The sequence below is a fragment of the Pezoporus flaviventris genome, unplaced genomic scaffold (assembly GCF_033815535.1).
Source record: "Pezoporus flaviventris isolate CSIRO_AGI_PZ_B2104156 unplaced genomic scaffold, CSIRO_AGI_Pfla_v1 ptg000008l, whole genome shotgun sequence".
Taxonomy (NCBI): Eukaryota; Metazoa; Chordata; class Aves; order Psittaciformes; family Psittacidae; genus Pezoporus; species Pezoporus flaviventris.
In genome coordinates, this window is record NW_026892556.1 from 3,220,106 (window position 1) to 3,289,330 (window position 69,225).

A 69,225-nucleotide genomic window follows, 5' to 3' on the forward strand; every position below is an offset into this window, starting at 1 on the left:
GGGGGAAATGTCCTCACCCAGAGCCCTGCGGGCAGTTCCTGCTTGTCCCAAACCTGCTAGCGATGGGAATGTACCCCCTCCATGCATACATGCATCCCCTTGATGCAGCCCCTCTGTGCATGCATGCATCTCACCCATACATCCCTTCCATGCATGCCCCCTTCATGTGGTCCTTCCCTACATCTCTGCCATGCACCTTTCCATGCATGCACTGCCTCCATGGATTCACGCATCCTCTCCATGCACGTATGCATCCCCTCTGCGCACGCATCCTTTCCATGCATATGTACATCCCATCTATGCAACCTTTCCATAGATACATCCCCTCTATGCATGTGTGCATCCCATCCATGCGTGCATGCATCCCCTCTAAGCATCCCTTCCATGCATCCCCTTCACGCATGCGTGCAGCCTTCCATTGTCCCCTCCATGCATGCATCCCCTCCATGCAGCCAGCAGTGCCACCCTGCTGGGGGGCTCCTCCAAACCCCTTTCCTGAGAAGGATCCCATGGGAGCTATTGGATTCCTGGGGCCAGCGCCAGCCCTTCACAGGAACAAGGTGCCTTTGTGAAGCCAATGTTACCCTCCAGCTCCTCTCATGCAGAATTGGTCCCCATGGGGGTGGCGGGTCCTGGGTTTTGGATGATCCTGGTTACACAGCACGGATCTAGCACCAAATCAACCCCGGAGCTCACCCGAGGAGGTTGGGATTGGGCATTCCCCCGCTGTGGAATGATGGAGCAGGATGGTGACCCACTGGGGAATTAGGGATGTCTTTGCTGTGACAAAAACCCCTTCTTAATTGGGGGGGGAACCTGCAGAGCCAGCCCCATGCCAGCCCCCTCCTGCCTTCACATCCAAGTGGTTTAATTCCTTTATCAGGGCACTGTTTTAACAGGCTTTAGCCTCGGGGGGACAGGATTTGTCCCAGTTGCTCCGTCCTTGGCACGGGACAGCCCTGTGCCCCCCACCCTGCGGCCTCTCTCCCCTTCTCCTCCCCATGGGATGAAGGCCCTGCAGAGCATTCCCGGTTTTCCCATGCTCAGTCATTAACTGATGCTCCATCCTATGATTCACCCAGCAAAAAACCCTCAGCTCCCAGGCAAAAACCTTCATCCTTGGAATGAAGTTGCAACGATGCAGCTGGGGCTGGGCTTAAACCCACGGGAGCCACAGACTTTCCCACTGGGTACCCCCAAAACCGGCTCCCGATGCTTCCTGGTTTTCCTGCTGTTTCTCCACGTCTGGATTTGACCCCTAATAAATAAGCCATGGACATGGAGGAGCACAGCAGCAGCCCTGGCGATGAACCTGGGGAAAGCTTTTTGGTGCTGGCAATGGCATCATCCCACTCCCAGCACCGGGATCTTCCCATTGGATTCATCCCTTGCTGGGTGCTGGCACTGGTGCTGCCGGCTCAGGGCCGCATCACCGCAGGGTGCTGCTACTGCTGGTGCTTCCCGTTGCGTGACTGGGGGACAATGCCCACTATTCCCAGCATCATTCCCTCCACTTTCCAGGTTTTCCTCTGCTGGAGCAGTTTTCCCACCCGGGCACGGATCCCGCTGGGAGGCTGAAGGGAAGCTCCCCCTTTCCTCACCCCCAACCTTTGGAAAAACGTTTTCCTCCAGAATTAGGGCCGCAGAGGATGCTGTGAACAAGGAGCCTTTCATCCCCGCTGGCACGGCCGATGGGGACACCGGGGGCTGCCAGCGCCGTGTCCCTGCTGCAAAGGGACGGAGCTTTTCCTCCTTCCTGCTTGCTCCAGGATCCATCCTGCACCTCCCACCCCCCGTCACCCCCTTCCCATGCAAGGGACGGTGGCTTTGCTGGGTGCCACATCCGCCCCCATGGAGCCTTGTCCGTGTTTCCATGTCACCATCCTGGGGAGGAAGCATCAGTCCCTGTCCCTTGAGGACATCCAGTGGGACACGGCAGCATCCGGGGGGGATTCGGGGGCTGGGGAGCACCCACCCCGGGGGGTGTCACCCCCACTTTGCTTAGCTCTGCTGCTGCTCCCATTGCCCCAATACCCCAGTACCCACTGCCCCCCCCAACCCCCGCTCTGCAGCTGAGAACCCCTGAAACCAGGAACCCCCCAAAGCTTTGTACCCCCTTGTACGCAGTGAGCCCCCCACAGCCTCCCCCTGTACCTGGGGCACCCCTGCATCCCTTTGGGATCCCCCAAAGCCTTGCACCCCCTGCAACTTCGAACCCCTGCATCCTGCCCCCCCCCCCCCCCGCAATTGGGGACCCCCCAAAGCCTTGCAACCCCTGCATCCTGGACCCCCCCTGCAGCTGGGGAGTCCCCAAAGCCTTGCATCCCCTGCAACTTCGTACCCCTGCATCCTGGACCCTCCCCCCGCAATTGGGGACCCCCCAAAGACTTGCACTCCCCTGCATCCTGGACCCCCCCTGCAGCTGGGGAGTCCCTAAAGCCTTGCATCCCCTGCAACTTCGTACCCCTGCATCCTGGACCCTCCCCCCGCAATTGGGGACCCCCCAAAGCCTTGCAACCCCCTGCATCCTGGACCCCCCCTGCAGCTGGGGAGTCCCTAAAGCCTTGCATCCCCTGCAACTTCGTACCCCTGCATCCTGGACCCTCCCCCCGCAATTGGGGACCCCCCAAAGACTTGCACCCCCCTGCATCCTGACCCCCCCCGCAATTGGGGACCCCCCAAAACCTTGCACTCCCCTGCAGCCAGGGACCCCCTGCAATTGGGGACCCCCCTAGAGCCTTGCACCCTCTGCAACTTCGTACCCCTGCATCCTGTACCCCCCCCCCGCAGTTGGGCACCCCCCAAAGCCTTGCATCCCCCTGCAGCCGGGGACCCCCCTGCAATTGGGGACCCCCCAAAGCCTTGCATCCCCCTGCATCCTGACCCCCCCCCGGCATCCTGACCCCCCCCCGCAATTGGGGACCCCCCTAGAGCCTTGCGCTCCCTGCAACCTCGTACCCCTGCATCCTGTACCCCCCCCTACAATTGGGGACCCCCCAAAGCCTTGCACCCCCCTGCATCCTGACCCCCCCCCCCCGCATCCTGACCCCCCCCTGCAATTGGGGACCCCCTAGAGCCTTGCGCTCCCTGCAACCTCGTACCCCTGCATCCTGTACCCCCCCCTGCAGTTGGGCACCCCCCAAAGCCTTGCACCCCCTTGCAGCCGGGGATCCCCCTGCAATTGGGGACCCCCCAAAGCCTTGCACCCCATTGCAAGGGATCCCTCCCCACACCCAGTGACCACCCCTGCACCCCCAGCCCCCCCCATGCATTCCCCTGCCCCCCTTTACACCCGCAGCCCCTCCTGCACCCGGGACCCCCCCCCCCCTCCCTCCCGCCCCGCCGCCAGGAGGCGGGGCTGGCACTGCTCTCGGCGGCCGGCAGGGGGCGCTCCCGGCCTGCCCGCGCTGCCGGTGCTGCCCTGCCGGTGCCGCCGGTAGCGGCGTGTCCCGCGCGGCGGCGCTGACGTCAGGGCGGAGCGAGAGGAGCCGCCGCCGCCGCCGTGCGGGCACCGCCGCTATTTGAGGCGCGGGGCGGACGCGTGGCCCCGCTACCGGAGCCGCGGGGCCCGGACCCATCCCGCACCCCCGGTACCGGACCCTCCGTGCACCCCCCCCCCCCCCCCCCCCCCCCATATCCCCATCCCCGGGGCCCCTCCGGTCTCTCCTGCACCATGCGCAGTGCCCCGGCGCTGCTCCTCGCCCTCGCCCTGCGGGTCTGCGCGCTGGACACCGAGACCCCCGCCGGTAAGAGCGGAGTGGGGTATGGGGGGGGGAGCACCCGGTACGAGCTGGTTCCGGCCGCCGAGTTCGGGACACTGGGGCTGGAGGAGGAGGAGGAGGAGGGAGGGGGGGGGGTGTTTGGCTGAGCCGCCCGCACCGGACCTGAGCCCGGGTCCGTAACAGGGCGGCCCCGGGAAGGCAAAACTTCCCCCTGCGCTCGCGGTGGCACCGGATGCGCTCCGGTGATGGGGGGGGCTTGGGGACCCTCACGGAGGAACAAGTGGCGGCCGGGGCTGGTCCCTCCCGCAGCCCCGGTTCCCTCCCGCAGCCCCGGTTCCCTCCCGCAGCCCCGGTTCCCTCCCGCAGCCCCGGCTCCCTCCCTCCCGCCGCGGCTTTGGGTCCGTTTCCTTCATTGTTGGTGTTTTACCTCATCCCCGTCGAGCCGGACCCTGCGAGGGGCTGGGGAGGAGGCTCAGGCGGGCTGCGGGGCTCCCGAGCTGCTGCCAGGGGGGCTGCGAGTGCGTTTTACAGGGGGGAAACTGAGGCAGAAGGGGATGGAGCTGGTTCTTTGATCCGAGAGGACCCCGGTGCTGCAGCCTCCGGCTCCCGGGTGATGCTTGGTGCGTTAAGGGGTGGTTTTTGGCTGGTTCTTCAGGTTGCTTCGCCTTTAGAAACCTGCGTGTTGGTGCATTGATTTTTAGGGTTTTTTTTTTGGGTAGTGGCCTCCCTCCAAACAGCTATAAATAGTGGCCCCCGTCAGCAGAAAGCAGAATAAGTCTGACCCGTGCGGCGGGGAGACAAGGGATGGATGGATGGGGGGAATATGAAGTAGCTGAGGCGCTCTGTGGCTCATGGAAGGTGGAGGGAATGGGTTTCTGTGTGTGCTGGGTTGGGGCTAGAGGCTGCTGTGTGCATGGAGCAGCCCCTGCTTCAGGGCAGAGCAAGGAGGCAATGGGGAAACTGAGGCACGCAGCTGGGGAGGGTCTCGGAGCCCTCTGCCAGAGCAAGGGGGTTCTGCACCCATGCGGGTGTCAGGGGAGGGGTCCTGAGCTGTGCTGCTCCCCGGTCCTGGGGTGTGTGGTGTTGATGGCTGAGCTGCTGCAGGCTGTGAGGGGCAGGGATGGGGACCTGGGGCTGGGGGCTCTGTGGGGAGCAGAGTCCCCTTTCCCCCCTGTGAGCTTCCTGCCCGGCAAGATGGCACTTGCAGACGGCAGGATCCTGGTGTAAATCAGAGCGTGTTTATTCCAGCGCTGCCCTGGTAGGTGCAGAGCAGGCTCAGCGCGGCGGTGAGGGGCTGCCCCGGCCCCCTGGCTCTATGGCAGGCTGCTTCCTCCATGAATCCCGGTGTGTTCCCTCCTGCCGATGTGGCTTGGCTGGCGGCAGGGATGCTGCTGCCTGCAGGGACCCCAGAGCCAGCCGTGGGGACACCCGGCTGCTCGTCTCTGTGGGTATTTGGAACCTGGGTGGTTTCTTGTTGCTCCTTTGCCTGGAATGGGTGCAGTGCGATCCCTTCTGAACTGAGGCATGGAATGCCTGGGAGCCGTAGCCCCTCATGGACAAGTGGCTGAGCTGGGGGAGAAGCCGTGTGCCCTGCTCACAGCCTCCCCACCGCTTTGGGATGCTCTTTGAACAAAGTTCTGCACTTCATTAGGATTTCCCAGCGACGAAGCTGTCGGCACACGGCTGTGTCCTGCTTGTCCTAGAATCCCAGAACCACCTGGGCTGGAAAAGAGCTTTATAATCATCACACCCAACCGCTGGAGTCCGGGAGGAGGTTTTGGATGGTGGGTGCCAAACCCAGCGGTCCCTTGCGCTGTGTGGCAGTGATGGGGACCCGCGAGCTGTCCCCGATGGGATGCACCAGCTTCATCTTTTCCCTTCTGGGCTCTTTGGAATAAAACCTCTCTGAGCTCAGAGCAGGCTGGGTTGAAGGGCTCCAACCTGGGCAGGCTCTGCTCCTTTGCCCTATCCCTGCTAGGAGAGGGCACATCTCCGCTCCTCTTGCCCCGCTGCACCCCAGAACTTCAGCCCGAAGTTGCATTCCCTGCGTACCCCAACCCGCATCCCGCCATGCTCCCGGGCTGTTTTCCAGGCGCTGCGTGGCACTCCCGCTGTAATTATGCGGAAGCTGCTGGCGCTTGGCTTTGCCTTCGTTAGCAGCAATTAAACACACGCAATATTTGGGTTTGCAGCTTCCACTTCAGAGCTTGGTGCTGCTGGAGTTGGGGGGGGGGGGGGGGCTCTGGACGTCTGCAGGTGGCACTAGAGCTGGTTTGGGGGGGGTCTAAGGGGTGCTTGGGTCCGAGGAGCCCCTCAATGGGGGGGTCTTGTCATCCCTTGGGCCAAGCAGGCAGGGGAAGGCAGCACGGGTGACCCTGACCCCTGTCGCTGCGTTGTCTTGGCTGAGTGAATGGGAACTGCGGAGCAGACGCCGTTCCCGGGGCTGGGATTGGGGTTGGGAAGCACAACAAACCCCGTTAACCGTTAACCACAGCGTCTGCAGCAGCGGGGTCACGGGAGGATGCTCCGGGAAGCGGGATGCTGCGTCTGCCTGCCCCTATGCAGGGGCTGGCCCCAAGCAGTGGGGGGGGCTGGTGCTGGGGTCAGTGTTTTGTGCTCGGGTGCCTGATCCTGCTCTTCCCGGGGTTTGTTTCCCTCCACCTGGCTGCCCATGGGCGTTTTCATTCCTCCCCACCCCATCTGGCGTTACGTTTTCCTTGTCTGCTTGTTTCAGGCTTGGATGTTTTTCCCCTCCCTGCTTGTTCTGCCAGGGAAGAGCCTCTTTCTCTTGCTTGCTCCTATATGTGTGTTTTTAATGCCTTGGCCTTTCCTGGAGCATCCAGACGGTGCAAACACCCCTCGGGCTCCTCCATGCGGATGCTCCGGAGAATCCCATTGATGCGACCGGGGCAGAAGCTTCCACCTCCCAAGCCCTTGGCTCTCCAGTGTCCTCTCTCCATGCACTGGAGCGTGGTGGATCTTTATCATCTGAGAGGGTGAAGAAGAGTTTAGGGATGCTCCAAGTGGTAGGGATGCTCTGAGTGATGCTGATGCTCCTGGGTGGACCTGTCCCTCTGGCTCCATATCAGAGATCCGAATTGGAAAGTGGCCATGCCTGTTTTTCCTCCCCACCAAGACTCACTGTTGCATTTGCCCCATTTTTGCCCTCTTCTTGCTCCAGATCTCCTGTTGTCATGTGTTGACTCTGGGTGTTTGGACCTGCCCTGGTCTGCGTTCGGGAACAGGGATCCTGGTGAGTCACCTCCTGGCTCCAACTGCACATTTTTCCCTTTATTATCCAAACTAAGACAAACCAGCCCCATTCCAGCTTCCTTGGGAGCTTTCCCGGAGCAAAGCCCAGCAGGAAGAAGAGGGAAAGCAGAGACACCTCCTGGAAGACAAAGGCAGATGCTTGTTGATGGCTCTGCCTGCGACACCCTCCCTGCTGGCTCTTGACGCTGGTTTCCCCTTGGATGGAGCTTTTCCATTGCATACAACCCATCACCCCATCCTCACTCTGCAGAGGGGCTCAGAGCCCACAGCATCCCATGCAAATCCTCTCCTGGGGTTTGCTGCTTTGCTTTTAGCAGCCATGCAAGGGTTAAGCAGGAGGCGATGGTGAGGCAGAGGCAGGTAAATCCCTGCTGCATGCTTGGAGCTGGGAGGTAGCGCAGGCTCCGGGAGCCTTATCCACACATCTCTGCCATCTGCCTGCTTAAACCTCCATAAATAAGCTTTTTAATAATCTATTATTAACATGCACTATAATTGTCTTATTAGACATGTCTGGGAACCTTTAGTTACCGCATGATTAAATGTCAGGATTCCCAAACCTCTTCTCCCTGAAGGCAGCTTGGGATTTGCTTTGGGATCTCACCCTCCCATTCCAAGCTGGAGAAACCCACTTGAACATGGGGAAACTGAGGCTTTCTCCTCTGGGCTAAGGAGGATTCCCAGCAATTAGTGCCCTGGAGCTAATTGCCTCCTCCTTGGCAGCCTTAAATAAGTCCTGGAGATGGAGCTTTTCCTTTCCGCTGCAGGTGGCCTGGCAGAAGCTGCTGCTGCTGCTTTCTCCTTGTGCTGGGATGGATGTGGATGGGTGCTGGGATGGATGTGGATGGGTGCTGGGATGGATGCGGATGGGTGCTGGGATGGATGCGGATGAGTGATGGGATGGAGGAGAGGGGATGCCGGCCTCCCTGCCTAGAGGGGTCCTGTGAACACGGGCCCTGCCTTTCATTTTAAAGGCAGCAGTGTTGGTCCTGCTTCCTAGATGATCGTTTGCTGCAGCTCATCCCCTGGCTGCTTTTATGCTCCTCCAGGTCCTGCCTGGGGTGTTATGGCCCTGCTTTGCAGCCAGGCTGCTGGTGATGAGGTAGCCCATGGGTTTCCTATAGGTCTAAGGGGCTCTTTGCGCCCCAGTTTCTCCCATCTGGAGAGCAAATGTAGGTGTGGATTGTGGCAGCTCTGTGAGCTGGGATGGGGCTGTCGCTGTGGACCTATGCCAGACCCCACATCTGGGTGCTGATGCTCTGCCCACTGTGGCAGCAGGACAGCAAAGCTCCTCCCATGGATGTGGGGCTGTTCCCATGGGGCACCATCCATCAGGGTGCCGGGGCAGCTCTGAGGCAATGTTGGGGCTGCAGTGGGAGTGCAGGGAGGGCGATGCTCCTGCAGTTTGGGGTTCAGTGGGGTCCTGGTGTGTGGTTTCCTCCCCTCCTTCCTTGTCACACTCGCGCTGAAAGAGCCTCCTGGCTGGTTTTGGCCATAAATCTGTGTATCTTCACCTTCCTGCAGCCCCAAAGGGCTCCAGATGTTGAAACAGGAGCTGGGGGAGGCTTGGTGGGTGCTTGGTACCCTTCATGTCCCCTCACTGCAGCTGGATGCGTTGCAGGCAGAGCAAATCTCAGACTGGTTTTGTCTTACCCTGTTTTCTTACTGTGTTTTATTCGATTTGGCTTAAAAACCACTGCAGAATCACCCCCAACAAGGTGATTGTGCTGGGGCAGGGCTGCATGGGGCTGGCAGAGGGTCCATCCTTCCCCATGCTGGATACTGGGGACCCTCTTGGTCTGGCAGCCCTACATAAGCCAGTAGACAGCTTTGACTTCCGAGACCCCCTCCTCCATGGATCAAAGAATATGGAATCAAGTCTATAGAGTATAGCATCAAGGTTGGAAAAGACCTTTAAGATCATCAAGATCAATCTTCACCCCAGCACTGCCACGGCCACCACTTAACCCATGGCACCGAGGGCCTCGTCCCCACCATGTGGGAGCACTCACAGGGATCAGCCCTTTCTTGCCATCACGAAACCAATCGGGGTTGTGGCTGCAGCGCTTGGCTTGAGATGCTCCGAGCTCTCCCAGGACAGGACCAGGGGATGGCGATGACCTTGATGGGTCTTAATGAGGCCGCTGTCCCTGCGGCCGCTCGGGGTGGCTGCGGATGCCGGCGTGTGGGACCCGAGCACTGGAGCCTGGTGCCTGCTTCATGCCATAGACCTGCAGCCTAAGGAGCCCAGTTAGCCCCGTGGAGGAGCGAGTGCTGCTCTGCTCAAGGTGCTTCACCCTGCGATGGGCCCGTCGGCTGCCGCGTGGGTCGCGGGGAGCGGGATGTCGCCAGGAGGAGAGCAGCGACCAGTCTGGAGCAGGAGATGCGATGCTGCAGCCCAGCCACTTCCCTAGCGCAGAGCCTCGTCTTTGGGATGCTGCCCGGGGCTCATCTTGCTGCCTGACAGGACATGATGGGAATGGCTTTTTCTCTGAAGGGCCGGAGGCGATGGAGCATCGTGGCCGCTTGCTTACAGAGGTGAAGGCAGGCGGAAGGATGGGCTATGGACAAACTGCATTTCGTTGCTTGGATGGATTTGGAGGTGTCCGTGGAGCTGCTGTGGAGCCTCTAAAGGGCTCTTTAGGGTGCAGTCTCCTCCCTGTCCCATGCTGCGTGCCCTGATGCCTCAGTTCCCCCCACATCCCAAGCTGTGATGGGGCAGCAAGTCCCTGCGGATCCACCCAAGGATGTTGTCTCCTCTGAAGCCTTTCCCCTGCAGCTGGCAGCCCACTCATGGGGACAGGGGTCTGTCATGGGGCAAGGCAACCCCACACATCCTAAAGTGCCAGGGCCTGGGTCGTGCACAGCTTCTAACCCCTCCCCAGCGCATCCCTGCCCATCAGCAGAGGCACATCAACGTGTGCTCAGCACGATGAATGCTCCTCACATCACGGCTGGGTGCTCGAAGTGGGGTAATGGGATTAGCAGGGGTGGGGGTCACCTCGAAGTCCCCTCTTGTGTGGGTTTGGTGGCAATGGGGCACCCATGGAGGTGGGTGCTGAAGCTTTCCAGGGTGTTTATGAGGAAGGAGCAGCTCGGGGTTGACTTTCAAAGCCCCCCTCCGCTGTCCGGCTCCATCCTCTCTCCGTGGGGATGTGATGCAGGTTTGGCCACTGCCCAGCCAGGTTTTTCCCCAAGGACTTTCCTATTTGTGCTCATTTTGGACCGTGTTTTCCGCTGTCTCCCGAGTGCTTACATCCCATTGATTCTTTTTGTGCATCCAGGAGCCCGGCCGCTTTCCTCGGGTCCTAACAGCATCAAAGTGAAGCAGCGCATCTCTGTGTTGGCCTAGTTCCCTTTTCATTCGCTGAACTTCTCATTTCATATCTCACCTGGGCTCCTGCCTGGGGAGCTGCTGCTCATCGTGTCTGGCTCTGTGCAAAGGGCTGTCTCCTGCTTGATTCCCATGTTCTGTTTGGGATGGGAACAGGGAGCTGGATGGGGGAGGATACATCCCAGTTCTTCCCTGTGTGGAGGCGCTGGCACAGGGTGCCCAGAGAAGCTGTGGCTGCCCCATCCCTGGCAGTGCTCAAGGCCAGGTTGGACACAGGGGCTTGGAGCAAGCTGCTCTATGGAAGGGGTCCCTGCCCGTGGCAGGGGTTGGAGCTGGAGGAGCTTTAAGGTCTCTTCCAACCCAAACTGTTCCATGATAATCAGTGTAATCCTGGTGGTTTTGGGGAGGATGCTGCAGGTCAGCCCCCCTGCCCTGTGTGCTCGCTGCTCAGCAGTGGTTTTCCTTCCCCTATAGGATGTAATGTCCTGAGCCTTCCCGCAGGGAATGTGGTGTGGGTGCTGCACTGGGCTTGCTGGAAATCCAGCTTTGGAAGGGGGCTCCAGGCTCAGAGGGAGGGCGATGCCTTCCCTTGGCTTGGTGGGTTGGGGATGGGGGCTTGGGGTGTTGCTGAGGAGCAACCAGGATGGAGAGGAGGGAGTCGGGATGGATGGATGGATGCATGGATGTGTCTTCTTGGCTGCCAGCACCATCCATGAATCCATCCTGCAGCAGGCTGTTGGCCACCAGTTCATCTTTGTGTGACCAAGCTCGAGGTTTTGCTGTTGGGAACACGGATTCAAGCCCATTTTTGAGTCTGCCAGGATGCAGGAGCATCCTTGCTGGTGCCGTGCTCCTGCCTGCTCACCCTTAGAGCCAGAGCAGGCAGGGGCTGGTGTCTGCCTGCATCTCAGCTGGGTTTTTATAGGGCCTATGAAAACAAAGGGGGTGGGGGCAGACTTCGAGCAGCTTTCTGGGGATGAAAAACAGGAGATTTGATTTGGGGTGGTTTTAGCATCTGCAAAGCAAACCTGGTGCTGCCAGCGACGAGGGGAGGTATTAAAAGCAATAAATAAGCTGGTGAGCAAAGGCATCCGCAGGCTTCTGCAGCTCTGGATTTACAACGTGCTGTCCCCAAGTGCCACTGCTTTTATACCCGCTGTCTGCATAGGTGTCTGCACCCAGGGCCCTGGGGGAATGGTCTGAGCAGTTAATAACCTATGGGTGGCACTGGGATGCTGATGAAGACCCTGAGATGAATTTGCTGGAGCTGCTGGGTTTTAGCCCAGCCGCAAGGATGGATGAACTGAACTTGCTGATGGGGTTTTGGGGCTCAGTTGGCTGTATCCCCCCCCTTTGCCTGGCCATAGGGTGCCTGGTTTGGTCCAGTCACTCCATGACAGGGACTCCCTGGGCACAAAGGCGCTCAGGGGGTTGATCTTGCATTGCGCTGAGACCTGCTCCTGCTCTGCCCTTCCCTTCCTCCTCGCTCCTGATCTCTCTCCGGGGCTGGGGAGCGGATGCTGGGCACGGTGAGGACCGGGTGGCTCTGTCGCTGGCTGCTTTTGCCACGTGAGGGCTCTTTGCTAACGCAAGTGGCTCCGTTTTCTGCCTTGAAAGGCCATAAATAACCCAGGCGAGCTGCTCCCCGCGGCCCCGTGCGCTGGCACCTGCTCCATCACAGGAGGATTAGCCCACCGGTGTACGTCGCTCCTGCATCCATCACCACAGAGGTGGTACCCGGAGGGGGGGGATGACGATGGGAGGTTTCCCCCCATCTTTCTCCCCTGCAAAATGGGGTTAATTTGGAAAACTTGGTCTTTCCCATGATTTCTGCAGCTGATGTCAGAGCCCCTCGGGGCTGGGGTGGTGCTGCTGCTGTATCATAGGGCAGCTGCTTTCCCTGCCTGAACTTGTACCAGGGACCATCCCCGTGTCCTCGGGGCTTCCCCAGAAGCAGCAATGCATCCGTGGGGCTCACGGTCCTGGTCTCTCTGGGTCCATAGGCATGTATGGTTGTTAGCTTTCTGCATAGCCGTGGGGACCTCGTGGTAATAAAGGAGCCAGGGGACAGGAATGAGCTTTCCTCCCCCTCTTTTTAATTTCTTTTAGTGTTTTCCCCCCTTTTTTACCCTCTCCCTCCCAGGGTGCCAGGTCACTGCATAGCCCAGGAGCTGTAATTGCACAGTGAGCGATCGATCGATAGCAGCAGGATGGAGGTTTCCAAAGGCCTGCCTTGTTTTCCTTGGTATGGAGTCGAAGAGGCAGCCCTGAGGGTGGTAATTAAGTGATGGTTCATTATTAAAGCACTTGTGTTGCAGGTTAGTGGCCTCCTGGCCAGGCAGCTCCAGGGGGTTCCTGTGCTGCAGGGCCGGGGTGTGAATAACACAGGAGTGATGCTGGTCCTTCCCAGGGGACCAGCGCTGGCCAGATCCTGGTGCTGTGCAGGGACAGCACTTGGATGTGGTGTTCAATGCACGTATCCACCTCAGCCATGGGGCTGGAACCTCTTGGCTTGTGCCCCACAGCATCACTGCAGGACAGCTGGGGGGGGTGTGTGTGTGTGTGTGATGCCTGGCTGCATCATTGGGGTGATGCAGCAGCCTGGTCCCGACTGTGCTGATCCCTGTGGGAGCTGCTCTTTGGGGTGGGAGGGAAGGGGAGCTGCATTTTGCAGCTGGATGTGCCCCAAGGAAGGACTCTGGCAAGCAAGGTCAGTTATTCCCCCGTTACTTTTAGTTGCACCTTCATGGTAAGGGATGTGTGGTGCACCTGGTCCTTGCCCATGCGCAAGCTGGCCCCGTGGCATTGCAAACCCTTCAAGATTGGTATTTTCCTGCTTATATTTGCTCCCCTCAGGCTTGGGAATGCCTGTAACGCATCCGTATCTCCCAATTCCACCTCTGTCCCCATGCCAAAGGTCCTTTGGAGGCTTCTGGGACTGGGTTCTCACTGCAGGACGTTTAGCACCTCCATGGGAATCTACAGGTAGAAACCATAAAGAGTCTTTAACAGGGGAAAAGAGGGAGATTTATGTCTTCTGTAGCTGCTGGTAGATGGATATTGTTCTCCTTGTCCCATGCTTTCCAAACACTGAGGTTATCAGGCATAAGTGACTTATTATGCAAATCCTCCATCTTAATATCTGGCTGCTCTCTCCCTGGAATTGCATTGGCTAAACCCCATGTGCTATTGGAGCTGCTAATGTTTACACATTAGCTTCTTTTGGCTAATATGTGAGGCTTCAAGTTGCAAATTGATGTTTCTTACAGCTGAGCAAATTATTTTTCTATTAAATGCAATATTTAAAACGATTTGGAGAAGCAAAACAAACTACTGGTGAGCATTCTAATGGAGCTGCTTTCCATATTCTTCTAATCAGCTTTTGGCAGGGTCAGGAAATTGGTGTTTTTCCCCTCAAACCTTTCTATTTTATAGAAGTGGGGAGCAGAGAACTCAGGGAGGGTGTTCATTGTAATCTCTGTGTGATGCACAAACCCACTTTGAGGTGCCTATTGCCCTTTGAGTGCGCAGAGTGCAGCTAAGGGGGGATTTAGCTCCTCCTTGCTTGGACTGGAAGAGGTTTTCCCACTGATGAGACTGAAATCCCAACGCGTTTGGGCTTGGCATGGAGCTGGTGGGATGCCCAGTGTGGAGGGGTCTGCATTGACGGGCGATGCTGCAGTGCAGGACCCGGTCTGCATCCTGGTTTGCTTGGTGCTGTGAGTCCTGTAGCATCATTCCCTTGGGAAGCGTGATCCCCGTGCAGATAGGAACGCGGTTTCTGGTCCCATATCCGTTCAGAACCTCACCGGGGAGCCTGTGGTATGGTACGTACGAGATGTTGCTGGATAAGAAGTCAATCTCATTTGCAGTATGTGTTCCCTATCCCCCGTGTCTGCTGGCGCCCGGAGGAAAGCAGCTCCCACTGTTTCCTTCCCAGGGCGCCTTCCCGTAGGAGTGTGCTGAGGAAATCACCTTTAAATAGCAGCCGGGATCTGGGAGGTGGGAGGCTGGCTCGGCTCCACTGGGCTGCTGGGAAAGGGATGGCATCTCGCAGGCATCCCAGCAAAGGGATGCTGTCCTAGGCGATGAGGCCGGGCTGCTGGTGTTATGGGACATTGCTGAAGCACCTCTGTGCCTCAGTTTCCCTCCGTGCAGCGGTGGCGTTAAGCATGTATCCCTTGGTGCAGGAAAAGAGCGTCTGATGCGCATTGAGAGGTCTTAGGTTTGACAGTCCAGGGCTGTGTGACTTTGTGTGGCCTCCTGCTCCTGGGAAAACTGGGTATGGGAGACTCACCCCTGCCCCATCACAGTGTGTTCACGTGATGGGTTGTAGCCCTGTGTCACCGTGTGGGGTGTGTGGCTGCTGGAGTGATGCATGTTGTGCCCTCTGGGTACCCCGGTCCTCATTTCCTCCTGATAATTACCTGGGATGGGGGAGCAGGAGCTGCTGGAAAAAAGCCAGGGATGAAAAATGAATCCTGGTTCTAAAAGCTCCCCTGTGTTAGCTTTCCTGGCCGGTGCCTGCATGGCACAGCGTGCTAGGGGCTTGTGTCCCCAAGCTGCATCCCAAAGGATGACCGTGGGGCTAATCCCAGTCCTGGCTAAGCCAGGATGGGAGCAAAACGGGCTTTTCCTCATTGATTGGCTTTGCTTCGTATGGACTGGGTGTCCTGGATGCCTGCCTTAGCTCTTGGGAGCCCATGCTTGCTAAAGTTTGATATGAACCCTTTCTTAATAAAGCCTTCCCGCTCTGGGACATGTTACTGCTGTAGCATCCCCATCAGATGACGCTCTGAATGGTGCAATGTCATTACTCTTGCAGGAGCCCATCGTGGGTGGTGTCAGGCCGCCCTTTAGCACTGGAGCCTTTTCAAGGCTGCTCAGTAAAAGCAAAGAGAAGCCCCTGGAGCATGTCCCACGGTGCAGGAGGTTAAACAGAAAAGGTTTAAGTACGTAATTAACTTTGAAGTGAGAGGAGCGTGGACCCGGTGGATGAAAGAGCACGGGGCGGGCTGATGGGCAGGCAGCCACATTCCTCAGTGGCCACGGAGATCTGATTAAATGCCCTCCATTGTGCTTGGTTGCTTGGTCTTCCTTTTCCTCCCTCTTCTTTGTGAATCCTTCATTCCTTCTCTCCTCTCCTTGGTTTTCCTCCTCTCCAGCCCCAGGGAGGGGGATGCTGGGTGGCAGCGGTACCCAGGCGATGCTGAGCAGCACCAGTATCCTTATCCCTGGTGGAATGCATGAACTCTCCTCTTCTTTTTTTGTTCTTTTAAAAGAAAAATTGGTCCATCTGTTGTTTAACCCCCATATTATTGCCTCACATCTCTGCTCCCCTTTGCTTGGTGCTGCTGTGGTACCCAGGAGGGATGCAGGGTGGCACCAGTAACCAGGGAGGATGCTGAGCAGCACTGATAACCCTTTCCCTGGCAAGTCCCTCAAGCCACCTCTTTTTACTTTCTATCTAAGGAATATTGGTCCATCTGGTGTTTAACCCCTGTGTTAGTGCTCATCCCTCTGCTCCCCTCTGCCTGGGCATGCCAAGATGCCACAGGGGGTTTGGAGTGGGGGTGTTAAATGGGGTCCAGCTCATCCTTAGCATAGGATGCTTGTCATGCATTGGGGCAGGCTCTGGGTTTAGGTGTTTTGGGGTGTTCAGGCATCCTCTCGGATGCATCACCCCCCCGGGAGCACACCATCACACCCCCAGCAGTATTTTAGCTGCCTTTGCGCTCACATTGCACCTCCTGCGCTCGTTGCCTTCATCACACTGCCCGGAGCTGCTGTTAGCCTGGCCTCCAGCCAGCACAGGGGCTGGGAACTGGGGACTCCTTGTTTCTGCTTGGTGATTTTTAGGGCACATCCAGACCAGGAGCAGTGCCACAGAGCCCATCCTGCTGCCATTAGCCCTTAGCATGGGTATAAGCATCCCCGTTGCTGCAGATGGATGTTGCAGGTCGCAAACACTTTGAAAGCTGCTCTGGGTTTAACCCCTCTGATTCCCCTCTAGAGCTGGGGTGCTGGCATTTAATTGCTCAAGTGTTAATCTTCATGTCCCTCCTAATCTTGTGATGGGGAAGGAGAAGGGGCTGGAGGTCAAGCTTCCCCCCAGCCCTGCCCTTGGGATGGGGAGAGATGGTGCCAAAAGCATCCCATAGCTCATGGAAACTGAGGCTCTGCAAAATGCTGCTTATTTCTTCCTGGTGTATACAAATCAGAGCCAGATTTGTTGGTGAGGTGGAGCTGCCTTCGTTTCACAGTGCGGATGGGGGGAAGGCTCACGTTGGGAAAAGCCATAACAATAAACCTGTCCGAGGAAGGGGATGGATCAGCTCGGCCAGCTGCGCCTCCATCAGCCAAAGATCTACTCCATGTAATTGCATTTTAAGCTTCTGGAGCCTGGGAATCATCTTGGAGGTGGCCAAAGATCCAGCCTTGGAGTGGTGTCGCAGTGGGGAAACTGAGGCACAGGACTGGATGGAGCCAGGGGCTGTGCTGGGGTGGCAGCGGGATGCAGGTGATGGAGATGCAGCCCAGGAGAAGGAGGTTTCATTGCCCCTGATGCCATTAGTGGCAGGGAATGGTTTATTGGGGGCAGAGGAATCACTTTTCCCCTGGGAAACGGGGCTCTGCTAGCCCGAAACGCTGTTTGTCTCCACTTTGGTTTCTCACACCAAAAACCCCAACCACTAAGAACGAATTCCTCCCTCCCAGAATATCCCAGTTCAGCAGAACTGGGAAAGAAACACTTGGGTTTTTTTCCTCTCTAAACCACTTGGTTCCTGACACTGTTTTATTTGGATTTCTTTTATTTTCTTCCTTTCCTCCTGGAAAATTTTGACAGATTTGTGCTTCCCCTACCCCCACCCCTTCTCCCATTGGGAATCAGAGCCAAGTTTCAGACTCAAATCCGGAGTGTCTCGGGACGGTGCGGGGGCACATCCGCACGTGGGCTGGGCAGACGCTCCATTTCGGGAAGGAGTTTAGGAAAGCTGTGATGTCTTGGTGCCTCCAGGCATGTGAATAGGAGAGAATTTGTTAAAAGGAAGCTTCTTGTGCTTCCAAGAAGAAGAAAAACAACTTTGGGGGGGGGGGGGGATCTTGATGACTTTGTAGGTCCTTTCCGACCCAAATCATTCGATGGACTTGGTGATGGAGCTGGAGTGTGCCCTTGTGCATTAAAATATGAGTGTAAAAGGGGGGGAAAGAGCCCCAGATACGTTCTTACTTGTGAAATTGTTGGGAATCATCCTTTTCTGGGCATTTTACAAGTGTTTTTCTGCAGTGTTTGGCCTCGTGTTTGCAGAAATGAGGCATCCGCATCCGAGCATCCCCCACCGTGGGGAAACACAAGCGGTGCCTACGGCAGTGGGGCCATTAACTGGCAAATCCCCCGGTGGTGGTGGGGAATTACTGATGTAATTTGGGGATAAACCAGGAAAAAACAGAAGAAATAATCCCCTGGCCCTGCTCCGCTTCAATGCGGGCCCATTAGGGGGATGTTTGCTTTTGTTTGTTCTGCTTGCTCAGGGCTTCTTGCCCTCGTCAGCCCAGGGGCTTGTATGAATTAGTGCTGGTGCCCTGCTCCTCCTGTAATCTGTGGGTTTAATGGAATAATAGGTCAGTGTTAATGAACCAGCCCCGAGTGGCCCCATGGCAAAGCTGGCTGGGCGCAGCGTGGGGGGTGATGGAGAAGGATGTGGGGATACGGGGCTGGATGCAGGATGAGCGGCTGGTCGGCATCGCAGCGTGCTGTCTCCACGTCGCCTCGCTCCACGTGGGGACCGACGGCCTCTTGGCATTAATTCCCATTCTCAGTGCTCAGTCAAGCACCTTGCAGATAAAACCCAACCCCCTGCTAGATAAATGGAAGGGCTCAGAAGCGCCAGCCCACAGCCTGGGGGGGGGGGTTCAGTGGGGCATTTGTAGGGCTGTGATTGCTGCAGGTCCTGCTGGAGAGCTGCTGTTGTTGTGTCAGGCCATGGACAGACCCCCAAAGAGCTCAAGGTGAAACCACAGATCCTTGTGCCACACTCGAGTCCCTGTTTGTTGGGAGAAATCCCTTGTTCCGTGGCTGGCCCCTGCAGGAAACTGCATCCTGCTCCCATGGCTGAGCATGGGAATTGAGACCGGCCAGCTCGTTTCACTGGTGGGGGGACCTGAATGGGAGAACTGGGGGGTTAGCAGCAGACAGACCATAACCTCATTGCAGATGCGTGTAAAGGGATGCCCTGCGTTTTGGGGGGGCTGCTGCACACATCCCAGCAGGGCTCTGGGGAGGGCCCCAGCCATGCAGTGGGGTCTCAGTGATGCTGATGGTGTCTCCCTCTGCAGCTGGCTGCACCTTTGAGGAGGACGGAGACCTGAACCAGTGCGAGTACAGCCAAGGGGAGGACGATGACTTCGGGTGGGAGCTCATCCGCAGCTACATGGTGCCACATCTGACGGCTGACCTGCCCCACGGTGAGTCCTGGTCCCTCTCCGTGTCCTCGGGGACCTGTGCCCCAACCCACCCCTTGGTCCTGTACCCCGGAGCAGGACCCCATGGCTCCTCCTGGTTTAATCCCTGCAGTGTTTTACCCTTGACTGGTCCTCGGCTGTGCGGGCAGGGTGTGATGAGCTGTGTCAGTCCTCAGCAGGATGCTGCGTGGCCCTTGGGGACAGGGGATGTGGGTCCCTGCTGCTGGGGTGTAACAGCACAGCAGGGACCAGGCAGTACCTGGAGCACTGGGTTCAGCTCTGGGGGCCCCAGCACGAGGGACGTGGAGCTGTTGGAGCGAGTCCAGAGGAGGCCACGGAGATGCTGCGAGGGCTGGAGCAGCTCTGCTCTGGAGGCTCGTGCTGCTTTTGCTGGCTCGTGAGAGATTCCCATCTCTGGAGGTGTGGAAAAGAGGAAAAAACGTGTTTCTGGCTTTTGCAAGTGCGGGAAAGGCTGTGGCTGCGAGTTGGAGGCATCTGAAGGCTCAGGAGCTGTAAGGAGGAAAATGCAAATGGACCCTTTTCTTTTATCTTTTTAATCTCATTGCTTTTAAACCAGATTTTGTTATTTCTGGGTGCAGGCTGGGGAGCAGAGCCATGGGGGGGAGCTCCCTTTCTCCATGGTATGGGCATTGTGCCTGGGTGGCATCTGGGGCTTTGCTTACTCTTAGCTCCTCACTGTGACCCACTTGAGTTGATGCCCATTTGCTCTAAGGGATGCACCGGGCTCGAGATGCTCCTTGAGTCTGGGTCTGCTGTCTCCTGCCTGGTCCCAGCGCCCCGGCTCCTTGTCCAGCCTGCAGGCGAGCAGGTCCCATGCTGACGATGGGGATTGCTGGTGTGGAACTTGAGAGGAGAAACGACTTTTTTCCTCATTAAAACATTAACTGCTTAATAGAAAACTCTTTTCTGCTCCATCGACCTGCCTCCAGCTGTTTATCTTGTGCCTTGTTCATGCCAGGGCTTAATTTGGCTTTTCCCCTCCACTAACCTTCCTCTTCCTTTACCTTCTCTTTCCATTGCCTTTCCCTTTCTTGCCTGTGCTGGTGCAGGGTGAGAGGGAGCAGCCCTTACTCTGCCTCTAGAACTGCTCCTCTCTTGATGCTTTCCCCAATAATTGCTTTAAATGGAACTATCCCAATTCCTGTGTGTCCCGGGGGAGGTTTTCCGGGGCTGTGAGGAGGGAATCGGAGCTGAGGATTGAGGTGGCTCGGGATGGAGAGTCTGGAATGTGTAATTAATTGGGGTTTCTGCTTGGTTTTCAGCTGCAATTTAGTATCACAACAAACTGCCTGCGTTCAAAGCCTCGGGGATGGAAGGGTTGGGTGGAATGGGGGCTGCATGAGGAAATGACCGTGGTCTTGGGGGTTGAAATGAATGCAGTTTAACTCGATGTGGATGCGACCATCCCAGGTTGGATGCTGGAAGCATGGAGCATTGCAGGCTCTAGCTCCGGGGAAGGGCACCCATCCCTGATGCTGATTCACAGTGACACCCAAAGGGATGCTCATCCCCGTAGCTCCCTGCTACCAGGTAGGGACTGTTTGCTCCTGGTCCTGGGGCACCCAGTGCAGGAACCCTGTTTTGGTGCAGCTTTACCCCGGTGCAGGTAAAGGCTCCTGCAGCCTTATCTCAAGCTGGTCCTCCCCCAGCAGCTTGGTGGATGAGGAGTATTTCACATCCCTGGGCCTCTCCAGGGAGCACTTTCCAAAGGAGTCTCGTGGTCTCAGATTAAAATGAGTTTTTCTTGGAGATCAGCCAGTTTCAAGGAGCGTAGGATTTATTGGAGCGGATGCTGGCTGCCGGCCACCTGCCTCTACCTTTCCATCCCTCTTGCTTTTTGCTTTCTTCTTTGGTTATGGGGCTTTTACCCCTTTTTCTTCCCTTCTGGACTTGTCTCTCTTACACCCATAGACAATGGATGGGTGTCTCCCATGTTGTAATTGTGGTGGTTTCATTGTTTGAAGTGATTTAGTTGTTGTTTTGTCCAGGAGCAGCTTCAAGGAGCCAGGCAAAGCAGGCAAATGAGGCTGCACCATCACTGCATCTGCACTAAAATAACTCTCCTTGGGTCCTTTGGGTGCCTTTTGCTCCTGCTCTCCTCCCAAGCACCACCTCTGTGTGCCAGGCTGATCCATACCTACCTTTGGGTTGACGTGGGGCTATGCGATATCTACCCTTGTGGAAGCTCTGCAGTGTCCCTTGGAGGACAAGGATGCTCTGAGGAGCTCCAGGTTCTTCCCTGGAGGTGCAGGAACCTTCTCTTGCTGCTGGGTGAATTCACATGTGGAAATTCATAGGAGATGGCTTGGGCTGGGAGAAAGTGGCAAAAAGCCTCAGTGGAGGCTGTGACCAAGCCATTGTCCCCATCCTGGTGAGCTCTGCTGTCCCTCCATCCTCTCCGAGGTGTCATTCCTTCAGTAGTTCCAGCATCACTTCCCAACCAGCCCCTGCTACAGAACCTGTAAAACCTTGGCAAATTCAGCTTCATTCTTGGCTCCTGGAGGGGAGTTACTGCAGTCTGTGGCTCTTGGTGCTGGGCCTCCCCTGGGAGATGGGGCTTGGTGCACAAGTGGGAAGCGGGTACCCCATTCCCATGACGCACTGAGAAGAAGCCAGCACAGGAGGAGGGCACTGTTGGGCTTCATCTTCCACTGGGATTGCCTGGAGGCAGATGCTGCAGGGCTCAGACCTGCTCCCTTGGTACCCCTTGGCTGGCAGAGCCGCCCTCTGCCTGTCGTCCTGCCTGCTGCTGCTTCTAATGGCAACAGGGGTTACTGTTTGGAGTTGTGTTCTTATCTCTCCGTAGTTTTGGAGGAGGAAGAACTTGTTGAGACGGGGACAGGCTCCTCTTCCTGCTTTGGGGTTTTCCCAGAGGGATGCAGGCAGGACCCTCGGGATGGGCAGTGCGATGGGGCAAGCACAGCTTGAGCCTGAAGCTGGAGATGAGATCCTTTGGAACTCACTTATCATGGCCAAGATTATTGGGGGTTTTCCTCGAAGACCTGACTTGAATCCCAAGGAAGAGGTGATGATCCCCCAAGTGGGAAAATCCAGCTGGAGACCCTGTGTGAGGACGTGCAGGGAGGGGTACCAGGCTTTCTGTTCACAGCCCCCCCCGGGCTTATTTTGCAGCTCAGCCCTCATCATCATCGACTTCTGCATCGCAAATTGATGGTTTTTCCTTAGGGAACAACGCTGGGACTTGTTTCTCTTTTCATTTGCTTGATTGAGATGTTATTTAGTGCCTTTGGAGTCTTTTCTCTTTCTCCACAGGGCACTTGGGCTCTTCTCTAAAAGCACACCTGAAAACTGCATTAAATCACATTGCTGCAGCTGAGCTGGGGGGGATGCAGAGGGACTGACTTGTTCTTTGTGGGGATGCAGGGGGGCAACAGCTCCCTTGCACCTGCATCTGCATTCAAACTGAGCTTAAATTGAGGCTCAGGAAGGATTTGAGCACAGGTTGATGTGTGCCGAATCCCATCCTTCGGCTGGAAGTCTCAAGCGGGGAATGCCCTGGGGCTGTTTCTACAGCTCCCATTTCGTGGGAGGTTTGGAAAGGATTTTCCCCCATCATGATGTGTGGAGCAGGTTTTTGTTGGCAGTGCCAGCGTAGGGATAGGGCTCAGAAGCAGCCCCAGCAGTGATTGTGCAGCAACCCGCTAGGGACTGCGAGTGTTCCTGCCTGGTCCTCCCTATAGCTGTGGGCTGCAGCAGGGCTGGGACACCCCATTGCTGCTGGTGGGAGCACCCAGGCAGGGCTCTGCTGCCATTTCATTGGGGTGCATTAAAGAAAGCAACCAAACCCCCTCACACTGCACCAGGAGCAGCCCCAGGGGCTGACAGTGGGGTTTGGAATCCCCAGCCACCTCTCTGTGAGGAGGATTTGTCTGAGCCATGGGATGCTCCTGTGGAGGATGCAGCACCTCAACACAGGTACCTCTGCTTCTCCTGCAGTAAAAACCCCAACCCATACCCTGGCTTGAAGCTGCAACAGTTTATGGTAGAGGAGGATATAATTAGCACAGAATGAAGCAAGTGGTGGGATCCTGCTTTATCCAATGCAGCAACACTGGGAAGAAAAGTAAGGGGGGAAACAGTGTGGGGAAGCCCTGCCAGCTGCGCGATGTCTGTATGGATTGCCAGCCGTGTGTGCCTGTGCTGACCTTAAAGAACATTCTCAGTCTTCTCAAATAGCTCATCAGGGGTTTAATTTTAGTCTTGGTCTCTTTATTTTGGTCTTCGGGCTGCATGGATCAGCATCGGGTGAAAATGTTCCTTTTTGGGGAGCTCTTCTCCCTGCTCCAGCTCCCATCCCTGAAGGATGCACTCGAAGATGCGCTGTGGTGCAGTGCTGGGCACTTTGTCTCCCCAGCTGATGCTGTGCCCCCCCCCTTGGTGTTTCAGGGTCCCCACAGGCATTCTGGGGTCACCCCAGATGTAGGTCCCAGTTATGTGAGGGGATGGATGGATGCTCCCTATGATTCCCCGTCACCTTTATTAGGTTTTTCTTGGTGTTGCTCACTGGGAGCCGAAGGGAGGAAGGTGCTTGGCTTAGTTTAAATTAACTGGTGGTGAAAGCTATTAATAATGAAGCTTCTACTGTCAGGAAAACAATGGTAGACTTGAATAAATGGCCCAGCTTTGTTACTTACAGTTTCTGCCATTATTAAAATGGAAGAGTTATTAATAATCCCCTTGCCTTTGGTGATGGGAGGGGTTTGACGGAGCAGCTTCCTGTCTGCCCTGTATCCTGGCCCCATTGCCATGTTGGGGGCTGCCACAATGACTGGGATTCTGCATCCCTATCGTGCCTCTGCCCTGCTTGGGATGGAGGATGCAGGCAGGAAGGATGCTGCCTTTGGGATTTTCATCCTGCCTGCCCTGTAAGTACAGCTTTGGGGCAGCACCGTGACTCCTGGACTTGTTGCTGGTGGTTTTGGGTGACGGGAGGTGGGGTACCAGGGGCTGCTGGTGGTGGGGAGCTGGTATCCCGGAGAGCCCTGGTGCTGCTGCTTGTCAAGCCGATGAGTGCAATCCCCTCCTGCGAGCGCCTGCTGAGCACAGTTTAAACTCGGCGACAACTGCGTGGTAAATGATACGAGGCAATGGGAATGGAAATGAAACAGCTGGGGCCCGGCTGGGGACCGGAGTGTTGACGCAGCCGAAGCTGTGAGCATTAAAGGAAAGCAGACAGAGGGGCTCTAGTGGCATCGAAGCTCCTACCGACCCCAGCTTCTTATCCTGGAGGCAGTGGGTCTGATTCTTCCCTCCTCATCCGAGTGGTCAGCTCCTGGTTTGGTGTGGTGCTGCTGCCCAAATAAGCATCCGACACTGACTCCATCCCGGTCCCTTGTTCTTGTTCTGCATGGACCGGTACCCGGTGGGACCCGAGCATTGCAGCCGAGTCCTGCGCATCTTTGCAGTCCTGCATCCTCCACCTTCTCCATCCCTGCTGGCAAAGCTCAGGAGATGCAGAATGGGGACTACTCCATGCTCTCCCCTCTTCTCCCTCCCACCACAGGCTCCTACCTGATGGTGAACTCCTCGCAGCACGCCCCGGGCCAGAAAGCTCACCTGCTTTTCCAGGCGCTGAGCGAGAATGACACCCACTGCCTCCAGTTCAGCTACTTCATGTACAGCCGGGACGGCCACAGCCCCGGCACCCTCAACGCCTACGTGCGGGTGACGGGGGGCCCGGTGGGCAGCGCGGTCTGGAATGCCTCCGGCTCCCATGGGCGGCAGTGGCACCAGGCAGAGCTGGCTGTCAGCTTGTTCTGGCCCAATGAATACCAGGTGAGCCCCAGCAAACCCCAATTTTGCATCACCTGGACCCCACCCCGGCAATGGGTGACCCCTGTGTTTGGTGCCGCAGGTCCTCTTTGAAGCCGTGGTCTCCAGCGAGCGCAGGGGTTATCTTGGCTTGGATGATATTTTGCTCCTGAATTATCCATGCTGTGAGTGTTGGGGGAATGGGTTTTAAGGGTGGGTTGTGATGGGGTGGGTGCTGCTGGGCAGGATTAATGCCGTGGTGCAGGCAGGGGGGGCACTTGGATGTCTTTGTGTCACCTGGGCTGATGGAGCTCCGTCTCCTGGGTACCTCTGGGACTGCTTCTCCCCTCCCCATCCCCACCAACTCCAATAGCTCCTGTTCTTATGAAAGCCTGGAAAAGAGCAGGCTGAACTTGTGGCCTGAATGTCCCCATTGAGAGGGGATGGTGAGGACCTGGAATCCCAGGCTGTCCCAAGATGTTGGCTGTTATCATTCACCCCTTATTTCTTCCAAGCTGGGGTAGGAGGCCTGCCCCCTCTATCAACCCCATAGCCTGGATCATGGTGGGATGCTGGAGGGGAAGGCTGCATCCCTTCCTGGGACACTGGCTCTTGTATGGAGCCAGGAACAAATGCCAGCCTCCGAGCTGGGCTGTGAGGATGGGGATCAAGCCTTGCCCGGAGCTCGGCTCCAGGCCTGGCATCCTGGGTGGGTTTTTGGGCTGTGGCGATGCTGCTGTGGGTCCCCATAGAGCTCAGCCACTTTGTCACCTCTCCTTGGCAGCCAAAGCTCCTCACTTCTCCCGCCTGGGCGACGTGGAGGTCAATGCTGGACAGAATGCCACCTTCCAGTGCGTGGCTGCCGGCAAGGCTGCCGAGGCCGAGCGGTTCCTCATGCAGGTGAGCAACAGCGGTGGTGAAACCAGGATCTCCATCACTTCTGCGGCACCTTCCGTGCTTTCCCTTTGGGAGAAACCCCTGCAGGGCAGCGGGGAGAAGGGCCTTTCCCTGCTCCCTTTTAAGCTGCCATCCATTGGGATGTGTTTGGTGGCTCTGGATGCCTCCCGGTGACCCCTTGTCTCTCCTCATGGGGCAGAGGCAGAGCGGCGAGGTGGTCCCAGCCGCCTCGGTGAAGCACATCAGCCACCGGCGCTTCCTGGCCACATTCCAGCTGGATGAGGTGTCCAAGGGGGAGCAGGACCTCTACCGCTGCGTCACCCAGTCCAGCCGTGGCGCTGGTGTCTCCAACTTCGCCGAGCTCATTGTGAAAGGTGGGTGCCTTGCTGCTGCCCAAGCGCTGCCGTGGATGGGCTACGCCTGCCCCGCTGCCTGCAGAGGCAGAGGAAGGATGCTCGGGGTGGTGGGGTCGAGGTTTCTTGCTGCAGATGAGTTGCTACATGTGGACGGTGCAGCATAAACCGAGGAAATTCCCTTTCCTGGTGGCCTCAGATTGTTTATTTTTGATTGCAGTAGATGGGAATTAATTAATGATGGTGAAACTGTGCAGCACCACGCTGGGCAGCGTGTCTTAGACAGATAATTATGGTTTGATCAGATAAAACCCTATTGCAGCTGTTAAAGCCTTACTAAAAGTGATGGAGGGCATGAGAAGCTAAAGACTGGATGGTGCCCTCCTATACTTTGCTGTTGGCCAGGTTGGATAGGGCTTGGAGCAAGCTGCTCTAGTGGAAGGTGTCCCTGCCCATGGCAGGGGGTTGGAACTGGATGAGCTTTAAGGTCCCTTCCAACCCAAACCGTGCGATTCTATGATTCCTTGTCTGGAGATGCTGTGGAGCTGCTTCTGGAGGGGGGATGCTCCATTTACCCCTTCTCTGTTCTCTTCCAGAGCCCCCAACACCCATTGCACCACCTCAGCTGCTCCGAGCTGGCTCCACTTACCTCATCATCCAGCTCAACACCAACTCCATCATCGGCGACGGCCCCATCGTGCGCAAGGAGATCGAGTACCGCATGACCTCGGGGCCCTGGTCGGAGGTCCACGCTGTCAACATGCAGACCTACAAGCTCTGGCACTTGGACCCCGACACGGAGTACGAGATCAGCGTCCTGCTCACCCGGCCTGGCGAGGGGGGCACCGGCAAACCAGGGCCGCCCCTCATCAGCCGCACCAAGTGTGCAGGTGGGTCCCACAGCACATCCTTAGGCCTTAGGCAAGGTCCTGTGCCACCCCAGGCCCCAGGTAGGGGGCATGGTTGGGGCTGGATGGATGCTGAGGGTATTTGTTGGTGCAGTCGGGGAGCTTGAACCATCCCTGCTCCAATGGATCCACCTTTAATTGACTTTTCAATGGGTGTACGCAGCATCTCAGGAGGGACCACTCATTAGACCCACACTGTGCTCCTGGCTGGAGGGTATCAGGGGGCATGGATGAGGCTGGATCCTGAACCAACATTATCAGCCTGTACAGAGGCATCGTGGCTGAGGGTTCGTGGTTTCTGGTAGAGCCGGATGTGGTTAAAGGCTGAGCTCCTGCAGTGTGGGGCTGTGTGCCTCTTGCTGTGCTTGTCCCTCCAAAGCCAGCCGGGGTTGCACACAGTCCCTGAGGGCATTGGGACCTGCAGGAGCAGCTGCTGAGGTTGCTAAAGTCTCATGCAGCCCTGAGGTTCCCCAGCTCCTCCAGCCTGCAAATCCCAGGGGAATCACCTGGGCAAAGACTCTCCATCCCTTTCAGTGTCCTTCCCACCAGCCTCGGCTGTGGAGAGGAGTTTCCTGCCATTAACCCAGACCACCTGCATGTGTGTGTGCTGCTGGCTCCTCATTAAAGCTCAGTCCTCCTGTTCATGCCAATTAGAGCTAATTAAACTCCTTCCCAGCAATGGCACTTGCTCTCTGTCCTTTCAAGAGCCTGACATGGGCTGGATGAAAATGCGAGGGCTCCCATCACACAGGCATGTTTATGTGGTTATTAGGGGCTGTTTGTGGTGTGGATGCTCCACAGTGGCAGGGGGTTGGAGCTGGGTGAGCTTTAAGGTGCCTTCCAACCCAAACCACTCTGGGGTTCTGTGATCTTGTTTGTGTGCTGTAAAAGGGATTTCCTCGATAATACCCATGAACCCCAATATGCTTTGCTGTCACTCACCTCTCCCCATCTCTGCTCCCCACAGAGCCCATGCGGGCCCCCAAAGGCTTGGCTTTCTCCGAGATCCAGTCCCGGCAGCTGACGTTGCAGTGGGAGCCGCTGGGCTACAACCTGACCCGGTGTCACACCTACACCCTCTCCCTCTGCTACCGCTATTTCGTGGGCACGGGCCACAACCAAACCTTCCAGGAGTGCGTGAAGATGGAGCGCAACGCCAACCGCTACACCATCAAAAACCTGCTGCCCTACAAGAACATCCACGTCAAGCTCATCCTCTCCAACCCCGAGGGTCGCAAGGAAGGCAAGGAGGTGGTATTCCAGACGGATGAGGATGGTGAGTCTGCTCAGGGAGGTGCATCCCCATCCCTGGCAGTGCTCAAGGCCAGGTTGGACACAGGGGCTTGGAGCAAGCTGCTCTAGTGGAAGGTGTCCCTGCCTGTGGCAGGGGTTGGAACTGGATGAGCTTTAAGGTCCTTTTTAACCCAAACCATTCCATGATTGTATTGTCATCCCCAGCAGTGGGGCTCAAAGGCTGATGAGCTGCTGGGGTGTTTCCCATGGCATGGTGCGCATCCGTGGTTCTCAGCCAGGGGCATGATGGGAATATCTCCTGTGGCCACTGCACTAGCAGGGAGGGGAAAGGGTCATTGCAACCCCAGGGCTGTGCAGGGGGAGGCGAGCGAAAGGGGCAGCGATGTGGTTGGGGAATGCTGAATGTTTGGAGTGATGTGGGGGGGACAAGGGGACAGGATGGGGGTGTCACTGCAGAAACACTGCCCGTGTCCTTGGAGCAGAGTGCCTGGTCTGGTGGTGGGTGCAAGAGCTGGGTGATGGGGAGCTCCTCCCAGCACGAGTCATCCTTGCTCATCCCTTAGTGTGGAACCAAAGCCTGGCAGGGATAATAATAACAATTAAAACAATGAATGCTTTACACTAAGGTAACATCTTTTATCTGCTTGGTCGCTGATTAATTCAGCATTTCTTCATTCTGCTGTTAACCAGAGCCTGGTGCAGCTTTGCTCCGCTTCCCCCACACTCTTTCTTCACTAAGTTTGCTCTTGGGTGGGTTTGGGTTGTGAAACAAGCTCTGTGGATGAGTGTGTGTTGGTACAGGGTGTCCGGCCCTGGTTTGCTGGTTATTTACCAGCAATATCGCTCCTAAAGAGCCGAGCTCTTCCTCTTCAACCTCTGCTTGCTGTGTCCTGGGGCTGTGTCCCCACTGCTGCCACCTGAGCGGGGCTGATGTCCTCGCTGGACATTCCAGTGGTGCTCCAGGACTCCTGGGTTTGCCATCTCTTGCCCCTGCCCAGCCTTTCCCTGTGAGGATGTACTGGAGCTGGGACTGCTGGAGTGGTCCCCGAGACCTGGCCTTACCCTGCACTGTGGTCCCTGGCTCCCCATCAGCAGAGTGCTCGGGTCATTTTGGGCTCTGGAGATCCAGTGAATGCAGCAGGAGCCACAGGGCAGAGCTGGCTCCGTGTCTCCAGTGCCATCCATCAGCAATGGGCCACATCCAGGGCTGGCATCTCCCTGCTGATGACTCCTCCTGCTCATCACACCCTCTTTGCTGATCCATCAGCCTCTCCTCCCCATGCCATGGTGGCTTGGCCTTGAAGGACAGCTGAGCAGCCCCAAAAAGTGCTGCGGCCAGTGGGGTGAGGGGTCTCATCCTGCCCTGTGGAAGGAAGCAGCAGTTGGAGCTTGCATGGGGGGTGCAAGGAGCCGCTGCAACCCAGGGTGGGTGCCGAGCGCTGGAGCATCCCTGGCTCTCTGTGTCACCAGCACAAACTGTTAAGCAGGAGGTAATTAATCTCCAGAGCACTTCTTAGCATCAAGAATCAGTGATCAAGGTGGAAGAACTGATACCTGCAAAGGATCCAGCCGGCTCCAGCCCCGTGCGTGATTCCCAAGGAGAAGCTTGCCATGCAATACCCCTGCATGGCACTTGCCTTGATTCAGGACCCAGTGAACATGCAGCTTTGTGTCCACATTGCTCATGGCTCCCGTTTGCCCAGGCTGGCCAGCAAAGCCTGCACAGCTGGGATGGAGCTGGGACCGTCTCCAGGTCCCGTTTCCATCTCTAAAGCCTGAATTTGGCACCTCTTTCCGCGCATCAGCGCTTTGTGCATCCCCAACCCTGAGCCTGCTCGACCGGGGGCACCCAGCTTCATGCTCCTGATGCTTCCTTTTCCAGCTCTAATTGCTTCAGCTGTTCTCAGTGTGCTGTGACTGCTCCAGCTGTTTTCCTATGGAATATTAATACAGCAGCTCCAGATGTCTTTCTGCTATACTGTAATCACTCCAGCTGCTTTCCCCAGAGCCTTGATTAACCGGGGCTTGTGGCTTCCCCCTTGCATTGAACTTGGGGCTATGCATAGGTTTGGTCTTGGGGGAGATGGATTGATGGATATCCACCTGTGGATATTACACGTGGGTATGGTCCAGCATGTCCTTGCTTTCCTGTGAGGGGGATGAGGGTTTGAGCCACTAGAACAGGGTGATAAGCAGCTGCCTGTGAAATTAAGCCAAGGTGGTGAAAGCTTGTTAGTCATAGGATCTTTCATTGTGGTTTATATTGGCATGAGCCCAGCTTCTGTTGCAGCATCCACCAGTGCAGCACTGAGCTTGTCTCAGGGCGCAGGGAGCCCTGGTGTGGGCCTCGGAGATGCACCCCCCATCCCAAAAGGGTAAATCAGAAATCCCAGCCTGGGTTGGGTTGGAAGGGACCTTAAAGCTCCTCCAGCTCCAACCCCTGCCACGGGCAGGGACCCCTTCCACTAGAGCAGCTTGCTCCAAGCCCCTGTGTCCAACCTGGCCTTGAACACTGCCAGGGATGGGGCAGCCACAGCTTCTCTGGGCACCCTGTGCCAGCGACTCAGCACCCTCCCAGGGAAGAGCTTCTGCCTAAGAGCTCATCTCAGCCTCCCCTCTGGCAGGTTAAAGCCATTCCCCTTGGCCTGTCCCTACAGGCCCTTGTCCAAAGCCCCTCTCCAGCTTCCTTGTCAACCCCTTTAGGCACTGGAAGCTTTGGGCTGGAAATGGTGTTTCTGGAGCATTGATAATAGGGCCAATCCAAGGATGTTGCTCACAGCATCCCCCTTGGACCCCAGGCAAAGTCCTGCTGGCTCCTGTGCAGGGCACTGAGAGAAGAGGTTACTGCATCCATAGTTTGCCCAGCTGGTACTCAAGTGCCCCATAGGGATCCAGGGAAGGCTGGTGACCCACAGCTGGAGAGTTTGGTCTATGCCTGCATGAAACAAGCGGACTCAGTCCTGGGTACCTATGGCAATACCACTGTAGCATGTTGGTGCTGTGGGGAGGTGCATGCAGGGAGCCAGTTCCCTCCCTTGCAGTCAGGGTGCATGCAGTGCACACCAGAATAAATACAGGCATAAAGAAACCTCTGTGTGTGTGTGTATGGATGGCAGAAGGGTGTACACACACCTTGTGTGCCCCTGCTGCTCTCAATGCATGCTGCCTGTATATATAAATATAGGTTATATGTATAGGGACACATATTCCTGCCCTAAAGGTTTCCATATTTCTCTGTGAGTTTAATAAGTGCCTTGTGTACACGTGTAGGACATGGAGCCTCTGATTAAATTAACTTGTAAATCAAGTGGAAACTGTGTATTTGCACGGTGGGAAGTGCATGGAAGGTGAGCCCTCTCTCGGCCCTGTAATTAGATGTGAACGGAGGGGGTGCATGTTTCAGGTACTCAAGCCCACAGTGGAGGATGCAGCTGGTGAATCGGGGTCTTTCCTGAGCCATCGCCTCCTCAACGGCCTCCTCAGGTTGAGAAATCCCATGGTAAAGGAGCCAAAATTGATGCCAGAGCTGCTGGTGGCTGTTAGTGTTTGTGGTTATTAGTGTTTGGGGTGTTAATTAGAGGGGAAGCCTGGGGCATGTCAAGCCTGTCTGCAGCTGAGGATGTTATCGCTCGCCATGGGGAGTGCTGGCAGTCTCCTGAGGATGCTCATGGCTCCGGGAGGGAAATTTGGGTTCTCTGGGAAAAGGAAATGTGTTTTGCTTTAGCTTTACTTGCACTGGTGAGCTCAGGCACTGGTGATGGCACACGGGGGCCTTGCTGTTGTGAGATGCCACGAGTGGTACCTGCAGGGTTTGTGCCGAACCTGCCCCTGCCATGGCAAAGTGTCACCAGTGGGCTGGAGCATCACCGCCTTGGGCAGCATCTCCCTGGGGAGCCGCAGCAGTGCCTGGAGGGGTTTCCTTTAGGGTTTCTCCTTCCAGCCGGGTTTCTTGCCGCATCCAAGCGCATCCCTTCTCCTTCCCCAGTGCCCGGCGGCATCGCCTCGGAGTCCCTCACCTTCACCCCGCTGGAGGACATGATCTTTCTGAAATGGGAGGAACCAGTGGAGCCCAATGGTCTCATTACGCAGTACGAGGTACATCCCGGCTGGATGCAGCTCCCGCATGGGACACGGGGAGGTCCTGTTGGGTATCTGGGGCAGCTGCTGCTTTTGGCCGTGGGGATTAAAGGCGGCCGGAGCATTGCTTCAAGTCTTTTGGAGCAGGGATCCAGCCTGTGTTCATCCTCCTCCTAGCAGGGTTTGTCCCTGCTGGGGAGTCCTTCCTTTGGGGTCACTGGTATTAACCCACAGTGGCTCTTCTGACGAACCTCTGCTTTTGATTTACCCCCAGAAGCATCCGCCAGGCTGCCCCTGGACCATCCCCTGCTCACTTCATCCCCTTAACCCCTTCTCAGCCCCCATCTGCGGTCTCTCCCTTCTCCTGTGGCCGCTGGTGATGCTCTGCCCTGTCCCTGCAGATCAGCTACCAGAGCATCGAGTCCTCCGACCCGGCCGTGAACGTCCCCGGCCCGCGCCGCACCGTCTCCAAGCTCCGCAACGAGACCTACCACGTCTTCTCCAACCTGCACCCCGGCACCACTTACCTCTTCTCGGTGCGGGCCCGCACCGGCAAGGGCTTTGGCCAGACCGCGCTCACCGAGATCACCACCAACATCTCTGGTAGGTTCCCTTGGGTCCGCGCCTGGTGCTGGGGGCTTCTCCTCTGCAGGGCTGGACTCGGTGTGAATGGATGCTGCAATGGAAGGATGCTCGTGGTAGCCCGTCAGCTGGTCTCTGGCTGAGGGCAGTGTGGCCAGCCCAGCGTGCTGGTGCTGCCTGAGCTGTCTGTGTACAAGCAAGGCATTAATTAGGTTTTGTTAATTAGCCTTGCAGTACCTGGGGCTGTTTGCTCGTGCCCGTGGCATCAGTGCAAATGGGCTCAGATGCGCCCTGATGGGGACATCGGACTGCAGAGCGGATACTAGTGACACCTTGGGGACCACGGGGCTATGCCGGGCACAAGGGGGTCCCCCACCTTGCTCTGGGGGTGCTGCTGGGCTGGCTTGGGTGTGCTTTGCCCTGCGGTGGGATGCTCACAGTGTGCTGATCTCAAGGTGTATCTCGGGGAGCGCTGGGGTTCTGCTGAGCTTGAGTCCTGCTCCCATCTCCTCCCCTCTGCCAGGCTGGTGTTGATAACCCATGGGTCCTCTCCCTCACTTATTGAGGGGTTTTCTTTATTTGGACTAGCTCACAGGGCACCATTCAGTGATATCTTGCCACTGTTAAGGCTGCTCCTGCCTCAGTTTCCCCCCCCCCGACTGGGGGCCAGCCCCAAGCGCATCTGTGAGGACCAGGACTCACCTTTCCTGCTGTCTCCTGCTCCCTTTGCAGCTCCCACCTTCGACTACGGGGACATGCCATCACCACTGAGCGAGTCGGAGAGCACCATCACGGTGCTGCTGCGGCCGGCGCAGGGCAGGGGGGCTCCCATCAGGTAGGTTGGGGTTGTGCGAGGGTGAGACCCCGACAAGCGGGATGGCACGGCGTGGATGCTGGGGCTCCAAGGGAAGGGCAGGAGCCTCTTCTTCCCAGAGCCTAACCTGTGCTTGGTCACCAGCACCTACCAGGTCATTGTGGAAGAAGAGCGGCCCAAGAAGCTCAAGCGGGAGCTGGGTGGGCAGGAATGCTTCCCGGTGCCGCTCACCTTCGATGATGCCGTGTCCCGTGGCTCCGTGCACTACTTTGGGGCTGAGCTGCCTGCCAGCAGCCTCACTGAAGCCAAACCCTTCACCGTGGGGGACAACCAGACCTACAGTGGCTACTGGAACCCACCGCTGGAGCCCAAGAAGGCTTATCTCATCTACTTCCAAGCCATGAGCAACCTCAAAGGGGTGAGTAGCCGTGGGACCCTGCTCCATCCTGTGGGATGGCTGGGGTTGGATCAGGCAGGAGCTCAGCGAGGGGCTGGGGAGGATGTCATTAACAATGGGACTCGTTATAGATCCTCCTCCCTTGGGCCCCTGCTCTGGGCTCACCCCCAGTGTCCTGGGCAGGGGAAGGTGGTGCTCCAGGTCACCCTTACAGCACACTGGGATCATGGATGTGGCGCTCCTGGGCTGTGCTCATGCTGATAGCAGGGGTGGAGGAGCCCAGCCTCTGCCATGCACTGTGGTGTGGACCGGAGCTCAACCTGTGCTGGAGTGACCGCATTCCTGGAGCTAATCCTGGGTTGGAGAAGGACCATTTGGGCAGCAAGAGCTGGGTGCACAGTGCTGGGACTCACTGCTGACAGAGCAGCTGCTGCAGGGAGCTCTTGGGAAGCTGCCCAGTTCCCGAGATGCTCTTTCCCTGCCTGTTCTCCTGACGGGACCCCCGGGGACCCCTCTCAGCTTCACCTGCTCCAGCAGCTCCCATCCCACCCGGAGGAGGATGAGCTGTGAAAGCAAAGCAGCAGGACCACGGCAGCATCCTTGTCCCGCATGGCTCCATCTTGCTGCAGCAGGCTGGCTTTTGAATCCTTTCCTCTGCTCTGGAATTGTTTGCACCTCGCTGGGAGCCGAGATGGACAGGAAGGATCTCTGCTCTGGCTCACTTGGGCATTGCTGGATGATGACTGTAGCTAATGCATTCCTATTGGGAGGCAATGGATTTATCCCAGCTGCCATCAGACGTCATGGGAAAACTGGATCCCAGTTTGTGGGTTTTTTTTTTTGTGGGTTTTGTGCCAGATGGAGCAAGAAGCAGGAGAAACAGGAGCTGGTGATCTCAAGGAGAGCAGTACTGGAGCCCTGGGCACACTGTGCAGACAGGTCTCGATGGAGCAGCGCTGCGAGCACGGGCATCCCGAGGAGCTGGAGGATGCTCTGGGAAGATGGCAGTCCTGACAAAATGGTGCTTTTTGTTTTTGCAACAGAAGTTGGATGCTTGGAAAGATGGAATGTTTTAGCTGAACTCATCCCTAAAGCTGCAGATGCTCCAGCTGCTGGAGGCCTGGCCTGGAAGCCCTCATGGGAGCCTTGGCAGCACGTGCAGAGCACGGGGCTGGGGCTTGAAAACTTTGATTGATGAAAACCACCCCCATGAAGCTCAGAATGCTGACCTGGGAGTGTTTTAGCTACAGATGGTGACATGCTGCTTGACTGGGTCCCTCCTTTGGTGATCTGGAGCTGTGCTGTCCCTTCCATGCCTGGAGCGGTGACCTTGGCTGAATCTGTGGACGCTGATTTAGGGGATGCTGGGGACAGATGGTTCATCAGCATCTCTCGGTGTGCGTGTCCCCAGGAGCTCCTTAGGCTCAGCAGTGGGTGCTGCAGCACAAAGCACCTGCAGACTCCATCGATGTGGGGGTCAAAGCATCAATGGACCAGTGTGGCTCGGAGCGGAGCTGCCGGGATGCTCATCCATCACTGATCCCTGTTTTTCCCTCCATAGGAAACCCGACTGAACTGTGTCCGGATTGCTCGCAAAGGTGAGCCTTCCCTTTCCATCTGCTGGGATCCCACAGAGGTCGTGGACCCGGATCTGGGGCCCTGTTGGTGTGTGTCGTTACCAGCACTGATGGTGCTGTGATGGTTTATCACAGCCCATCCCACGCTTTGGGTTCCCACTTCCTGTTTTTCCTCTTAATGCCATGACTGTGGTGTTGGAAGGAGGCTGGAGTTGGTATTGCTGAGTGCTGAATCCAGGGATGGACAATTTGGGTGTGATGGGAGGTGGCACAAAGGGACCTTCTCACCCCATGGGAACAGAGAGAGGGACTTGCCCGTGGTCATAGCGTGGCACTGCAGAGCCCCATAACACCTTGGTGCTGTTCAGGGAGCAATGTGCATCCTACGGGTAAAACAGTGGTTTCCTGTGTGATGCTGCCACCCAACCTGGAGCCGAGCATTGACCCCTCCTGCCTGTCCTTGTCCCCTGGCAGCTGCCTGCAAAGAGAGCAAGCGTCCCCTCGAGGTGTCGCAGCACTCGGAGGAGATGGGCCTCATCCTGGGGATCTGTGCTGGAGGCCTCATCGTCCTCATCATCCTCCTGGGAGCCATCATCGTCGTCATTCGGAAAGGGTAAGGAGACCTGGTGCCTCCATCCATCCCTTCCTCCTGGCTCAGCCCTCCACCACCCCCCCCAGCACTAACTGGGAGCTACTGGTGGTGATGCTGATCCCTCTTTATCTGCTGTTTCTTGGCTTTGTGCTGCTCGATGGCCAGGATCAGGCTCGGAGGGGCACTGGCTGTTCCCATCCCACCAGTTCTCCCTTTGCTAAGAGCAGATGGGAACCCTGGGGCATGCAGCCCTGCACCCCTCCAGGCCCAAATCACTAAACACAGCTTAATCTGCTCTGAGGTATTGTCCCTGGGCCTTGGATCCTTCTGTGGGAGCACTGCTGCTTCCCTGCCAATGGGGTGGATCAGGGATGGGGCTGTGTATGGTTCCCTTGCATGGAGTGGGTGTTCCTGGGATGAACAGGGAAGGGAAGGCGTTTTCACTATCACCCCTCTGCTGATCCCCTCTGGGATGGCAGAGGAGCAGCCAGCATCTCCCAGCACTGGGTCTTCCTGGGGCTGCCTGCACTGGGTGCCCCAGGGTGCTCAGAGCATCCCAGCTCCTCCTGGGCTTGTTTTAGTGGGGAACCACTGAGTTTCCAGTAAATGGGAGCAATCTCTTGGCAGGAGCCTCCAGCAGGCTCTAAAGGAGGGATCAAAATGTGGGTGGAGGGGAGGTTTTCCCAGTGCTGATGATCCCAGGGGACCCCCAAACCACTCTCCCAACCCCATGGGATCCCCCAGCTCAGGGGTTGTGGATGTGACCATGGGGGCTTTCACTTGGGAAGCTCAGTGGGGTGGGAGGGAGGAGAACAAGGGTTTTTCAGGACGCGCATCCCTGGGAGCACTGGGGATGCGGCCGCTGCTTTTCACTTGGGCACAGCACCCTGGGAAGTGGTGCTGAGCCGGGAGGAGGGCTCTGAAAGGAGGGGGGAAAGGGCAGCAATTAAATACCATGCCCATGTAGGGCTCGGGATGATGGGAGGAAAGTACATAAAGAGCCAGGGGGAAGATCTACAAAGCTCTTTATGGCTTCATTCACCCTGAAAGGACTCTTGCTGGTTGCACCCTGTGCACTGCCATTGCTCTGGGATGCTTCCCGTGTGTGCAGCGTTGGGTCTGTCCCTGATGGAGCAGATGCTGGCAGTGCTGATGTGATTTTGGGAGTGATGCTGTGGGTGGGAAGCCATGAGTGCGGCTGACTCCTTGCCATCACCAGTGCTATGGGCAGGAGGAGGAGGAGCAGCTTTGATTCAACACCCCAGGGTGAACCTGTTGAAGGGCAAAGCAGAGCCACAAATCAGACCTGGTGCTGAGGGCCTTGAGTTTGGGGCTGTTGGGAAAGTGCAATGAGCTCATAAATCTCCTCTGGAGTGTTTTGCTGTTGGAAAAACACTGATGTGGTGGAATGGAAATGCACCCCTGGAATACACTCGCTGGTAATAAATGGTGCACTGGAAACGTGACGTCCTGACCCTGTCTCCCACTGGGCTTGCCTGGCCCCTAACTGGCTCCCTGCGTGTTTGGTGTTCAGTCTTAAAACCTGTGGAATAACCCCTTGGACCAAGGGTGCTATGGACACCCCACTGCCAGTGCAGTGATTGAGGTCACCCTGAGTGCCGGTGCTTGGGCTGTGCTGCTGGGATCCCAGCTCCTACCCGGAGTAAATAACTATGGATGCAAAAGAGGAACCAGGTTTCTTTACGGTGCATTTCGTTCTCTGGCAGCTGAGTTGCCCCCATAACCCCTTTCCCTATGCCAGAGAAAAGCTGCTTATGCAATTTCTGCTGTTCCCTTTATTTGCACGCTTGCCAGGAGGAACTACTATTCTTATTCCTATTACCCGTAAGTAATTGTCATTCTCTCTGTCCTTCACCCTTCCTCCCAGCCGTCCCCCTTGCCCTGCTGCTCCAAGTCCTTTTCTCTGCCTGAGTACATTTTAAGCCTCTTTGGCTCAGGGAAAATAATGCTGCTGAGCTTGTTAGAGACTGAAGGCAGCGTGAAAGGGAAGGGTCAGTGATTTTGGGTTGAATTCTGGATTTTGGCAGTGTCCTGGCCCAACCAAGATGCCACCACAGGCTCAGATCTCTGATTGCTCCCTTGCCTTGTTTAATCCCTGCTCTGGCTTCTTGGGAGTGTGATGCTCAATCAGTTTGGGTTGGTTTTGCCTAAATGTCTTGAATTTGGATGCGAGGTTCTGTTCCAGTGAGAGCTGCTGGGCTTTTCCAGCATCTTCATTAGGTGCCTAATGGGGCACAGGAGCGAAAAGCCTCCCTGGTAGGTGCTGAGCACATGTGCAGTCATGGGGTTCAGCCCATGCCTTGGGGTGGATTTGGTCCCCAGCGTGGCTGTTGAAGCATAAATTGGCTTGGGTTGAAGGGAACTTAAACCCCCTGCCATGGGCAGAGACCCCTTCCACTAGAGCAGCTTGCTCCAAGCCCCTGTGTCCAACCTGGCCTTGAACACTGCCAGGGATGGGGCAGCCACAGCTTCTCTGGGCACCCTGTGCCAGTGCCTCAGCACCCTCCCAAGGAAGAGCTTCTGCCTAAGATCTAGGTGATACTGGGGAGGGGATGTTGAGGATGAGGAGCTGGAGTTGCTACAGCCAGTGAGGGATGCTCCATATGGGGCTGCAGCCAGCCTCGGGTACCAGAATACCGAAGCATGGTGGGAATAATCCATCCTGCTCCCTGGAATAACTCGATAGCTTTGGGGGGGGGGGGGGGGGGGGGATCTCATAGCACCATGGGATCAGTCCTGCTTATTGTGTGCTTCTTCCCCCTTCCTCCCCTTTGCATCCTGCAGAAAACCAGTCAACATGACCAAGGCCACCATTAACTACCGCCACGAGAAGACACACATGATGAGTGCCATCGACAGGAGCTTCACCGACCAGAGCACGCTGCAGGAGGACGAGCGCCTGGGGCTCTCCTTCATGGACACCCACAACTACAGCAACCGAGGTAAGGACCGGGAGCTGCAGCATCCCCCCTGCTCCCACCCAGGGGTCCCAATAGTCCCAAAATACCCCAGTAACACCTGAAATGTTTATACAAGTAGCAGGTATTGCACCTGGTTTAGCCTGATGTCTGTGGTGTGTTGCAGGCTTCTCCCTGCCCTCCCTAAACCTCCAAGGACAGCAATCTCATCAGTGCCTATAGTAGCTTTTACTATCACCCATCACTTGTGGATGTCCCAAGTTGGGGCTCTGCATCTTGACCTCTCAAAGCAGAGCTCTGAGCTTGTGGCTGGCAGGATTGAGGCCATTTGGGGCTCAAACACTGGCTGCAGCCCCCTGAAGCTGAGTGAACCCCAACTCTTCACTTATGCTGAGGCTGAAAGCTTTGCACCAGCCTTCACCCGAGCACACCCGGCGTGCTTCTGCTCCGTGTTCTGCACAGCCCCGGGCTTTGAAGGGTTAAAGAGCCACCACGTTCGCATCAGAGGGAGACTGATCATTTCACACCCACTGGAGGATGCATCTCCATGCTGATTTAGTTGTAAAATAACTCCTTGAATGCCCCAGTTTCCACCATATGCTAATAACATCTGTTACAGTAACCTCAAGATGCTGCTTACGCACACGGCTCTTCGCCGCCGGCTGCGGGATTAATGCACTTCCCGGCATTGTCTCATGGATAATAGGAGCCCAGAGGGCAAACTTTGCCTCCTCTCAATACATCTAGGTGTATTATTTTCCAGTTACTGTTCCTGAAAGGCTCAAAGCCTCTCAGGGGGCTGAGCTGGGGATGCTGCTCCTCAAATACTATAGGGAATGGGGCTTCGGGGCTCCCGTCCTCTCCCTTGCTTTGCTGCTCCTCATCCCTCTGCTTGGTAAAGGGTGGAGGAGGAGATGCAGGGGGCTCAGGCTCTGCTGTGGCATCGTTAGTTAATGAAGGTAAATGAATGGGGTGCTCCATGGCTGGGGGGCTGTTCCCCACCCTGCCTCCGTTTCTTTGCATTCAGAGCAGTCACTGATCCTCATGGACACCTGCGCAGGTCCTCAGCATGTGGAGCTGTTGGCACCTTGGGAACACCTGCAATGAGTTTCTCATTAAACCCAGTAGCTGGTGAGCCCATCAGGCAGGCCACAGGGTGCAGCATGGCCCTCCCTTGTGGTGCTGTGGGCTCAGCCGAGTGGTGGCATCTTGGGTGGGAGATGTTTCTGGGTGCAAAGGCTGGAGCGTCATCATCTCCTTTGGTGCCTGCTGTGTGTATGTGCCTGCACCCATGGTGCACCCACATTGCATGGGAGCGCAGACAGGGGTGAGGGGCTGCTCCTTGCATTCGAGCAGACCAAAACCAACCCAAATCTGGGAGATCTGTGGGTGAGATGGCTCTCTCACAAGGGTGGTTTTTAGAAGTGTTGTTAGGGGAAACCACATCCGGGATGCGCCGTCTTGCAAAGCTGCTTCCCTGCAGCATGTGGATGGCATTCCAGGCTGGGTGCTGTGGGATCCGTGCCTGCCACATCTCTTGGCAGCAGTGAAGAGCAGCAGGTTTTGTGCAAACCCAGATTTCAGGATCCTGTGTGGGACCTTGCCCTGACAAGTGAGGTCTTAGTCTGGCTCTGCTGGTAATGACACAGCAGAGGCATAAACCGGGTAAATACTGCGTAAACCTCCCCATTAAACAGCAGCTCCCTTTGTGTCAGTGCTAGGAGTAAGGTGCCAGTTTCTAGCAGTGAGGAAAATTACCTGTTAAGCCGGGCTGGAGACTTTGGCAATGTGATTGTTCAAGTCAGGACTTGGTGTATTTGAGCACATAGCTCTTACTTGTCTGCATGGGAGTTAATTGCCTCCATCGATGTGAAATAAGCTTATTAAGATCTGGTTTCTAAGAGATCTGCTGTGGCCCTAAAAGGCTGTAATGGGCATTTTCAGCTTGTGATGTAGGATGAGCTGCAGGGAGTACAGAGGGGGCTCTGCCTGTGGTCCCCAGTGAGAGACTGGCTGCAGCACCAACATCTCCAGGTGTGCTCTCATCCCTGCGTGGGTGCGAGGAGGTGATGGGGATGCGGTCCAGGGCTTTGCTCCCCTGATGGCCCCTGGTTCTCCATCCCCATCCGCAGGTGACCAGCGCAGCAGCGTGGTCAATGAGTCCAGCAGCCTGCTGGGGGGCTCCCCCCGCCGCCAGTGTGGCCGCAAAGGGTCCCCGTACCACACGGGGCAGCTCCATCCCGCCGTGCGGGTGGCGGATCTCCTCCAGCACATCAACCAGATGAAGACGGCAGAAGGCTACGGCTTCAAGCAGGAGTACGAGGTGAGAGCACCTTGTGCTGGTGTCTTGGGCAAAGCAGGAGGTGGGATGGTCAGGGTGGCACGGGTAGGACCTGTGTGCAAGGAGAAGATGCTCCAGACTCGGAGCTGCAGTGCTCCGGACAGCAGGAGCTGGAGCTCACAGCTCTCTGGGCAGGTATTATCTGCATGTGGCAGATCCCTGGGTCTGGATCAGATCCCTGCTCCTGGCAGCTCAGGGTTTAATCAACAGCTTGAACAGGTCCCTGAGATGAGCCAAATCAGCCCTGCCAGCCCGCACCTCTCCTGCCTGCAGTGCATCATCCTGCCTCTCCTGCAAGGGCTGGGGATGCTTCTCCCTTCCTCATGTCCTCCCGGCTATAGCCTTAAGGACAGGCAAACCCTCTGCAATCTGGCAGCTCTTGTGAAGATCCTAGGACAAGGGGGAATGGTTTTATACAGAGATGAGCTCTTAGGCACAAGTTCTTCCCTGTGAGGGTGCTGAGGCGCTGGCACAGGGTGCCCAGAGAAGCTGTGGCTGCCCCATCCCTGGCAGTGTTCAAGGCCAGGTTGGACACAGGGGCTTGGAGCAAGCTGCTCCAGTGGAAGGTGTCCCTGCCCGTGGCAGGGGTTGGAGCTGGGTGAGCTTTAAGGTCCCTTCCATCCCAAACCAGGCTGTGACAATGAGAGGACATGGGAGAGGGTGACCGCAGGTTGTTGGCTGCGCTGTGCCCACCCCACCTCGCTGTGTGTAACAGAACGCGCTATTCCCGCTCCTGTGCCGCAGCGCACCCGGTGGGGTTGGTTTCCCGACTCCTCGGTGTCCCACAGCTCTTGCAATTGGAATTTCCCAGTGAAATTACTGTTTAATGCCTGGCTCTTTCAAGTGCACGAGCTTTTGCTTTTCCTTCGCTCCCCTTTCATGTATTGGGCAAACCAGGGCTGGCGATAATCGCTAGTGCTCCTTGAAAAGCTGCTGTATGTTCTTGGAACTAGTCATTTGAAAGCACTCAGATATTATAGGAGGGGAGCAAACATGTAATTTCCTTCCACTTTCCTCCTCTTACCCCAATCTAGGAATGTTACTGTTATTACACAGAAACCTGTTCTGTGCTGGGGAGCGAAAGGGGCTGGGGAGGTGGAAGAAAAACCCACAACCAACCCTGGGGAAAAAAAAAGCCCAACCAGGCAGTGTATAATTTGCTGGAAAATGGGGCTTTTTGTGGATGCAACAGAAGCGTATTCCTGGGAGAGTGCTCTATGGAGCTGGGGCTGCAGGGCACAGGTGGTGGGATGGAGGGGCCATCCTGTCTATCGCTCCCCAGGGAGGTTTGGAGCTGGAGAGGGGGGACCCCACAGTCTTGCCCTTGGGTTGTGATGGCCATCCTTTCCTTACAGAGCTTCTTTGAAGGCTGGGATGCTTCGAAGAAGAAAGACAAGACCAAAGGGAGACAGGATCATGTGTCGACATGTGAGTGCCTTTAGCAAAGGTTTAGGCACCCCAAAGAGACTTGACCCCACTGGAGACAGGATGCTCCTCACCAGTCAGTGTGGCACAGCCACATTGCTCCCTGCTGTATTTAGTGCCATGGGTTAGTGGTGGGGAATGGTTGGACTTGATGACCCTAAAGGTCTTTTCCAACCTGTTTGGTTCTATGATTCTGTGATCTCTGGTGATGTTCCTGCAGGGATGGAGACATCAAGCTCCAGGAGCTCTGGTGCTCTCCACCAGAGACATCAGGGAGATCCCAAGCCCTGGGACCCATGGGTGACACCCTGTCCCCATGCTCACAGGGGTGCTGACAGTCCCTTCTCCCCTTGCTCTGCAGACGACCGTCACCGGGTGAAGCTGCACCCGCTGCTGGGTGACCCCAACTCTGACTACATCAACGCCAACTACATCGATGTAAGTGGGGATGGTGCCTGCCACTGGGGGGTCTGAGCTTCAACAGGAGCTTCAGATGGACCCTGTGGGCTGCCAGGGTCTGTCCAGCAGCGTTTGGAGGAGCTCAGGATGGGCTGATCTGTGTATCCCTGAGACGCACCGTGAAGAACCTGCCTGATCTACTTGTGTTCATCAGCAGTGTCTGCTTGCTGCGTGTCTCCCTTCTTGCTCTGCTCTGCTCTGTCCTTCTTTCCTCATTCCCTCTCTCCTCCCCTATTCAATCCTCTCTTCCCTTGCCTGCTCTTGTGGCCATGGATCTCCATCCTCCATGGGCGGAGGATGCAGAGGTTGACAAATGACCAGCTTGGGGATGCCTCCTGATCCTGTCAGTGCATGTGAGTCAGGGCAGAGCTCAGCCCTTCTGTCCTCCAAGAGTGATGTCCCTTTCACCTCCTCCAATGCTGAGACATGGGGAGGTGCAGGAAGAGTCCCTTGGGCACAGGCTTGAGCACCTCATGGAAGCAGCAGCAAATCCCACTCTTCCTTCCTGCACTGAGGACACGGTCTTTTAGTGGTGGCCTGATGCCACCGTGATGGGTTCCGTGTGCCCAAGCAGCATCCCAGTGTCTGTCCCCTGTCGCCTTGTGTCCTTCCTCCCCTGTGGCTCTAACCTGCCTCTTGTTCTGTGCCTCACTAATGGCTCTGTCTGATCTTTTTCTCTCTCAAACCTGTGTCCCAATGGGATCGTTAAGATTCGGATTAACCGAGAAGTAAGTAGATGGTTTCCCTCTTCTTTCTGCTCCCGTCTCCTCCCAGGCATCATACTGGGCAGTGTGGTGCTAAATAGCACTAGGGAGAGGCAAGGCTGGTCCAGGGAAGTGAGGTCTCCGTGGCATGTCCTCTATGGGGTGATGAAGAGCAGAGCCCTTGTGCTCAGGTTGAATTCAACCCACGAAAATCCCCTGTGAAAGGACCCACGGTGGATGGAGAAGTCACCGTTACCTCCGTGTGTGTGATGTGGTTTAACCCTGCGGGACCCATGGCCGAGGTGTGGGACACTGGGTCCCTGGTCCCTTTAGCAGTGGCCTTGCTGGGATGCACATCTTGGGCTGGCACATCCCTGTTAAGAGTTGGGAATAGTCCCAGCAAGCAGCTGGGATGAAGGAGGGAAGCGGGGCCACCACTCAGAGCCACGTGGCTGCTGTGGGATGTGCTACCAGTAACAGGGCTCTCGTGGTAGTGTTATCATGCTACCAGTGATGCTGGTGGTAGCAAGAGCTGGGATAAAGCTGGTGGATCCTGGGATGGCCTGCAGGATGCTGCTGGGGATTGTGGTGCAGAACAGGGATGAGGATTGGGCTTTACATGAGCCTTTCATTGCTGTGGGAGGTGCAGGGTGGCTGCTGGGCGTCCTCTTCCTGCTGCAGTGATGGGTAGCACCGCACGAGGGGAGTTGCTTCCAGTTGGGTGCCACAGTCTTCCAGGGCTGTGTCTCAGCACTTGAGTATCCCAGTGTTCCCCCAGTGTTCCCCAGCTTTGGACTGACGTCTCTGCTTCCCTTGCAGGGCTACCACAGGTCCAACCACTTCATAGCCACACAAGGTGAGTTGCTGCCTCCATCCTCACCCTGCTCTCTCAGCCAGCAGCTCAGCAGCTCCTGATTTAGCAGCTGGGTTTCATTCCCAGTGGGATTTAACCTTCCATGGTCAAGAAGGGGAGGGAATGGGCCAATTTGAGGCCAGATGGGATGGTTGAAATGTGGAGCAGCTCCCACCCTTCCTGCTGCCCCATGGTACTGCACAGCCACGGAGGAAAAGGGTGAATAAAATGGTTTGGGGTGTTAGGGCTGTGGAGGCAAGAGGGGAAGACGTGGTGGCATCGTGGTGCTGCCCTGACCAGGTCCTACTGGTGCTGCCTGATCATGATCCTGAGGGTGAAAGGTGGCCTTTCCTTCATCCCACAGGCCCCAAGCAGGAGATGGTGTACGACTTCTGGCGCATGGTGTGGCAGGAGCACTGTTCCAGCATCGTGATGATAACCAAGCTGGTGGAGGTGGGCCGGGTAAGGACCGCATCCCAGCCTGCTCCCTCCGGACTGCAGCTCTGCCAGAAGCCTCCTCCACGGAGCCAAGACCCCATCCCATCGTCTCCTTGCAGGTGAAGTGCTCCAAGTACTGGCCGGATGACTCAGAGATGTACGGGGACATCAAGATCACGCTGGTGAAGTCGGAGACGTTGGCTGAGTACTCCGTCCGCACCTTCGCTCTCGAGAGGGTATGGACCTGCTCCTGCCCTCACGGGGGTGAACCAACCACCCAAACCCTCTCTACCCATCACTAGATTGGCATTTACCAATACCCGATTTATTACCCTAATGTGGGGCTTTCACCCTCGGTTGAGGGGCAACTTCTGAACCCTGGGGGTACCGGTAGCTTCCTCCCTTCGTGTTTTCCTCTCCTCTGTGACCTGCGGTGGGATGAGCGGCTCAGCCCTGCTTTGGTTTGGGTTGTGTTTGATTTGCATGGAGCATCGTGTAAATGTGACAGAGGTAAAGGATGCTTTTATCCTTCAGGCTGGAGCACAGGTTATGTGCCCATCACTCTCCACTGTGGTACCCGGGGATGGTACTGGTGGGATTTACCCCTTAATCTACAGGAATGTGAGATGAGTCTAGTTACAGGGCAGGTAGCAAAGGTGCTGATGAAATGGACCTGAATGAGACCTGTGGCAGCCTCCTCTTCCTCTTTGGCTGGTTTTTAACCCTCTTACACCCAAAGAGGAGGGAGCTGTGGGGCTGCTGAAGTGGCCCTCCTCCATCTGAGCTGGCAAAGTCATGGAGTCACAAGCACATTCCATGCTTTTGGGGGGACTTCCCTCCCCGAACCTCCTCACTCCATCTCACCCTTCCCTTGCAGCGGGGCTACTCGGCCCGGCACGAGGTGAAGCAGTTCCACTTCACGTCGTGGCCTGAGCACGGTGTCCCCTACCACGCCACGGGGCTGCTGGCCTTCATCCGCAGGGTGAAGGCATCCACGCCGCCCGACGCGGGCCCCATCGTCATCCACTGCAGGTACCCGTGGGGCAGAGCCAGCTGTGGGGGTCTGGGATAGGCTTTGGAGGGTATGGATGGCCCTGGCAGGGATCAGGCTGTGTCTTAGGTGGGTGCTCAGCGTCTGGCTCTGAATGATGCTAAAATCAGCAGGGTTCAGAAGCTGTGGCTGCTCCATCCCTGGCAGTGCTCAAGGCCAGGTTGGATGGGACATGGAGCAAGCTGCTCTAGTGGAAGGTGTCCCTGCCCATGGCAGGGGGTTGGAACTGGATGATGTTAAGGTCCCTTTAACCCAAACCAGTCTGTGAAATGTATCAATGGGGTTACAGCAAGGGAAAGCTGGGCACTGGGTGGGATGCCCCTCTACTGCCCAGCACCCGTTACTGCTGCCCCAGGACTGGTGCTGATGGTCAGGATGCTGGGTGTGGATATCCACAGGATACCCAGCAGGACACCCCCAGGGCTGTCCCCAGTGGGACAGCAGAGCTGTGAGGACACCAGTGGCCCATCTGAGCAGCAGCAGTGCCCTGAGCAGGCAGGGGTTAATGGTTCTTCCTCTGCTGGGCAAACAAGGAGGAGCTGATGAGTAGGAGGGTATTTTATATTTCTTTTATTTGATTTCTCCTTGTCAACTGCCTCATCAGTATTCATTCACCAGCCACAGCGCGTGTGATGAGTGCCCCTAGCCTGTAATCACTGATAATCACCACGAGTGATTCATCAGGCCCAGAAATTAGGATTTCATTGGAAAAGACTGTGTAGGAAAGGAGCAGGGGGAGCAGTTCTGTTCCCAGTGTGTCACCGGTGAGTCGCAGCATCGATAGGTCTTTGTCTGTGAGTCCAACCATGCCAGGATTTGGGATAGCTTTGCTGCTCTGGGCATCCTGCTGGGCTCAGCCTTAACCTGAGGGTGGGCATATTCAGACCCACTCAGTGGCAGGGCACTGTCAGGGCTTGGAGGTGAGCATCCCTCTCAGTCCTCTTGGGATGGGATCCCGGAGGACTGTTGGCACTCAGATGGTTTAGTGGGTGGTTTTGTTGCAAACCCCATGGTTTTTCCTGTCTTAAAGTAGAAATGAAGCTTAGACACGGGTGCCCACCCTCTCCCTCCACAGCCTGACCATCACACACACGGTGTGGTGTGTTTGGGTGACGGGGGTTAAGGCAGAACTGAGCTGTGCTTAGGGATGGGTGCGAGGTCCTGGCAGCCCTCGGCAGACCTTGCTCCGTGCCCGCTGGTGTCTCAAGCTGCGTGTGGATGCTGTGCCCATGGGAGTGTGTTTGCTGTGTTTTCCTCCTCCATCCGCAGTGCTGGCACGGGGAGAACTGGCTGCTACATCGTCCTGGATGTTATGTTGGACATGGCCGAGTGCGAGGGCGTTGTGGACATCTACAACTGCGTGAAGACCTTGTGCTCACGGAGGATCAACATGATACAGACAGAGGTGAGCGGATGTAATGGATGACCATGGGGCTGGTGTCACCCCACCAGTTGTGGGGTCTCATTCCTCTCTCTTCTCCTCCCCCCCCCCACCCCAAAAAGGAGCAGTACATCTTCATTCACGACGCCATCCTAGAAGCCTGCTTGTGTGGGGAGACCAGCATCCCTGCCAGCGAGTTCAAACCCACCTACAAGGAGATGGTGAGGATAGAGCCTCAGAGCAACTCCTCACAGCTACGGGAGGAGTTTCAGGTGAGCAGCCCCACAACCTCTTCAACACCCCATTGCTTCTCTCACCCCCCCGGTGCCCACCACCACCAGGACAAGCAGTGGGCAGGGTGCAGACAGGAGCAGAGCTCAGGGACCGCGTGTACCCACAGACCCTGAACTCGGTGACTCCCCACCTGGACGTGGAGGAGTGCAGCATCGCCCTCCTGCCCCGCAACCGGGAGAGGAACCGCAGCATGGACGTCCTGCCGCCCGACCGATGCCTTCCCTTCCTCATCTCCGTGGATGGAGACAGCAACAACTACATCAACGCGGCCTTAACTGATGTGAGTGTGCTGCGGGGAGGGAAGGGGGCTGGTTTGGGTTGTTCTGGGCAGCTTTTCGCTGCAAAACCTCATTTAGTGTGAATTTACTGCCTCGTTTTGCACAAGGGCGCGTGGGAAGCTGTGTGGGCTGACGTTGTGGGGTCCTTCTCCCCTTCTTTTATGTGGCAGCATTTTGCTTGTCTTGAAAGAGCTTTTCACCTGCTCTTGCAAGCTGCAGACAAAGGGGCTTCAGTTGTTTTGCAGTGAAAATGGAGCACAGGAGGGAGAGGAAGCTCTGGAAGGGGTTGGTAGCATTGAGTCCCATGTGCTTGCCAGCACCCTGCCGCGCATCCTCCTGCCCATCCTCCTGGTGCAATTAGGAGGCTCTGAACTGCTCCCAAAGCCCTCGTGCATCTCCTTGGTGCAGTCAGAAAGGACACCCGTGATGGCAAAGCAATTTCCTACCTGCTGACAGCCACAAAGCAGAGCAGAGAGGATGCTGCAGGCTCCGAGCCCTTTTATCACCAAAGCCACTTGCCTCTCCTTGAAACGAGCTGGGCGCTTTGCACAGGCAGCGCTGAGCCCCACTGCACCTTCCCTGGTCCCAGCTGAGCCCTGGCACCAGTTCTTCACCCCATTTATCACACTGCATCGTTGTGCAGAGCTCGTCTCCCTGGTACCTGCTCTGGCAGCAAAAAGCAGTTTGTGAAGCCTGAGGAGCAGCACCCGCTGGGCTGCAGGCTTTGGCTGCCATGGGATGGGAGCTGTGTTTTCAGCTTGCTTGGTGTTTGCGCATCCATCCTGGCTGTCAACCTCACTGACTCTCCCTTAATCTCTGCTGCAGGGTCAGAGAATAATACTGATTTTTGTAGGCAGGAAAAGCCCCTTGGAAGCCTTGGAAGAAGTTTTCACTGTGGGGGTAAAACCCTTCCCTCTTTGGGGGGAAAAAAGCACTAAAAAGGCCCATTTCCTTGAAGTGCCTCAGTGCTTTGCTCTGTCAGATGGGTCTGTGCTGCCCCACATCAGGCCTGGTCAGCACCTGATGAACCCCCCCTCAGCCCCTGCCCTCATCACCTTCCTCAAGGGTAGGAAGCTCTCACCAGGAGCAGGGGTCTCGCTGCTGCCCCATGGCCAGGGCTGGGGGGGGAGAGGTTTGCAAAGGCGTTCCCAGGAGCTGAATGAGGAGGTTCTGCAGCAGCCGGAGCCCTCCCTGTTCGGAGGGAGTTGTGATTCACAGGCACAGACATTTACTGCTCTCCTCCTGTACCTGAAGAGGCTCGAGCTCAAGTGTGTTAATGCAAAAACCTGATTGATTCAGTGTTGAGCTCGGCTGTTCGGCAAGCCGGTGGCAGGATGACCAAGGGGCCAACTCCTGTTCAAAGCATGAAGGAGTGCAGTGATTTATTATTGCTGGAGGTGGAACTGCATGATCTTCAGGGTCCCTCCAACCCCAAACATTCCATTATATTCTATGATGTTGATTTATTTCCCCCTCCTTCCTTCTTGCAGTCTCCGAGGGCCTTTGATTTGAGGGTTTCCTTTTCTTTCTCCAAAATACATTGAGCCAAGGGCAGTGGTTGCCTCTCTGCTGCTCTCAGTGCCTGGCAGCACTGGGGCACTGTGGGTGGGGGGTGATGCCATGGATGATGCTTTAACCCAGAGCCAGGGTGCAGAGCTCAGGGCTGGGGCCACCATTTCTGCATGTTCTTGGCTCAAAGGTGATGTTTCTACACAAGTAACTAGGAAAGAGAGCAGGAAGCTCTCATCCTGACCAGGGGCAGGCATCACTCTGACCTGTTTTCATAGCATCCCCCCAGCACCAGTGCTTGCAAGGGACCAAGGCTGTGCCAGGGAGGCCAGCTCTGCTCCAAGGTGCCTTTGGTGCCATGAGCACCACTGCCACATCCTTCATGGTGCTCCTCTTCCCTCTTTGCAGAGCTACACCAAGAGCGCTGCCTTCATCGTCACCCTGCACCCGCTGCAGAACACCACCACCGACTTCTGGAGGCTGGTCTACGACTACGGCTGCACCTCCATCGTCATGCTCAACCAGCTCAACCAGTCCAACTCTGCCTGGGTGAGTGAGGGCTGGCCTTGTCCTGCTCCATCCCCATCGCCTCTGCAGGGCTGCAGCCCCTGCGTTGCTCCTTCCCCTCTGCATGGGGACGTGGGACTGGCTGCAGCGTGCAGGATTTACCCCCTGGAAGCGCGTGGGTAAGGATGCGCTCAGCAGCAAACCAGCCGGGTTTCGTTGCACTGGTGTTCTGTTGGAGCTGCCTTATTGTACCAGGATCGTTGTGGATGCCCCAGGGAGACACAGAGTTAACAACAAGTATAACCTTGTCGTTGTAAAGAGCTAGGTTTTATCCTCTTCTCTTCACAAAGGGGAAATGGAGGCACAAGGGATTTCCAGCTTTTATCTTCCAAGGGCGCTGGTGGCTTGTGAATGCTGCTGTATAAACCAGCCTGCTGCAAAGCAGATGTCCCATGGGATTTACGGTGTGGTGGGATCTGCCAAACTGAAGAGGAGGTGTTCATTGTCACCTAGGGGAGAGGGGACAGGAGCAGGGGTGCGGGGGGCCATGCTTAGCCTTGCTTTGCTCTCCGGGTGCCCTGTTTCCCAGGGGGATGCCTGGAGTGCTCTTGCTGCCACCAGAGCAGATATAAAAGCCCATTACAGGTCTGTAATGTTAATTCAGTGAGGAAACTTACCGGATTTCTACATAAAATCAGCATTATAGACTCTTAATGGATGTCTGAAGACTTCATTAGCTGCCTTATTTTACGAGTTGAGATCACATATTCGATGTAAATGACCCAAAACAGCAGTTGTGCCACTTGTCGCAGGGATGCGGCTGGATGCAGCACCAGTGCTGACTGGTGTGTAAATACAATAAATATGCTCTTATTTAGATATATATAAGTACTGGATATGTGCAGAGTTATCCCCATCCAGCACCTCCTGTCTGCAGCACAAACATCAGCTCTCAGCTGACCCCAGCTGCAGCGGACCACGGCAAGATGGATTTGATTTCTCTCTCCCAATCTCTTCTCTCATTCCATGGCCTAGATATGCCCTTCAGCCTCGCAGGAGCTGCTGCTCTTGTGCCATCCTCCCCCAGCTCCCACTTCCCTGATGTGGCCATTGTCCCCTGCCACCATCCAATGGGAACTCTGCCATTTTTCATCGTTATTCAGCCCTGCCTTGCTCCCCGGGCATCTATTCCTTAGGGATGTCTCTGTTACAATATTTAGCTGGATCTTAAATGTTTACCAGTTTAGGAGCAACAGGTAATAAATCAACCTTTACAGCAGGCAGCTCCGAAAGGTGACTTGGAGGGTATATCCCTCACTTGAGCTCCATGTTGCCGAAGGAAGTTTTAATATCCAAATTATAGTTGGGAGTCCAGAAGGCTTTGAGATCTTGGAGATTTATAGCCCCTATTAACAACCAATTATTTCTCAAAGCCATTTGCCATGCCGTTAGGCCCACGCCGTTAGGTGACCTGAGATGCTAAATGCCCTGTTAAAGTGAGGTGACAAACATCATATATTCCGTGTCGGTGCTGGTTTCTCAGCTGTCACAGTGTGAAACCAATCACATCCGTGACCCTTGGACCGAGCCATCCATCAGTGCCATGGTGGACACGTGGAGGGGGAGCAGGATTTGCTCCTTTCCTGGGGTTGATGGGATGTCGTGGCCGTGGGGCGAGGGGGACTGTTATCCCACGTTGTTGTTGCTGATGATGGAAAAGCAGCTTCTAAAGCCAGTGGGGTTTGAGGAGCAGCCAATGATCCTCCATCATTGTGCAGGATCAGACCTGTGCTTACTGGCGCTGAGGCAGGGCCCATCCTGCATCCTCCTGGACCAGCAAAGTCCATCTCCAGGAGCACCAGATGTTGTGTTTGTATAGTGGGGAGAGGGCTGTATGGGTGCTGAGGGTGGCCTGGGCCTTTCAGCTTTGATCCCTCAATAAGCGGAGGGATCCTCTGCCCATCAGTGCCTGTGGGCCCTGTGGAGGGTCCAGCGTCCCGTCTTGGGGCCACCCCTGCTACCAGCAGCCCCTCTTGGTGTCCAGCACCAGCTACTCCAGTTCACTTAACGGTGCCTGTGATCCACGATGTCCTTTCCCTGGTGATGTTCAAGGCCAGGTTGCAGAGCCTTGGGCCCCATGGTCTAGTGTGAAGTGTCCCTGCCCATGGCAGGGGGGTGGAACTGACCTTAGGGTCCTTTCCAACCCAAACCAGTCTATGATTCCCTGTGTCCCAGCACATGTTCCTGGTCATGGTGAGCTTTACTTCTCTCCCCAGCCTTGTTTGCAGTACTGGCCCGAGCCAGGGCTGCAGCAGTACGGCCCAATGGAGGTGGAATACGTCTCTGGAGCAGCGGATGAGGACATCGTGTCCCGTCTCTTCCGAGTCCAGAACATCACACGGGTGAGGGTCTCTCCTCTGGCTCCATGGGTTGGGGGTCTTCATGTGTGTCTGTGTGTGCCCACGTGGCCCCATGAAGAGGTGGCTTCAGTGGGGCTTTAAATCTCAGCCAGGAGGCTGAGGACAATTCCCCAGTGGAGGTCATCGGCCAGATGGGAATTCGGGAGCTTGGAAAGGAGCACGTGGCTTGGCTGGGAAGGGAGCTGGGGTCGTAGGAGATAAATCCTGTTTGGGCTCTTAACACAGAGGGGTTTGGTTCGCTGCTGGGAGCATCTGGCATTGCTGGGTGTCAGCAGAGAATCCTTCAGCAAGTGCTTTGCTCTCAGGTGGCCGGGTATACTCCGTGTTCGATTAAAATGCAGTGTGATTGGAATCTCTGGATCTAAGGAGAGATTTCCTCAGGGAGCAGATCACTGGCAAATGCATGGAGCTGCTCCTTGCCAAGCCTTGCCTGGAGGGGAACCAGGAGTTGGGGGTGTCACAAGTCCTCCAGAGCCAGACAGAGCTTTCACCTGAGCTTCAGAACGGATCCCAAAGCTTTCCTTCCTGGGCTGTCAGAGGCGTTAGCTCCTGGTTTAACTCTGCTTGTATCATCTTCCCCCGTTGTCTTCCTGGCTTCCAGCTGGAAGCACAGACTCGAGCCCGGGTTGCTCAGCCCGTCCTGGCCATAGCAGAGCCCCAAAAGGGTCAGAAGAGCCCCTGTGTGTTTGGGGTGTGCTGCTTGGAGCAGGCACCGAATGCCCCCAGCACCCACTCCCCAGGTTGGGGCTCCCTGAGGAGCCTCAGGAGTACCCAGTCCTGCTGGTTGGAGATGCTGGTGCTCACCCCGTGCATCAGGCATCTGGAAGTGAGTGCCTGGAGCATTCCAAGAGCTGAAGAGCCCCATCTGTTTCCCCTTTCTCCTCCAATGTGTGCTCCCAATGTGTACCACCAAGCCCCAGGGTGCGGCTGGAGTGTGTGACCCACGGTTTCATCCCATCAGGTACTCCTGATGCTCCGAGTACTTCTTCATCCCTGGCAGTGTTCAAGGCCAGGTTGGACACAGGGGCTTGGAGCAAGCTGCTCCAGTGGAAGGGGTCCCTGCCTGTGGCAGGGGTTGGAACTGGATGAGCTTTAAGATCACTTCCAACACAAACCAGGCTGGGATTCTATGATTCCGAGCAAATACATCTGCTTGCTAAGTCCTGGCCTGGTTTAGCTTTGTGGATGTAATCCTCCTCCTGGAGCCTGCTAACCAGATTAGGTTTTCAACCCTAACCAGATTACCAGGGTATTAAGGCGTTCTTCCACCGCTCCCCTCCTCTGTGGGTGGCAGCTTCTCATCAGCCTCCTGGTTTACAGCAAACACAACAAAAACACATCCCCTGGGACCTTCTGCATGTGATGGAGAAGCCTTAGGGGAGGCTCAGGGGCCTGGTAACAGGTTTTGGGAGACAGAATCAGCCTGAGATGCTGGGAGTTAGCATAAACCATGCCAGTGGAGCTTCCCCCGGGCGGGTTGGGGTGGTGGAACCAGTGTGAGCTGTGGAGGAGATGCTGAACCGCCCCTCTTAAAGTACCAGGAAAGGGTTTTTCATCTCTTCCTTTACTATCAATGTGTGGCAACCCCCTCTTGCTTCCATCAACCCTCCACTGGTGACCAGTGGGGGCAGCCCGTGGGTTCAAGCTGCTGAGGTTTGCTTTCCTAGTTGCAGGAGGGGCACCTGATGGTCCGGCATTTCCAGTACCTGCGGTGGTCGGCGTATCGAGACACCCCAGACTCCAAGAAGTCCTTCCTGCACCTCCTGGCCCAAGTGGAGAGGTGGCAGAAGGAAAGCGGCGATGGCAGGACTGTGGTGCACTGCCTGTGAGTGTCAGCTGGAAGGGAGCAGGTTCTGGTGCTGGGGGAGATGCCACCAAGGTATACGTGTCCATAGCTCTGCATGGAGAGCCTCTGAGCAGCTCTCAGCAGGGTGACTTTGTCCCCTGACGGTGCTGCTCATAGTGTGAGTTCTGGATGAGGCATCTCGTGGTCACCGTGTCAGATGTCCTCCATGAGGTGGATGCTCACACAAAGACCCGTGTGTGCTCCCCTCAGATGGGACCTGGCACGTTCACAGATGGGGAGAGCCTTTAATCAAGCATCAGTTACAACCCTCGTCTGTCTTCATTAGCTGAAGGAGAGTTTGAGAACATGCTTTATAAAACACTGGCATCATGTTCTCTCTCCCTCTCCCCGTTCCCCTTTTGCTGCCAGGGATCACAAGTGGTGCTGTGGGATGGTTTCAGCCTGGGATGGAGGGGTGGGATGTGGGATGCTTCCTTCAGCCAGCACTAGCCAACAGGTCATCAGCCCAGAGGCATCCTGCAGATGAGGGTGGTAGAGGTACACAGTGGACCTGGTCCATGGCAGGGTTGGCAGCTAAGCCCAGAAGTCCAAGATCCAGCCCTGATGGTCCATAAAGGTGTTTTCATGCTCTGCTGTGGCTCCTGTGAGGGCTAGAGGGCAGCATCACAGCTCCTTCCACCACGTGGGTCTGGTTCGGTTCCCCCTGTTTGGGAGGATTCTGGGGTACGAGACCCTGCACCAGGGCATCTTGTGGGGTGCAAAGATGGATGGAGGAAGGGGGGATTCTGGGAGCACCAAGATGCACTTGTGCCATCTTCTCACCACTGACACGTGTGCTTCTCTCACCAGGAACGGAGGTGGCCGGAGCGGCACCTTCTGTGCCTCCACCATGATCCTGGAGATGCTCAAGTGTCACAACATGGCAGATGTTTTCTATGCTGCAAAGACCCTCCGCAACTACAAGCCAAATATGGTAGAGACCTTGGTAAGCACCGGACGCCAGCAGTGTCCCTGCATCCCTCCAGCAAACACCTTCTCCATCCCAAACCCTGATGAGCATCATGGGCATCCTCATGCAGAGGGTGTCTCAGTGAGCATGCCATGGGCTGGGGTGGACAAGGAGGTGAGACAGCTCTTGACAGCAGCCTTGGCATCAGCACTGGGCTTGTTGGAAATCATTCCCGGGAGGAATAAGGCAGGTTCCCATCAATTCATGAGATGTAATTGTAGTTCATCAGAGGGTTTGTGCGCTGGGAGCGGCTCCGAGGTGGAGTCAGACAAATTCCTGCTGGAAGTGTAAAAGGGAACTGCATTTTGAGTGGAATTAATTGGAAAACTGCTGGGAGCAGCAACAGAGCCACGTTTTGTGATGATGAGGCTGGAGGTGGCAGCAGGTCAGGGCAAAAAGCCCATGTCCTATTTCAGGCCCTTGATAACAGGATGGGAGATGGACATCACGTGGAGGGATCCAGGTGCCTCATGATGTTTTAAAAGCAAGTCAGCTGGAAATGTTTACCCTGTTTGGATTAGAAAATCCCTAAGTTGCAAAATGAAATGGTTTTGAGGAGGGGATATGTTTTGCATTAGGAATTAAAGTGGAGGAGAAGGTGAGGGAGGGGAGAGGGGGCCAGGGGGAGGGATGCAGATAATGGAAAGCTGATGTGACAAGCATGAAGCCACCTGACCCATTGGGCTAAATTGCAAGGGTATTAAAAGAGAAAAGGCAACATTTCCTATCAGGACACCAACATCCTCCAGCCTCACATGAACCTGGGGCAGCCATTCTGGGAATCTCAATCCACCAGTCCCTGCGAGGCCGGATCCTTGCCTGGTGTAAAGAGCTTCAGCCCAGTGCAAAGCCGCTGTTTCACGCTGTCCCATGCATCTCCCCCTTCTGTTTGCCCGTGGGGTTTCTTTCTGTAAGATGATGAATGGAAACAGTCCCTGTTCTTAACCCAGAAAGCATTATGTGCTTTTCATCTAAGCCCTCGCAGCCTCCTCCCTTTGAAGCCCTTCTCCCCCATTGCCCATTCCCACCTGGGGTCCCTGAGCAGCCACCCCTCCCCATCAGGGATAACGGGATTGGTGCTCAAGCTGCGGTCCCCATGCTGCTGCTGAGGGTGCTGGGGGTTGAGCTTTCACCTTTCCCTCCCTGCTGTCGCACCAGGAATGCTCCCAGCACTTGCAGCACCATCAGAAACCGGATTGATTTGGGTTGGTTTCTCCCTGCTCTGGTTGATTTTTGCTTGTTGGATGCTCGAAGGAGCAACATCTCATGGGGGTGGGCACTCCCCACGCTGGAGCTCCTCTGGAGCACTGTGAGTTGTATGAGGGCAGGAGTGCAGGAGAACAGGTCCCATAAAGGAGGGACAAGGATGGATGAGGCTGCCTTGGCAAGCCCCATTTCAGTGATTTGTGCTATAAAACCAGGAGCCAGCCATGCAGGACTTTGTGTAGCTGGGGAGACAGAGGGGGAACAAAGGGTGGGAAGATGCTGACACTGGCCATAGGTGGCTTGGCAAAGGGAAGGATGGAAATGTGAGCCCAGTCCTTCCGCAGGCTCTGGGAGGACCTTTCCCACTCACACCCGTTGGCTCCAGCCTGGCCATTATGGGTGGGTCAGATTTGACCTGAGCACCAAAGTGCTTGGAAAGTTTGGATTTTGGGAAATGAAAGCTCCTGGGACTTCCCTTCGTGCCTCTTCCCCCCACGCAAAGCAAACGCCCAAACAACCAAATCCTTGCTAGGGATGCAAAATGGCTCTTTGTTATCTGCAGCGAGAGAAGCCGTGATGAGGGATGACCGGGGCAGGGCGGCTCCAGTAATCCCACACCCAGACTGTGGGTGAGGGAGCATTTGGCACGTGGAATACCTTTGGATCTAGGGGATGGATCATCCTCCCTCCATGGCAATGGGTGCTGGTTGTCGGAAGTGGAGTTTCTTCAGGCTGTTGGAAACCCAGCCTGGTTTGGGTTGGAAGGGACCTTAAAGCTCCTCTAGCTCCAACCCCTGCCATGGGCAGGGACACCTTCCACTAGAGCAGCTTGCTCCAAGCCCCTGTGTCCAACCTGGCCTTGAACACTGCCAGGGATGGGGCAGCCACAGCTTCTCTGGGCACCCTGTGCCAGCGCCTCAGCACCCTCACAGGGAAGAGCTTCTGCCTTATCTCCAACCTGAACTCCCCCTGTTTCAGTTTGAGCCCATCACCCCTTGTCCTGTCCCTACAGTCCCTGATGAAGAGTCCCTCTCCAGCATCCTTGTAGCCCCCTTCAGACACTGGAAGCTGCTCTGAGGTCTCCACTCAGCTTCTCTTCTCCAGGCTGAACAGCCCAAATGTTCTCAGCCTGGCTCCATACAGGAGCTGCTCCAGCCCCTGCTCATCCTCGTGGCCTCCTTTGGTCTTGCCCCAACAGCTCCATGTCCTTCTGATGCTGAGGACACCAGAACTGCACGCAGTGATGCAAGTAGGGTCTCAGGAGAGCAGAGCAGAGGATAGGGATAGCTTTGGGAAATGGCTTACTCGGGATCATACCGTTCTCTCTCCTCTCTCCCAACAGGAGCAGTACCATTTCTGCTACGACATAGCACTGGAATATCTGGAGTCCCTGGAGACCAGATAGCACCTCGCCAGGAGAGGGGCGGCAAGGGCTTGCGCAGGGGTCGTGCCACCGCGCGGTTCACGCTCGGACGTTGCGTTAGAGCTGAAGGTGAAGAGGAAACAGCAAAGGACCCAGCGAGAAAACCCAGCAGGTGAAGGACAACGAAAGGACGCGGGGACGGGTCGGCTGCTCCCATCTTCATCCTCCGCTCCCCGTCTTTCCTTCCCACCCTGAGCGTGTCTGGATGGCCGCGGATTGGATGCTGCAACTCATCCTGTCCCTGCATCGCTTTGAATCACAGTCGTGGGGTTGGTGTGTGCAGGATGTGGCCCTGTGGCGCTGCCTGGGCATCTCCAAAGCGGCTGGAGAGGAGGGCAGGAGGAGCTGAGGCCGTTTCCCAGCAGGAAGGATGGAATATTGGAGAAGAGATGTTGCCGTTTGAGTTGCGCGTGGAATTGAAGCTGCTGTTCTGAGGAGTCCAGATGGTCGCTGGCAGGTTTTGCCCTTGGTGGGGACATGCTCTGAGCTGGAGCAAAGACCCTGAGAGGAGCCCGTTTCTGCCTGTTCTCACCAGGAGTTTGATCTTCACGTTGTTTAGTTCTGTGAGTTGTCACCCTTTGTGTATCCAGCCCTGGACAGAGCTGGGGTGAGGGATGGGAGGTGGGGGTCAGGGCGTGCAAAGTCCCCCTTACAGGGACCGACCCAGACCCCTCCTGGTGCCTTTGCAAAGCTTTTCACATGATGGTTCTCTGCATCTCCAAACCATGTTCTCCATCTGTAGCAATCGATTCCTCCTGGGCTGACACAAAGGTACCAGCCCTTGGGTCCTGTCTTTAACCCTTCCCTTGTGAATCACTGCATATGATACATCTTTGGTGCCTGGAAATGAAGCCCTCAGAATGTGGGTCCATCCTGGATGCTGCCCTCAGGCAGGTGTCCATCGATGCTGCTTGGCTTTTCTTGGTTGTTCTGGGGCTGGGGAAGTGGGATGGTCAGTTTTGGTGATGCTGTTGTCATAGGGTGAGTGGTGCTGAAGCCTTAAGCTTGGTAATTGAAGGTACCTGATACTTTCTTGGCTTCATCTTGCTGCAGGCAGGTGTGAGATGTCACCTTTTCTGTCTGATATTGTGATAATTACAAGGGTTTCTGCTTAGCCTGATTGTAATAAAGCTGTGGTCAGGGTTTTCTCTCCCTGCAAATGGCCTCAAGAAGGTATAACTACAAGGATGCACGTCCGGGGTCTTGAGGAGAGGGGATGAACTGAGGGGAGGCTGCTTCTGTCTTGAGGGCCAGGCAGAGCCTTTCACTTTGGGGTCATTTGGGTGGGAATGGAGCAGAGCAGATGAGAAACTGTTCACTGTGTGCTGAAGGTTGCAGGTGGGCAGCCCCATCCTTCGTCCTCCCCATCCTTCGTCCTCCCCATCCTTCGTCCTCCCCATCCTTCGTCCTCCCCATCCTTCGTCCTCCCCATCCTTCGTCCTCCCCATCCTTCGTCCTCCCCATCCTTCGTCCTCCCCATCCTTCGTCCTCCCCATCCTTCGTCCTCCCCATCCTTCGTCCTCCCCATCCTTCGTCCTCCCCATCCTTCGTCCTCCCCATCCTTCGTCCTCCCCATCCTTCATGTTCCCTCACCCTCCAGCCCCATTTCCCCAGGGCAGGGAAAGCTTCCCCATCCTGCCTGCCTGGTGCCTGGGAATCCTTCTCCCTGGGGAATTACATTCAGATCCATTCCATGACTGAAAGACATGGAACCTGTCTTTGGACCGAACCGCAGAACCAAGGCTGCAGAGCCTTGGATGAGCAAACCCAAGAGCAGTTTCCATCCCTGTTCCCAGATTGGAGGAGAGCAGCAGGCTAAATCTCTGTCCTCTCTCCACCTTAGGGGATGTCCCACCCGCTGCCCTGCAGACACCCAGGGGTGGTGATGGGGATTTCAACAGCAGTGGGAAGTTTGGCCCAGGCTCTTGGATTTCTTGATGAATAATTCACATGGCCTGACAATAACTTATTCCAAGGGCTATACAACGTCATGCCCCTTCTTTCCATCCCTGCTGTCTAACCTTGCCATGTGCCCATGCTGTCTCCTGACCAAATAGTCTTTTGACCCCACCAGAGCCTGCAGAATGGTCCCATTACACCAGGACCTGGTAACACTGGTACTCGCATCACAAGCCTTCACTTGGAATAAGTCAGTGCTGTTTTCCCAATCCCCACCTCTCTGTGGCTGGGTCTGTGCTGTCCCAGGGTGCTGCATGGTGGGTGCAGAGAGGTCCCAGGGTGCAGAAATTGTTTGGTGTTGTATGAAAATGAATGGGTTGAGGCTCTGAAATTCCTGGGGATGGGATAATGTTGGCACTGTTCAGCCTCGGAGCCTGGAGAGGGGCTGGAGGGATGCTCGTGCTTCATCCCAGAGCATGGGCTACCTGCATCCTTTACAGGGATGGAGCATCCCGCAGTCCTTCACAGGTTAACTGTTGGCAGCAAGAAGGCAAATTGAAACCCCATTTAGTCCTAAAGGGGCAACAGAGACTGGAGGAGTTGTATATATGTTTTAAAAGGGAGATGATTATTTTTGTTTTAATTCTTCTTAAATCTCCTTGCTGGATGTCTCTGGGTTTTTAGGGCATCTCTTCCAAAAGGCAGCCTTTGAAATCCAAGTGCTATACAAACCACCGTGTTCTCCAACTCCTACTGAGCTGCTCATCTGACAATGAGGCAAGGACATCCTGTACATAGAAATATATATATAGAAATATATATATAAACCTATAAATACTGTTCTTAAGATGGATGATGGTTATTGGTATTACAGATTGGAGTGGTGCTTTTTTTAATAAGAAAAAAAACATAAAAAAAAGAGGAAAACATTAAAACGCAGGAAAAAAAACCACCAACAACAAAACCCCAGCAAATTGAAGCAATTTTTGTCTATATGCAGCAAAAGTGACCCTGAAAGTTGGCAGCATCCAACTATGGGACTTGGTACCATGAGGTGGCTCCGCGGCAGAGGAGGATGGTGCAGTGGGACGGAGGGAGGGATGGTGAAGGAGGGATTGATGTGGATGGTACCACGCACATCCAGCTGTTGTGAGTGTTCCTTTTTTTTTAAATCCTGATTATTATTTCTTTTTTTTTTTTTTGCTTTCTTTTAAGGAAATCAGTTGCATAAATAAATGTTCCAAATTTGTGATGGCCTCTGGGATTTCTTTTGCTGGCTCAGGGCTGGGAGCCCTGATGGAGGGAGCCCTGATGCAGGTACCCACATGGGCAGCTTATAGAGAAGGCCTCCACATCAACCATATCTTGCTTTTGGAGGGCATTTTGGTAGAGTACATTTGCAGGGCCAAATTCCAGGGCTGCAAAAAACCTTCATGGCGCAGAGAAGCCAGGTTTTCCCATCACCATGAGGAGGAGATGGGGGTGCCTTGGGCTTGCAGAGCTTTGCTGTGGGCTTCCTCCTAGTAACAGTGGGAACTGGGACCTGCCACCCGGGGTGCCCACAGCTTCATGATGGGAGTTTTCTGTTGCTGGGGAAGGTGTTATGGAGGAGGAAGAAACTCTTTCAGTGCATTTCCCAGCTGGAAAATGAAATCCTATTGTAAGAAAAAGCCTTGAGGAGAAGAAAGCTCTTGCATTGTCTTTGGTGATTTCTTTATTACAAAGCAGCCTTCAGTTAAATGCGTTGTGATATTAAACACTTCCAGTAGCACTTGACTCTTAATTTAATGGAGACTTAGGAAAAAAAAAAATCTAATTGTCTTGTCAGGATTGTTTTTCATCATTAATGAAGGTTCCGATAGGATGCAGTCATTGCGTTATCCCCCTAAATAGTAAAAAGAAGGACAATTAAAATCAAGAGGTGCACTTGGGAAGGGCTCCAGGTGTGTGCATCACCCCTGGGCTTTAACCTGCCCGCAGGGAGATTGAGATGAGCTCTTGGGCAGCAGTCCTTCCCTATGAGGGTGCTGAGGTGCTGGCACAGGGTGACCAGCTGCACAGTGAGCATGTTCCGCTGAAGACCCCATCTCTCCAGCGCTGCGAATGCAGCAGGGGTAATTTAAGTAGCCTTTAATAGCCCTCTAATCTATGTGCTGATTGTGTCACCTCGGCAAGTCCCATCCAAAGGCTGAATGGGAAGATTTTGTGTTTCAAAATAAATATTTCCTCCCGGTGTGCAAAATATCTAATCATGTATTTATCCTGAAGTGCTTCCCAAAGTCAACATAATTATTCCAGTCCCATTAAGTTTAATTTGCAGTAAATTATGCATTTAGCTTTAAGTTGAGGTTGCTGGTTAGAGTCAAGATAAAGCTTCTGCTATTTATAAAGCAATGGCTCAGTGTGGATATTAAATACAAATGCTTGCACGGGAAACCCCGGCTCAGGAAGTTTGGGAAGGGTTTCAAATAGGGAGGCTAACAGAAAGGATCTGTTAGATGTGTGTGAGCACACTCAGTCAATGAAAACGAGCTCCCAAACAGCCTTATGGGGGCTTGGGCCCACAAAGGAATTTTCCTTTGGCTGGAAAATGTGCTATTTTTCTCAGGCTGTGGTTTTGAAAACCAAAGGAATCGTTGAACTTTCCTCCCAGTGTTGTGTCTGTGAGGTTCATGGGGCAGGGAGGAGGTAGGACAGCTTTCGTCTGTGATTTATCAGTGATCTCAGGCGTCCTTGCAGATTGACAGCAGTGGATACTTGATCTTCTGGAGCAGCCTGAAGCTCCTTGAGTCAGTTGGAAACAGGATGGCCAACGATGGGTGCTCAGTCTGCTCTTCCATGTCAATGGTTGATGGAGTCACATCTCTGTGTGCTGGACCCACGTCTCCATCCTCTGCACTTCAGGGTCAGTGGCCAAGTGACATTTTACCATCCGGCCCCCAGGAGGTGAAGAAGGTCATAGGAGGACTTTCAGTCCCCAAAAGCCTGCTTTGGTGGTGCCAGTGGACTGGAGAACTGCCCATTTACCAGCAGACAAGAGCAGAGGGGATCTGGGTTGGCTGCTTGGTGGCTCTTTGGGGGGCTTTCAGCACAAGATCTCTCAGTGCTTCACCTCTCACTTCCTAAATGTGGGATGATAAAGCAGTCGGTGGGGTGCAGCATCACTGGAGAAGGGCTCAGGGCAGTCCCCTGTATGGGGCAGAGCATCTCCCATTGCTCACTGTTACCCTAGGGGCAACAATCCTGACATCCTCCTGCCCCCTCCTGCTCCCACACTGCTCTTGGCCAAGGCCAGCGCGGTGCTTAGTGAAGCAGGACTTGCTCAGGGCTCCTGGGATGCTCTTGCTGCCCATTAACAAGGGCTCAGCTGGTTGGTAAAGCTGCCAGATTCCTAAAGAGGAGGCACTCAGCCGTGTCTGAGCTTTGGGCCTCTCTTGGGGGCAGTCAGAGATGAATGCACCCACGATTACCAAGGACTTTGGGAAACGGGGCCCTGAAGCATCCCTTGCAGGTCAGCAGCAGGATGAAACCATTGCTGGCGCTCAGCAAGGTGCTCTGCGGGGAGCGTGGAGGCTGCTGCTGCGGGGTCAGTGCAGCAGTGCCCGTGGCAATGGCGTGTTTAGGTGACTTCGGGAGGCTTTGCCTGCAGCAGTGGGGTTCCAGTGAGCACCAGGGGCTGAGGCACCATTCTCCCCCCATCGAGCCCACATCCCCACCTCCAACGCTCACCTCCGGCCCCCCTGATGCTCAGCTGCCAATTCCCGATGCCTTTTCCCTTCCTCCAAACCCTTTCCATTGCCGTTGGAGGGACCTTTCCTGCAGCTCCCCCAGGTGCTGGCGCTGCTTTGTTCCCTAATTCGGGACGTGAAAGCCGCGCTGTCTCCTGGCACCCGACGGGCTGTGTACTTTGCTCCACAGACCTCCAACCTCCCCTGGCTCCATCCCCGCTGTGCCACGGCCGCGCGTGGCTTCGCGTGGGCTGGCTTTGAACTTGGCTGCTGGTCCCCCCACGCGGGGCGGCGGGGCTTCAGCATCCTCTAATGAAGCAGCTCATGAGCATCTCAGGCAGCCCACGCTGGTGCTGCCGGTTCTGACTTGCACCGGCCTCAAATGGATGGTGTTTAAACAAATAGGAACACGGAGCAGCTCGTCTCTCCCTGCTCTGCGGGATGCTCAATGGGGTTTGAAGAAGGATGGGCTGACGCGGCGTCTCTGGGGGTTTTGCTGTTCTAAAATCAAGATTCATTAGGAATGTCTGCCTGGGAGCTAGGCCTCATAGCACGTTTGTTTTGGGTTTCTTTTCTAGTCTGGATTGTGGCAAGGAGGATGGAGTGGCTGCGGGAAGGGCTGGGAATAGGCTGGGAAGGGAAAGGCAGCCGCTAAACTCAGCTCAGGATGTGCCAGCGGCTCTGCAGAGCCCTGGGAATTCACTGGGGTTCTGGTGAGTGCCTGGATCGGGAGCTGTTGGGGTTGGATTCAGGAAGTTGCTGCTCCAAGGATTAGAAAGTCACAAGAGGTTTTTGCCTATGTAAAGCTGTGCCGTTATCCATCTGCGTGTCTGTCGCTGCCTCCCTCGGTCTCCCTCTCTGCCTCTTCATGCAATAGCATTGGTGTCTGGGGTGGGGAGGAAGGAGAGCTGGTCCTGAGCACAGCCACCCAGTGCAAATGGGATGGGGATTGACTCAGGGAATGTTGCTTTGTATGCAAACAAAGCTTCCTGGAGTGAAAATTGCCGAGGAGAGGAAGAGGAGAGCTGGCTCTGTGGGAGCAGGCAGCGCCACGCAACGAGCTTGCCTCTCTGATTGCTTTCCCCCAGCCTAGCCCAAAGGTGTTGTCAAGTTAATGTGCCACATTTGGGCTCGCTATCAGTCTGCCAGGCCCAACGCACCAGCCACCAGCCTTATTTGGCCTCAGAGCCTGGTTCTGGTGTCCGTCCCCCACCATGGACCAGGCTCCAGGAAAAGACAGCAACACGAAGCCTGTGCATGGAGCTCTGATGGGATTTTGCCACCTTGGAGGATGTGCACCGCTGCAAAGCTTTTTGCACCTGGATAGCACTGGCTTTCAAACTCATTTTGTCCTATCTGTGGTGTCTGGTGTGATTCGCTGCTCCCACCTCCATCCTCTGGGCTGGCTGCTGGCAGTGGGCTGGGTACCACTGGCAGTGGGATGATGGACTGAGAGGAGGTGGGCAGGAGGGGATGGATCCTGCCAAAGGAAAACAGGGTCTTGCATCTGAGCTTCCCATCGTGTGTCTACAGCAGCATCCACACACACCAGGCTGGAGGGAGCTGCTTTGCTCATTCATAGGGACACAGAGGAGTAACATCAGGAGTTGGGCAGGAGCCTCCTCTGAAACTGGGGCTTAAACATGGGAATGTAGAAACTTTTCCATAAGAGGACCCATTTCACAGTGAATTTCACACTTATTTCACTTTTTTAAATTGATATTATTTTATTTTTTTTTTAATTTTCCTTGGGCTTTTTCCTTTTTCTTTTGAAGGAGAACATGTCTCTCCACATCAAACATTTCTGCTGACAGACACTAGAGACCAAACCCCCCCTGGGTCTCCTCCACCCACTCTTCAGTGCTAACTCGTCAGTCTGGCGCTCTGTGGCTCTCCTACCCAAATCCCAGCGATGCTCCCTGAATCCCAGATATCCAGACACAGCCCCTGACACAGCAGATGGGAAAATGCTCCAGTTTGGGGGAAGGAGATATGCTTATGGACAAGAGCGATGCCCTCAGCTCCCTGCAGCCCTAGAGCAGGGTGGGGACCATCCTCAGCCCCAAGAAGCTGTGGGGAAGCAGGGAGAGATGAAGTGAAGCAGGGATGAAAGGCTGCACCCAACGTCATGAGCCAGCCAAGAGTTACCCATCAAGCCCATGTGTTTTAGGGGATGTTCAGACTGGGTCAAGCTGTTGTGCAGTGCCGAGGTTTGCGCTTCCTATCAAATCATATTCCCCCTTTTTCGCTTTCTCTTTTCCTGAGAGCTTTTGGAGACAGTTAAGAACAAGAAGAGGTGTTTGGAAGGTTAAGACTCGGTGTCTAAGCTTACCATAAAGGCCTGCAGTAATTTACAGCTCTAGGCAGCAAGTGCTCTTCATGGGGGGAAAGGAAATGCAATTGAAGAGAACACAAGTAAATAAGAGGCTGCAGCAGCTAACACGCTCTGATTTAATCCCCAGCGTGCCAGAAAGATTTATTCTGTTATCTGGCAGTTTGATCCCTCCAGGAATCCCATAGGTCAGCGCATCTCTCCCGTGATTATCTCCAGACTCTTTCCACCAAGATGCACAGGGAGGTTTTGCTGAAGAAATGAACCAAAGAGGGACCCCCAGAGACCTTTGTCCTTCCTGTGCGCCATGCCGACGCTGGCAGCCACGTTTTCTGCTTCAGGTGCTTCTTGGTTTAGGTGCCAGAAAAGGGTGAGTGGGAAACATCCTTTTACAACCCTGACGGAAGGAAATGCAGGTTGAAAGCTGTCCAATGGGTCACCTACAATGGTTTTCCTTCCCCATGGGTCTCCCTTTCACCCTGTTTGGCCATGGATGCCTCTTGCGCAACCCCAGCATCCCTTCCCAAACACCCATCTGCTCCCTTCTGTGTGCCTGGGAGGAGACATCACACGGCCCCTCTGGGCACAGGTTTCCTTTTCTCTGCAAGTTAACCATTTCCCAGTGCTTCCCCTCTTCTTCCTTTGCTGCCTAATAATCTTCCATTGCGGACTGTTCCTTTTGCTGTCAGAGCTGCCTGGGAATGGCACCAAGAAGCCATGGGAAGCTCTCCTACGCAATCAGGCACGTAGCCACAGAGACATATGCAGAGGGAAACGCAGCCCATACCAACAACCAGCCAGGATGCAGATAGAGAAACAGACACAAATAAACAGGCTCTCCCCCCTCCCCAGCACATATCCACATAGGCAGAGGCCTTAGCAAGCCTCCATGGAGACACTCAGATGTACAAAGCCCATGACCGCGTGGAGGTTTTCCCCTTCCATGCTGCAATAACAAGAGCAAACGCAAAGGTAGGGCATAAATGTCTTGAACACCCATGCACACGCTGCCCTAGAGATAGGTGCCTTGGCAAAGGCCCCTCTTGGTTTGAGTTTCCCTAGGGGAGGGTAAATGCGTCGCCAAGATGCAGAAGCTGAAGTCGCTTTCAGGCCATGCTCATTTTCAGGGCTTTCATGGGCTTTTCCATTTAGCATCAGCCTGGCTGATGACTGACCAAGAGCGGGCAGAAATCTGCTGGCCAAGGAAAGGGTTTGAGATGGGGAGATGGAAGCCTTATAGGAATACAGCCCAAGGCAGGGCTGGGGTCAGCGTCCCTGCAAGTGTTCACACCCCATGTAGACGAGGCCCTCAGTGCCATGGGTTAGTGGTGGCCTTGGCACTGCTGGACTTGATGAGCTTAAAGGTCATTTCCAACCTTTTGGATTCTATTCTCTGATTGGAAGTGTTGCTGCAATTGATGAGAGGAAGGGAGCTGTATTTTTGGGGTTGTTTTCTCCTGACCCAAGGTTTTTCCAGCATCAAATAACTACTGACATCCTGGCTGGCCTCTAATTGCCATGCCAAGAGGGGAAGGTGTTCAGCTTGGCTCCAGGAGGAATGATTTTGCATGGAAAAGCCTGCCAGGGCTGGGATGATATCCTGGAGTGGGAGTAAGAGTGTGTCTGAGCACTGCCCTGTTCCTGGGAGCTGGGCTTCGCTTCATCTGCGAGTGGTGTGGCAGGAAGCTTGAGACCCAACATATGACTTTGTTCCATTGGGAAAAGAGGTAAAACAGTGCTGGAAGTCTCTGGGAAGGAAGAGGCAAAGCTGGGAAAGGACCTGGCTGCTGCTTTTCATTCCTATTTCACTCTGTAATGTTAAACGTTTCCCTTTGAGGAGCTCGCAGAGCTTCATGTTGACATTGGCTCTCCAGGCAAGAGTGAGGTTTGGGTCAGACCACAAAGTATTTTTCAATCAAAACAAAGAGTAGCATCAAAAGGGCAGCGACACAGCCCTGGGAGTGCTGAAACTGAGGTCTGCTTGTGCTTCACCCCACCCCGAAAGCCAGATCAGATTTGCAAAGCTTGGAGTGCATTTCCAATGGAGATGCAAAGACATTTATGGGGCTGCGTTCTGCATTGCCCCATGCGCGATCCCACTGTGCACATGCCTAGTAAGTCCCTTCTCTTCTTTCCTTTGGCAGGGCTGAGCAGAAGCCCCATCCTGGCTGCACAGTGCTGGTCCATGAATCCCAGCCTGGTTTGGGTTGGAAGGGACCTTAAAGCTCATCCAGCTCCAACCCCTGCCACCGGCAGGGACACCTTCCACTAGAGCAGCTTGCTCCAAGTCCCTGTGTCCAACCTGGCCTTGAACACTGCCAGGGATGGGGTTGTGCCATGAGCTTCCCAAACTGACCAGGGCTCTCCCTCTTCTCGAGCTGCCCCATGGATTGTTGACAGCCACCACAACCAGGGCTCATGGGCAGCGTATGGCAGGGCTGGCCAAGTGCTTTGGCTTGGGATGGGCAGGAGCCTCACCAGAGCTCAAAGAACTGCCTTGGGGATTTGCCCACAGGTTTTGCTGAGCACATGTGGCTCTTCTTCATCACCTTCTTATCCCCCAGCTGCTTGTTTGCACCTTAACTCAATGCCTGTGCTCTTCTCTGATGAATTCTGCCATAGTTGCTCTGAAGGAGGAGGCTATGGGGGTGCTGCGCAGGGTCCCTGACGATTTAGGAGTAATGAGCAGTGATGGGAGGCCAGGAATAGGCTAGAATTGAATTGTAGCTCTTTCTCTGCTAATTTTATCCTCTGCTAATTGCAAGCAATGGAGGTGGTCAGCTACAGAGCATCTACAAAGTCCAGGCATGGGGTGATGCTTGCAGGGATGCCCCACGGGGCAGGAAAGAGTTCGTGTGGTCCAGCCAATGAAGTGGAAATCAGGCAGTACTCTGAGAGGAGGAGGAGGAGGGTTTGTGCACAGGGCAGCAGGAGGGCTGGGTTTCTTTACGGCTGGAGACTTGGGGTGAGCTGCTCCATCTCATTTCCTCTCTTGATGTTTGCCTCCTCACCCCTCAGGCTCTCTGCAGGGCATCTTAGTGCCTATAAACTGCACTTCACACATTCATGAACACAGCAGAAGGGAAAGGCCTAATTGTTAGGAATAATGAATAAATCCTGATGGAGTGCTCCTATCGTACCACTCTGTGGTGCTGGCTGGACTCCTCTGTGCTCCCTCTGCACAGC

The 69,225-nt window shown here is 55.6% G+C and overlaps 1 protein-coding gene across 5 annotated transcripts; it reads left to right on the top strand.

The window, feature by feature from the left end:
• The first annotated feature begins 3,657 nt into the window (after window positions 1–3,657).
• Window positions 3,658–59,356, top strand: PTPRU (protein tyrosine phosphatase receptor type U). Of its 5 annotated transcripts, none has more exons than XM_061449947.1 (32): window positions 3,658–3,746; window positions 18,667–18,795; window positions 24,338–24,609; window positions 24,689–24,770; window positions 25,370–25,485; window positions 25,682–25,856; window positions 26,432–26,725; window positions 27,711–28,019; window positions 31,983–32,092; window positions 32,476–32,677; window positions 33,389–33,491; window positions 33,615–33,888; window positions 35,429–35,465; window positions 35,919–36,057; window positions 37,852–37,881; window positions 38,842–38,999; window positions 41,108–41,298; window positions 42,672–42,744; window positions 43,103–43,179; window positions 43,911–43,928; window positions 44,724–44,760; window positions 45,122–45,219; window positions 45,315–45,431; window positions 46,073–46,227; window positions 47,516–47,651; window positions 47,750–47,899; window positions 48,028–48,201; window positions 50,117–50,257; window positions 52,492–52,617; window positions 54,303–54,460; window positions 55,292–55,427; window positions 58,000–59,356. In XM_061449947.1, exons 1-32 carry the CDS (start codon window positions 3,674–3,676, stop codon window positions 58,060–58,062), a joined length of 4,353 nt encoding a protein of 1,450 aa, XP_061305931.1. In that variant the 5' UTR covers window positions 3,658–3,673; the 3' UTR covers window positions 58,063–59,356. The 5 variants fall into 5 exon arrangements, with proteins under 5 accessions (XP_061305931.1, XP_061305927.1, XP_061305928.1 ...); XM_061449943.1 differs by lacking the exon at window positions 3,658–3,746 and adding an exon at window positions 16,349–16,705; XM_061449944.1 differs by lacking the exons at window positions 3,658–3,746; window positions 43,911–43,928 and adding an exon at window positions 16,349–16,705.
• Window positions 59,357–69,225: the final 9,869 nt, after the last annotated feature.

Excerpts from the sequence above, each read along its gene's own strand:
- PTPRU (XM_061449943.1), top strand. The coding sequence starts at position 16,468 with ATGGTGCCAAAAGCATCCCATAGCTCATGGAAACTGAGGCTCTGCAAA. Across the intron at positions 24,610-24,688 it reads TCTGGCCCAATGAATACCAG|GTCCTCTTTGAAGCCGTGGT; the intron begins GTGAGCCCCAGC and ends TTGGTGCCGCAG. Across the intron at positions 32,678-33,388 it reads GATCACCACCAACATCTCTG|CTCCCACCTTCGACTACGGG; the intron begins GTAGGTTCCCTT and ends CTCCCTTTGCAG.